This window comes from Lontra canadensis, unplaced genomic scaffold (genome assembly GCF_010015895.1).
Source record: "Lontra canadensis isolate GAN:19392208 unplaced genomic scaffold, GSC_riverotter_1.0 scaffold88, whole genome shotgun sequence".
NCBI lineage: Eukaryota > Metazoa > Chordata > Mammalia > Carnivora > Mustelidae > Lontra > Lontra canadensis.
In genome coordinates this window covers 5,382,739-5,436,821 of record NW_022631082.1, presented here as the reverse complement: position 1 = coordinate 5,436,821, position 54,083 = coordinate 5,382,739, and the positions used below count along the sequence as shown (strand labels likewise).

At 53.8% G+C, this 54,083-nt stretch overlaps 1 protein-coding gene across 5 annotated transcripts; it reads right to left on the bottom strand.

Moving 5' to 3' along the window:
* Nucleotides 1–11,342: 11,342 nt before the first annotated feature.
* PDE4A (phosphodiesterase 4A) lies at nucleotides 11,343–53,229 on the bottom strand. 5 transcript variants are annotated; one of them, XM_032883978.1, is made up of 16 exons: nucleotides 53,167–53,229; nucleotides 52,335–52,534; nucleotides 25,269–25,460; nucleotides 24,447–24,483; nucleotides 24,256–24,326; nucleotides 23,485–23,534; nucleotides 23,202–23,314; nucleotides 19,596–19,689; nucleotides 17,645–17,868; nucleotides 16,502–16,600; nucleotides 16,237–16,401; nucleotides 15,893–15,992; nucleotides 15,597–15,751; nucleotides 15,272–15,394; nucleotides 14,640–14,822; nucleotides 11,343–12,226 (listed from the first exon to the last, which is right to left on the bottom strand). In XM_032883978.1, the coding sequence occupies exons 1-16, from the start codon at nucleotides 53,212–53,214 to the stop codon at nucleotides 11,537–11,539; spliced, it is 2,544 nt and encodes an 847-aa protein (XP_032739869.1). In that variant the 5' UTR covers nucleotides 53,215–53,229; the 3' UTR covers nucleotides 11,343–11,536. The 5 variants fall into 5 exon arrangements, with proteins under 5 accessions (XP_032739869.1, XP_032739868.1, XP_032739871.1 ...); XM_032883977.1 differs by lacking the exons at nucleotides 52,335–52,534; nucleotides 53,167–53,229 and adding an exon at nucleotides 49,134–49,660; XM_032883980.1 differs by lacking the exons at nucleotides 52,335–52,534; nucleotides 53,167–53,229 and adding an exon at nucleotides 38,441–38,744.
* Between the last annotated feature and the right edge of the window lie 854 nt (nucleotides 53,230–54,083).

Genomic DNA, 54,083 nt, shown 5'->3' with positions numbered 1-54,083 from the left:
CAGCCTTTTTCTAGTTTTTTTAAACAGAGAGTTAAATCGCCTGCAAATAGTAATAGTAGAATGTCATCTTTTTCAGTAGTTACACCACTCATTTCTTTTTCTTGCTTTATAGCATTAGCTAAGACCTTCTGGGAAATGTTGGTTAGTTGTGGGAATAGTGGGGAATAGTTATCTTATTCCTAATAATAAGGTGAGTGCTTCTAATGTGCCACCATCAATCTGATGTTTGCTGAACGATTTTCTGTCACCTATACCTTAAGCTTTGCTGGAACTTCTTCCAAGTTCGGGAAGCTCCCCTCTATACCTAGTTTGCTTTTTTTTTTTTTTTTAATCATAAATGAGTGTTAAATTTTCCAGAAGTCTCTCACTCTATAGGTGGGTCCCAAGAAATTGCATTTCTAAAATCCCCAGTTGATGCTGGTGCTGCTTGTCCAGGGACCACATTCCAAGACATACTGGTGTAGAACAGGAACAGCAGCGGGTTAAAAGCACATTCTGAGGGGCGCCTGGGTGGCTCAGTGGGTTAAGCCACTGCCTTCAGCTCAGGTCATGATCTCAGGGTCCTGGGATCAAGCCCCGCATCGGGCTCCCTGCTCAGTGGGGAGCCTGCTTCCCCCTCTCTCTCTGCCTGCCTCTCTGCCTACTTGTGGCCTCTCTCTGTCAAATAAATAAATAAAATTTTTTTAAAAAGGACATTCTGAGAAACACTTGAGTAAATGGAAGAGAAGCCCCAACAGACAACCACAGCAGAAAAACACGAGGAAATTAAGAAAAGTATAGTGTCACAGAGGCTAAGAAGAGAAAAAGTTGAACACAAAAATTTTTATTTTTAGAAATTTTTTATTTTTTTTATAAACATATAATGTATTATTAGCCCCAGGGGTACAGGTCTGTGAATCGCCAGGTTTATACACTTCACAGCACTCACCATAGCACATACCCTCCCCGATGTCCATAACCCAACCACCCTCTCCCTATCCCCCTCCCCCAGGACCCCCTCAGTTTGTTTTGTGACATTAAGAGTCTCTTATGGTTTGTCTCCCTCCCAATCCCGTCTTGTTTCATTTATTCTTTTCCTACCCCCTAACCCCCCCACGTTGCATCTCCACTTCCTCATATCAGGGAGATCATATGATAGTTGTCTTTCTCTGATTGACTTACTTCTCTAAGCATCTTACTTCTCTAGTTCCATCCACATCGTCGCAAATGGCAAGAATTCATTTATTTTGACGGCTGCATAGTATTGCATTGTTTATATATACCACATCTTTATCCATTCATCTGTTGATGGACATCTAGGTTCTTTCCATAGTTTGGCTATTGTAGACATTGCCGCTATAAGCATTCAGGTGCACGTGCCCCTTCGGATCACTACGTTTGTATCTTTAGGGTAAATACCCAGTAGTGCAATTGCTGGGTCATAGGATAGCTCTATTTTCAACTTTTTGAGGAACCTCCATGCTGTTTTCCAGAGTGGTTGCACCAGCTTGCTTTCCCACCAACAGTGTAGGAGGGTTCCCCTTTCTCCGCATCCTCACCAGCATCTGTCATTTCCTGACTTGTTAATTTTAGCCATTCTGACTGGTGTGAGGTGGTATCTCATTGTGGTTTTGATTTGTATTTCCCTGATGCCGAGTGATGTGGAGCACTTTTTCATGTGTCTGTTGGCCATCTGGATGTCTTCTTTGCAGAAATGTCTGTTCATGTCCTCTGCCCATTTCTTGATTGGATTATTTGTTCTTTGGGGAACACAAAAATTTTAAGGAATAATGCTATGAAGTGCAAAGAGCTTCAGAAAGATAGACTCCTTCAAATGCCTACTGGATTTGGTGACTGGAAAGCAATCTTATAGAGAACCACTTCAGGAGACTGGTGAGGGTAAAGCAACAGATCCCTACAGTAAAAACTTAGGGAGTGCCTCCTTGAAACAGGTACAAGTGCTGAGAAGACAACACTGAATCAGCGAGGAACACTGAGGAAGAGAACATCTCTTCTGGGGCATTTGGATGAGAAGAGGCAGAAAAAGACTGGGTGAAAGCTAGAGAGGAACAAAGAGTTCAGGGAGGGTTTGGGGTTTTGTTTTTGAGATTCAGAAAACAGCATGTTTATAAGCTGAGGGGAAGTTTCAGTATAGAGAGATCATCAAAGGGCGCCTGGGTGGCTCACTGGGTTAAGCCTCTGCCTTCAGCTCAGGTCCTGGTCTCAGGGTCCTGGGATCGAGCCCAACATTGGGCTCTCTGCTCAGGGGGAAGACTGCTTCCCCCTCTCCCTCTGCCTGCCTCTTTGCCTACTTGTGATCTCTCTCTCTCTGTCAAATAAACAAATAAGACTTAAAAAAAAAAAGGATTATCAAAGATGAAAGAGGATGGAGTCCTAGTCATATAGGAAACAAATAACTTCCCACTCTTAGTCAAGTGGACAGTGTCTAGGGTAACCTTGAGCTCTGTGAAGGGCAGTGTCATTCTGGATGCTAGAGTCCCCTGGTTTATGCAATACAACATGCCTTCAATTCAGTGACTATCTTCTCCCTTGGGTGTGCGTTCTGTTTTGTTTTGCCTTTTTTTTTTTTTAAGATTTTATTTATTTGTCAGAGAGAGAGAGCAAAGGCGGGGGAGCTGCAGGCAGAGGGAGAAGCAGGCTCCTCACTGAGCAAGGAGCCTCATATGGGACTCAATCCCAGAACGCTGGGATCATGACCTAAGCCGAAGGCAGATGCTCAACCCAACTGAGCCACCCAGATGCCTTGCATCTGGTTTTAAAATATAAATGTCAGGCGCCTGGGTGGCTCAGTGGGTTAAGCCTCTGCCTTTGGCTCGGGTCATGATCTCAGGGTCCTGGGATTGAACCCCACGTCTGGCTCTCTGCTCAGCACAGAGCCTGCCCCCCTGCCCGCCTACTTGTGATCTCCGTCTGTCAAATAAATAAAATCTTTCAAAATGTATAATATAAATGTCAGTGGAACTAAATTTTGCAAAAGATAGAGCAGAAGCAGGGGGTGGGGGGGCGAGAAAGAATACACTGGAATCAACAGACTAGGCTTGAGACGCATATCTGGCATTCAAACTTGGTGCAAATCCTGTCTGTGCCTGGCTTTCCCCGTCTGTAAAATGGGGATAATAACTGCCTAGCACCTGGCGCACAGTAAGATACAATAAATGTAGTATTACTGATAGGAATGAGGTAAGTACTGGAAACCTGATATGCTAACATTGATCGGGGTTATTGAGGTTAAGGTTAGCAAGGTAATGGTATAACATTTAGTCCCCTCAGAACACTTTAGCTGTGCTACTTAGAATTCCTCTCTGGCTCTTGTAACCTGCGAAACATCAGTACTTCCACCAACCCATCGCCTTATTTTGTGAGGGTTTTGTAGCTGCCCCTAACTCTGGGCCGATGCAGGAGGTGTGGTCTAAAAGGAATGCAGCACCCTCTTGTGGGCTTCCAGGCAGAAAGAGGAACTGTTGCCAGACAAGGAGAGCTAGAAAAGGAACAAGATTGGAGGGGCCCAGGGTGCAAAATTACCTGACCTTGGATTGTTCCTATTTTTTTTTTTAAATTAGCATTCTTCAAGACTTCTGGGTAAATATATTTATAGTAAATGAAACACAACTGCAAATGCATCAGGAAACTCCCCCCTATTTAAAGAGCTCTTCCTTCCATGAGCCTAGGCACCCCTTCCACACCACACCCCATCCACATTTTCCTAGGCCGCATGTTAAACAGGGCCCTCAGGAACACTTTTCAGACTACATATCCCAGGATCTGCCTGGATTCAGTCAGCTGCTCCAGACAACTTCAGTGGGAAATTTTAAACCGTGCTGCTGACTGCTGACTTCAGCCGCCTCTGCCTTCACTTGCTCGTAGCCTCAGGGTCAGGAAGGATGAGTTGCATTAGCCAAGGTGTTGGCATTGAAATCTCAGCTAGACAAGTGCTTCTCTTTTATCTCTACCGCGTGCCTTTCCCTTACTCATCACACCTCATCCATCCGCCCCAGCCATCTCTCAGCCCCACTAAGGAGTCACCGAGTGAAGCGCTGGGGGCATGCACAACAAACACTTCCGTGCCGGCCATGCCCCAGGCACCGGGTAGAGACAGCCAGGAGCAGACCATTTCCGCCCTCCTGCAGCTTGTCGCCAACCAGGCAGGGCACACACTGTTCCTTAATGAACAGCCAGAAACCCTGAGGGAGAAGTAGCATCACTTGCAGAAGTCATAAGCCCCGTATGTGTGAGCCTTGTAATGGGAATTAGTCTTCTGTTCTGTCTTGTTCACCGTTTGATGCACTGGCCGCAACAGGAAACTCACATGGATTTGAACATGGACGAGAAAATTCGCCATCACAGTGGCGGGAGGATGACTCTTTGTGGGATCGAATGCAACTGGCCAGGTCTTCCTGGCTGTGGATTTTGCCCGCTCTGTGCTCAGCCTTTTAGGATTTCTTTTAGGATTTCAGTTCAACACAGACAGGGAAGCCCCTACGACCTGACCTCCCTCTAGCCCCTACCATCAGATCTCTTGGGACGTCATGGGCCACAGCAACCCCTCTTCCAGGGGACAGTCCTACACATGCCCAACCACTCCACAAGGACCTGCTGACCATGACAGGAACCCTGGGAAGCACTTGAAAGATATTTTAAGGCAGATGTAGAGCTTTCGCGCGGCTCCCATTTTAGGAGCAAGAGCCCCAATTCCTTAACCGATTTCTCAGGCGACACGGCGAGTTCCTGTGTCAGCTGGTGTCCCCCCTCCACACACGCACATACACTGGGACCCCTCCGGGAAGGGGATTGACACCCGGGTCCCCTCAGGAAGGGCTGATGAAGCCGGGGCCCACCCGAGGGAGCATGAATGGCGCTGGCGTCCCTCTCAGGGAGAAGGGACGAGGCTAGGGTTCAGCTCCAGAAGGAGAGAGGACGCAGGGGTCCTACTCAGGAGGAGGGAACATCTCAGGGGTCCCTCGGGGGGGGGGGAGTTGATGTCTCGGTGGAAAAAAGGGCGGGCAACAACGCCAGGGAACTCTCAAGAAAGGAGGTTGACGCTGGGGCCCACTCTCAAGGAGTGACGCCCGGTCCCCTCAACCGCCTTGAGGTTCGCGCACCTGCAGCAGCCTGAACGCCGCAGCTTGCTCCGCCCTCGGGTTCCCAGGGCGAAGCGGCCGCGCCCCTCATTGGTGGCCTTCTCGGCTAATGACAACCACAACAGCCAATCGTAGTGCAGGGGGAAGTCTTCCCGCGCGTATTCGCCACGCCTTCCACTCGGCCTGCGCGTGCGTGCATTTCTGAACCTGCTGTAATTCCCCAGCTCCGCTCCGGGAGGCGCTTGGGGGCTGGAGTTCCCGGACTGTGACCCATTTGTAGTAAAACCTTTTCTAAGGCTGTTGTGAGAATTCAGCGCAATAATTGACGTAAAACAAACAGTGTCTGGCACATATCAACCTGGGCAGTTATTATTTCCATTTTACAGCAAGGGAAACTGAGGCACAGAACAAATAAGTAACCTGCTCGGAAGAACCCAGTCATTATGCCCGGACGAACCCAGTCATCAACTAGAGGCGTGAGAGCTAGAATCCAGGCAAGCTGAACCCAGAGTCAGTGTGCTTATCTACCATGCTTTTGTGCCTCCCAGATAACAAATACCGGGTATTTCTTTACCCTGATTATAAAATAACTTTTCCCTTCATTATAAAATTAATACCTGGTCACTGCTAAAGTTCAGAAAATATCAAAGACTACAGAACAGAAAATACAGATCTCTCTTAATCCTACCACTGGATATATTGTTAATATTTTTTTTAATTTTTAAATTTATTATTTGAAGAGAGAGAGCGCGCAAGAGTAGCGGGAGGGGGAAGGGGGAGAGGGAGAAGCAGACTCCCCACTGAGCAGGGAGCCATGGCTGGGAACTCCAGGTTGGAACTCCGGGATCATGACCCCAGCGGAGGGCAGCCACTGAACCGCCTAAGCCACCCACGCGTCCCTAATGTTGGACATTTTTCATAGTACCTCGCTATTCTGGCCAATCCTAGAATGGGCATTTTGTGCCTTCACCTTTAGGTTTTTATCCAGCTGTTTCTTGAGGATAAATATTGTAAAAACTTCAGTGGGTAGGTCAAAATGCATGCAGTTATTATTTTTTTTAATTTAAAAAAAGATTTTGAGAGAGTGAGAGAACACAAGCAGGGGGAGTGTAGAGGGAGAGGGAGAAGCAGGCTCCCTGCTCTATCCTAGGACCCTGGGATCATGACCGGAGCCAAAGGCAGACACTTAACTGACTGAGCCACCAGGGCACCCCCATGCAGTTATATTTTTGATAAATATTGTCCCACTACTTTTAGAAAGCTGTATGTGCCAACTTCCACCAACACTAATGAGCTATGAAAGTTCTTTGCTTACCCAAGGATGGTCCATCTTTTCATTATTTGCCAGTAGCTTAAAATAAATAAATATATGTTAATTATATATAATATTTATTATTTTTATATATTTATTTATTTATTTATAATCTTTTAGGGACGCCTGGCTGGCTCAGTCATTGGAGCATCTGACTCTTGATCTCAGGGCCCTGAGATCAAGATCACACTGGGCAAAGATCTTACTTAAAAATAAACTTAAAAAAGGGACGCCTGGGTGGCTCAGTTGGTTAAGCCGCTGCCTTCGGCTCAGGTCATGATCCCAGCATCCTGGGATTGAGTCCCACATCGGGCTCCTTGCTCAGCGGGAGCCTGCTTCTCCATCTGCCTCTGTCTGCCACTCTGTCTGCCTGTGCTCATTCTGACAAATAAATAAATAAAATCTTAAAAAAAAAATAAACTTAAAAAATAAAAATAAGTGTTTTAATTTACACTTATAATTTTATTTAAAAAAGGAGAATATTATAATTTTATTTATAATTTTATTTAAAAGAAGGAGAAATATTATCCATTGGAATAAAGTAGCAATCATAGGAGCACCTGGCTGGCTCAGCTGGTATAGCATGTGACACTTGATCTTGGGGTCGTGAGTTCAAGCCCCATGTTGGGTGTAGGGCTAAAAAAATAAAAGGAGCAATAATAATGAAAGTATCAGGTAGTTATCTAGCAGCTATCATTGTGGGACAGACAGTAGGTGAAGTGAGGTCTCTGCCTTTCCTCGACAGGGTTAGATCACTTCCAGGCCTCAGTTTCCTATAATGGTGTATATTTCGAGGACTACTGGAGAGCCAATAAGATAATACATCTAATGAGTTTGAAGACTTTTTAAAATTTATTTATTTGACAGACAGAGATCACAAGTAGGCAGAGGGGGGGGGAAGCAGGCTCCCTGATGAGCAGAGAGCCCAATGTGGGGCTCGATCCCAGGGGAAGACAGAGGCTCTAACCACTGAGCCACCCAGACGCCGCCCCCCCCCGCCCCCCCATCTAATGAGTTTAGCACAGGGCACAGCCCTTGAAAGACAGGAAGAGCCAGAGCCTTTTGTCCCAGACCACGTAGCTTGTTTGCAAGTGGCTGATGTCAACTTAACGTGAACTCCACCCCTTCCCCAGGTCTCCCTGTCCTATCTGGATTACAAGGCCTTGCGGCTGTGCCCCACTACCCTTGGTCGTCTTTGCCTGAGGAAAGATGAACTCCCCATCACGAGAATTTTAAAGAGCCAGCTGATGGTCACATGCCCACCTCTGGCCTTTGACCTGCATTCTCAGATTGTCACAGTGTCTCAGCAGAGGAGGCATTTGGGACATCATGCTACACTTGGGGAACCTGAGGTCCAGAGCAAGAAGTCTCATCGGTCTTCCTGTGCAGCCCAGGATTGGTGCTGTCATCTCCTGACCCTCAGCCTGACACCCTTTCCCCGACTCTGCCTCCCTTAGAAACACCCTTGGGAAAACGTCTGTGTATCCTTTTTACTGCTTGCACAAAGTTCAGATTCCCTGGAAACTTCTACCTAGTTTTCCAGCCTTTTTTTTTTTCCCCCCTCTCTGGCTCCAAGCTTTCCCCTACTTCTCTGGGCCAGGATATCTACATACTGTCAATCTTCAAACCGCAGTGAACCAGACAAACCTTAGTAATGCTAAGCCTACCCGTTCACCCTCTCAAGTTCCAGAACTGTATATAGTCTTAGTTGGTAGCCATTGGCTGCATGTGGCTACTTAATGAAGAGGGAAAATGAAAACTCCAGCTCCTTAGTGGCACTCACATCTCAAGTGTTTAACAGCCACGTGGGGCTAAGCGGCTACTCCCACATTGGAGAAGCACGGACAGAACATTCCCATCATTGTAGAAGGTTTCACCGGTTAGCCCTGCCCTAAACTGACTGGGACTTTTGTTATCCTCATTTTAGAGATGAGACAGCAGAGATCACGCCCAGGGTCACACAGCTGGAGCTGGGATCTCAGCCTCTCCTTGGTAACTAGATGCGAATAGAGCAGTGTAGGCAGGTCACCTTTCCTTAGATCCAAGGAAGCTGCCCTCATTTTATTTCAAAACACACATGGTGTGAATATATGCATCTGTTGACTCCACTGCACTGAACCACTTAAGCCCTGAGTGTGTCTGTGTGTATCTCAATTAACTACACCCCAGAGACGGCCCATATTCTAAACCAAAAGCTCGAATCAGTCACTTCTGTTACCCCTATCTTCATCCGCTTGGGAAGGTTCGCTCATTAACATAATGAATATCAGAAACACTGGTGAAATCAAGGGTTTGTTAATTGCCCTGATAAAAGGTGGGGAAAATGGGATCCCTTGAGTGGAATTTACAGTATTCAAACATGTGGACTGGTTAAAATATCTGAGAGTCGCTCACTCCCCAACCTCGACCGAACACGTTAGCAAAACAGCTTCAATCCCAAGCCAGTCGTGTGTGAATCTGGAGGATTTAGATCGCCTGATACAGACCGTTAAGTCTTACAGGCTCAAAGCAACAGAGCTCTGCCTTTATGATTCAGGTTTCAATAAAGCATGCTACCCTTGATCAAAGGGCCGTGAGTACGAGCTCCACATCGGGTGTGGAGATTACTCGAAATCTTTAAAGAAAAAAAAAAAAAGATATTCAGATTTTTTGTTTTTTTTTTTTTAAATGCAACATGAAGGTTGCAATACCAAAATGGTCAGGATCCTGCGAATTCATAGAATTTATAGGGGTAAGAAATTGCCCTTGTGCCTGTTTATCAAGTTTAATGTCTGCACAGCAGAATTCGACTAGAGGCCTTCTATCATGGCCTGGAAGCCAGATGGTAGGGGCTTCATTAGTCAGGCTCCCTTGAGGTTTCCAGGAATTACTCTGAGGTTCCAGAAGTACCCAAGAGTTGTGTCAGATATGCTGTAGAGAAGTCGGGTTTACCTGGGTCTGCTGGCCTCCAAAGACTGGTCTGAACTTCCACTTTACAACCTGGAGTCCTTGAGCAGGCGTCCAGCCCAGGCCCCGGCGGGGGTGGGGAGGGGGTGGGAGTGGGGACAGAGGCTGCCTCCTGCCACACTCCCTGCCCCCTTCCCTTGGGTTCTATCTGCCTGGGGAGGGATATTGACAGAGATTCCATTTCCCCTTACCCCCACCCCAGACAGACAGTGTAAGGAGAGGCGCACCTGCCAAGAACAGGGTGGGAAAGGAAGTCACATAAGTCAAAAAGATCGGTGAAAGCCTCGGTTTAATTGGAGACAAGGATTGATTATCGATCAACGGACGGACTGATTGATCGTCAAAGTGGACAACACAAGAGCAGCTCGGGGGGGGTCCTGCGCCCCCCCTCCTGGGGAGAGGAGCCCTGATTGGGGGTGGGGTTCCATCTCACCAGTCACACCTGGGTAAGGGGGAAGGGGCAGGCTCTGCTCAGCCCTCGCCCCCTACAATGACACGATTTCTCATCGAGTGGCAGCGCGGAACCCACGCTTTCGGGGTTTGTGGTACAGTTTGTATAATACAGAGTGGGAATGAGGACCCTCTCTCTGGGAGACCCCACCCCTCCTTCCCCTGACCGGGGTCAGCTGGGGGAAGGGCAAGTTTATTTTCCCTTTTTGCCTCTGTAGAATAATTTACAAACCAACCATACAATATGTACAAAAAAAAAAGAGAGAGAGAGAGAGAAAAGAAAACCAAAAAGAAGTCCCACTCCAGTCACTGGTGGGGGACAGAAACTAATGTCGCTACAAAAATGAACCCTGTACAGCATCATGGGGGTGGGAGTGGGTGGTACTCCCCACCGGGATGGACAGACAGATGGAAGGCTGCGGGCAGCTGGGGGCTACAGTACCGTGTGCTCAGAATTGGGGGTGCAGGAGTGAGAGAGAGGCCCCGCCTCACCCGGCTGCAGAACGGGGCAAAGGGCATAAAGGAGGGGGAAGGGAGGTGGTCTTTCCTTCCAAACAGTCCCCCATGGCTTGGAGAAAAATGGCCTTGCATCTGTCTGTCGTATTGCTCCAGGAATAGCTAAGGGGTGAGGGGGAGGCATGGCCAGATGGGGGCAAAGGAGAAATGACTTTGGTTGGTGCCAGGGTGGGAAAGGGCTGCCCCGAAAGGGGATGTGGGTGTACACTGTTATTGCTTCCTCCTAGGGCAAAGGGTCATGAAGGGGGTCAGGAGGATGCGGGGCGTGAGGGGGGAATGCCTAGGATGGGGGCTCTGGGCCTGGCCCCACCCCACCCGAGGTGCAGGTGGGAGCCACTGCAAACCCCTCTCCTAGGGCCACGGGAATCATTAAGGCAGAAACAAGAGGAGAAGCAGCTGGAAGGAGGGGTGTGGTTCAGAGCCCTCTCCGCACAAATGGAGAAAATTCAAACAGAACCCAAAGTGGAAGGGCAAGGGGATGGCAAGCGGAGGGGGGATCAGGCCCTCCTCGAACCTCAGACCCCGGGTTAGTGGTGTGAATGTCTCCTCTCCGCTACATCTGAAAGCACACAGCTCCCCTGTCCCCGTCCCTGTCCCCGAAGTTAGTATTGCCAGGTTTGTGCAAAATGAGGCGGAAGACTTCTGGGAGGGGGGTGGGCAGTGAGCCAGACAGGGGCTGGAGCTGGGGTCACCCCGGAGACAGCCCCCCCAGAGCCCCCGCCCAGAATGGCTATTCCTGGTTGGGTTCCAGAGACCCTCCAAAATTCAGAGGAAAAGCCCCGAGGGAGGGAGGGAGGTGCGATGCCTGCTTGGGCCCAGGTGGGGAGCCTTAGGAGGCCGGAAGACTGAGCCTGGGACCTGGGGGGAGGCACAGGAGGGGAGGCGGGCAGGGGGGACACGAGGGGTTTAGTCCGGAACAGGAGCGTCTACAGTGGCTGTGTTTTATCCTGGTTTTTTTTTTTTTTTCTTTTTCTAAAAATGTAACAATTAAAATTCCAAAAATAAAATCCCTTCCGGGACCTCCATCCCTTGTTCCCCAGCCCCCACCTCCAAAAAGAGGCCCCGTGGGTGGGGGTGGGGAGAAAGAGGAAAAAAAGAAAAGAGAAAAAACCCCACTTTTCTGTTTTCTTTTTTCTCAGGAGGCCCAAGAGTCTTTGAGGCAGTGGAGGAGGTGGTCGTGGGGTGATGGTGGTGGAGGGAGGCGGGGAGAGCAACAGGATGGAGGAGCTGGGGCTCAGGTAGGACCTCCAGCTGACCCCCACCCACCAGGAACTGGGAGTGGGGTGGGCTCCTCGCCAGATGTTCCTGTGCAGGCACTGCACGCCCTCTTGGCAGCCTGGTGCTCTTTTTGGGCCCCCACCTCGGCCGCCACGGAGGGGAGGCCCTGGAGGCCCGGGGCTTCCTCTGGAGAGGGCGGGGTCCTCAAGGAAGGCAGAGGGGGACTCTCAGTGGACAGGGCCAGGGGGCTGCTGTGGCCCCCAGCCTCCACGGATGCATCTGGGGACATGGCCCCGTCCTCGACCGTAGCCACACTATGTGCTGAGTCGCCTTGCTGTGTGTCGCCAGGTTCCTCTACCTTCACCTCTGTGGGCAGGGCGTGGCCATCCACCTCCCACGGTTCCTCAGCCGGGGATGGATCCTGAGCCATGGTCAAGTCCCGAACTTCAAATGCACCTGGGGCGGTAGACACCTCCTCTTCCTCTTCCTCCTCCAGAGTCAGCTCAAACTGGAACTTGTCCGGTGGGGGTGGGTGGCCTGGCCCTCTGGGCTCCTCGTCAGGTGGCGGGGAAGGGCTCTGCCGAATGGCGCTGTAGTACCAGTCCCGATTGTCCTCCAACGTGTCCAGGATCTCCTGGGCATCTGGGTGGACCAGGTCAGCCCACGTCTCCCACAGCGGGTGTACAATATAGTCAATGAAACCCACCTGGGAGAGAAGGGAGAAAGGCACAAACTGGGGGCCCGCTGGTGCAGACTGTCCTGCCACGCTGTGGGATCTAGCAAAATTCAAAAGAGGCTGATGGCCGTTAACATTGCAACCTTGCTTCTCAGGATCCACCCTGGAAAAACTCTTGCACAGGTAAGAAAAAAAAAATCTCTACATAGGAGATGCCAGCAAATACTGAAACATATATCCATAGATCTGTCCATATCCATAGATCTGTCAATCGGGAATTAGTTTTAAAAAACTGTGGCTGGGGCACCTGGGTGTCTCATTGGGTTAAGCCTCTGCCTTTGGCCCGGGTTGTTATCTCAGGGTCCTGAGATGGAGCACGCCATAGGGCTCTCTGCTCAGCGGGGCGCCTGCTTCCCCCTCCCCCTCTGCCCGCCTCTCTGCCTGCTTGTGATCTCTCTCTGTCAAATAAATAAATAAAATCTTTAAAAAAAATTGTGGTAAACCTCGGATATTAGTAACATTTTTTTTTTTTTTGCAACAAAGTAAAACTAGAAATAACTCCACGGCAGAAGATTGGCTAACCCACTCTGATAGTATCTTCCCTCCTCCTTATTTTAAGCTTTTGAAAAAATATTTTACTTACTTATTTGTCAGAGAGAGTGCGAGCACAAGCAGAGGGAGCAGCAGGTAGAGGAAGAAGCAGGCTCCCACTGAACAAGGAGCCTGAAATGGGACTCGATCTCAGGGATCATGATCCCTGGGATCATGACCTGAGCCGAAGGCAGACGCCTAACTGACTGAGCGACCTAGCTGTCCCTCTTCCCTCCTTCTTATGAACAGAATCTTGATTTTTCTTGGTGGAGGCAATGCTTCCCTCATACAGCTGAAAACTACATTTCCCAGCCTCCTTTGCAAAGAGAGAGGGTGGCAATGTGACCACAGGTGGACGGAAGATTGGAGCTGGCGTGGGAACAGGGGGTAGGGGTGCTGCCTCAACTGGCAGAAACCTTTCTTCCCTGCTATGTAGCCAAAATCGCTAGAGCTTCAATAGCATCTGTGATCATAAGAGGCATTTCTGGGGACAGAGGCCCGAGGCTTTGGATGATAGAAGGGAATTCTCTTAGATGCCTGACCATTTCACTTGGACAGATCTCTAAGCACTGTTTGGGATAAAAGGCAAGCTGTATAAAAACAGATATATATTCATAAAATTCTTATTTTTTTTTAAAAAGCAAAACCCATGAACTATTAAGTTATCTGTAACCGTAACTACATAATAAAATGTATGAAACTGGTTTTGCCAGGCGTTGGAGGATGGGGTGATCTACACACTCGGGGGACATTTGGAAGTGTCCAGAAATAGGTTATCACTGGAAGGGGAGAGTGGAGGCCAGAGATGCCGCTCTACATCTTCCAAAGCCCAGGGCGGCCCCTGTGACAGAGAATGATCTGGCCCCAAATGTCAACAGTGCCAACGCTGGGTAACTCTGGTCTGAAAAGGCATGCACAGTGAAGCGGGAAAAAATAGGTCTCACCGGGGAGGAGACTGAAAGTGGGGAGGGTGAGACTCTTTCCCGTTCACACTTTACAAACAAGATTGTGTTTCTGTACCTCTTGTTAAGTTAAATAAGCACACGATGACGAGTCACTGCATCTCATTTCAAAATCCACCCCAAATCAAGGGAAAGCATCTGCCTTCAGTCCAGGTCATAATCCCAGGGTTCTGGGATCAAGCCTCTGCATCTGGCTCCCTGGCTCCCTGCCCATGGGATGGCTGCTTCTCTCTCCCCCTCTGCCCCTCCCCCCACCCTACCACTCCTTCTTTCTCAAACAAATAAGTACATAATCTTAAAAAAAAAAAAATCCACCAGGGGCGCCTGGGTGGCTCAGGGGTTTAAGCCTCTGCCTTCAGCTCAGGTCATGATCCCAGGGTCCTGGGATCGAGTCCTGCATCAGGCTCTCTGCTCAGCAGGGAGCCTGCTTCCCCCCCCCCACCCAACCGCCTGCCTCTCTGCCTACTTGTGATATCTCTGTCAAAAATAAATAAATAAATAAATAAAGTCTTAAAAAAAAATCCACCAAAAATCAAGGACAAGATAGTGGTTACTGGGAAAGTGAGAGGCTGTATGGACATAAGGTCTGTAACTAAGAGCTAGGTAAGTATTATTATTAGCTATTTGGTGGCTACAAATGAGTTAGAACTTGTTTGACTCAGGTCTACAAGCGGTGAGTCCAGAGGCTCAGTTTGGTTGTTCTGGAGGAGAGAAAATGTTGCGAATTTCCCATCAAGATAGAAAAGGAAAAAAAAAAAAACACCCAAAACCAGAAAAACTTGACTTTGTGGAGGGGCGGGTCAGGAGCACCTGGACTTCTCCCGGCTCCAGGCCAGTGTGGGATGGGGAGGGCCGACCTGCTACCTTCCACAGGGGCCGCAACACTGTACCTGAGACTTTTCCACCGAGGCTGTGTGCTTGTCGCACATAGGGCTGATCTCCATGCCCCGCTCCCGCTCCCGGTCGCCCTGCTGGAAGAACTCGGCCATGATGCGGTCCGTCCACTGTCGGTACAGCTCCAGTGGTTTGGTGGGGTTGCTGAGGTCCGCACAGTGCACCATGTTGCGAAGGACCTGCATGAGGCGGGCAACCTTCAGAGTCTGTGCCCCTGTCCCAGCGTGGGACCTCATGCTTCCTTACCTCCCCCTTTATGGGGAGAATGAGGAGAAGGGGTAGTGGGGATAGGGAGAGGGAAGGGAAACGGGGAGGAGAGGGGAGAGGAAGAGTGAGGGAGAGAAAAGAAAGAGATGGGCTGGGGAGAGGAGAGAAGGTGGTGTTGGGGGAGGCAGAGAGGACAGGAAAGGGTTGATGGAACAGAAGGAGAAATGAAGGATGGCAGGAGACAGAGACTGGGATGGAGATGAGAGGGAGAGAGAAAAGAAAGAGACAGGAAGATGGGCAGCGTGGGAGCTAGAGGCCGAGGGAGGGGAGCCACCCAGACCCAAAGGGGAGAAGAGAAGTCTAGTCTAGAGAAGTCTAGAGAAGCTCTAGTCTCTCTATATATATGGCGAGCGGGGGGCACCTGGATGCGGTCGGAGTAGTTGTCCAGCAGGAGGACACCCGAGCTGGTCACTTTCTTAGTCTCCACCATGGTCTTCAGGTCAGCCAGGAGGGTCATGTGTTTGGACATGTCCGTGGCCAGCACCTGCGGGTGAGGGGGCATCACAGGGGTCGCTGAAGCCCTGCCCCGGGCTGCCTGGACCCCACCTGCGCTCGGCACAACCTGTTCCCAGCCCCCACAGGGACGCCGCTCCCGGGGGTTCTGGTCCTGGACTCAGACCCTGCCGCTCTCCCCAAGCCTCAGAGGCGATCTTTCCTGTCCTGTCCCCGCCCCCGGCCCCGCCCACCATGTCGATGACCATCTTGCGCAGGCTCTGCCGCTGGCGCTTGCTGAGATTCTGGAAGATATCGCAGTTATCTTCCTGCAGCAGCTTGAAGCCCACGGCCAGGTGGTGGTTCTCCAGCACCGACTCGTCGTTGTACATGAGCGCCAGCTCCGAATCTGCGGCCCAGGCCCAGGCAGGGGGTCAGAGGAGCGCAGAAGCCAACCCGGGCCCTCTCCTACCCAGCAGGTCCCGCCTCTGATAGGGCAGGCCCCGCCTCCGACCCGGCAGGCCCCGCCCCCGTGGGGGAGGCCACTCACTGGTGTTGATGAGGAACTGGTTGGAGACACCAGGGTGGTCCACGTCGTGAATGGCAGCCGCAAAGAGGGCGGCAAGAATCTCCAGGTCCGTGAACACAGCCTAGGAGCAGAGAGTGGGGGCCGGAGATAGATGGATGAGAAAGATGGGGGGGTCTGAGAGATAAGAGAAAGATGGGGGTGTCACAAAAGAAGGGGGTCAGGAGAGAGAGAGAAGAATCAGAAAGAGGAACAGGATCAGAGAGGGACGGAGGTTAGAGACCCAGGGGCAGAGAGACCAACGGGAGGTGGCAGGTGGGCAATGAGAGAGATGGGGGAGTTGGGGGTGTGCGGGGGGCGGGGCTCACATCGAGCGCGGGCGTGGCCAGCAGCACGTGTGTGGACTGCAGCACGTCAGCCGCGTGCAGGCTGTTGTGGTAGGCCACGTCGGGGTGGTAGTGGTCCTCCAGGGTCAGCATGTAGGTCACCATGGTGTCCACTGGGATGCGAAACTTCTTTAGCAAGTCCCGCTCCTGGGGTAGGAACGGGGGTGGGGGGCAGTGAGTCCCGCGGGCTCTCCGCTCTCCACGCTGCGCCCCTCCCTCGCACCCTGCCCCACTCGGCCCGCCCTACCTGAAATATCGTGTACATGATGCAGCTGAGGGAGCGGCCCCCGGCGTATTCTGACACGCAAAAGATGTTCAGGCCCCACTTGTTCAGGTTCTCCAGTTCCTGACAGAGTTGGGAGGCCAGAGGTCAGGAGCCCTCAAGACCCAGGGCCAAGCCCCTACCCACTTAGGTCAGAAGTTCTTCGTGGTTGACCTTCACCCCTCTCCACTCTTCCCTAGCAATCCAGAGCTCTGGTCTGAAGGCAGCACCCTTATCGCGCACCCAGTGGGGGGCGTGCTCAGCGGCTGGGAATTTACCCAAGGGGCCCTAAGATAACAACACAACCACAGCCACTGTGCCCTGATTATTATCTGTCCAGCATGACTCGGAGTGCTTGATCTTGTTTGGTTGGTTTGAGAACCAAAGCCCGGAGGAGTGGTGAGACTTCCCCAAGACCTTGTATCTCACGAGGGGCCAAGTCGAAACGTGATCTCAGCTAGGCTGACCCCAGAGCGCAGTTTCACTTCTGAGCTAAACTGCTCATCAGTGCCAGGGGGAAGGGAACTTGGGCTAGTTTTCCATGTCTCCCCAGAACCCTGAACAGTGCCAGCACACAGTAGGTGCTCAATAAATATTGTACAAACCCATGTGGGAGCCCCGTGGCTGAACCCAGGTCTGGCCAGTAGTGGGTGCTATGGGGGTTCTGGCCAGACCCTCTTCACTGATGGGTGCACCCATCCCCCACCCACTGGGACTGTGGCCTACCAAGACTCACACCGCTCTGTTATCCAGGAAACTGTTCTTCTTGCCCCTATGGGAGCTACACAGAGGAGGTAACGCTGTCCACTCTGGGGGCAGCCCACAGCCAATGACTGACACAGGGGTACAGAGTTCAGTGCTCTTGCCTCAACATGGGCTCAACTCGGTGGTGGTGTTCACACTCCAGAGCTCTTCGAGGGGTTGGGCTGAGAGGCCACGCTCGAGCTCACGCCACCTCCCGACTCAGCTCTGTCCTATCCTGCTTCCTTTACTCCCTCTCTCCTGAGAGTCTCATAACCCCAGTATACCTGAATCCTCATTTCAGACTGGCCCAATGCCCAGTCCTTGGCTGGGCCCCAGCAGACACCTGTCCTTCTCTGGTCCAGCCCCTACGGAATCGCCACTCACTTGGGCCAGGAGCTCCTCTTGGTCAGTCTTTACCCCAAAGCGGGGGATGCTGGAATCGTTCAGGCTGCTGCTGTGTCTCAACTTCTTCACCCCTGTGATCTGAGACATGGGCTGGAACTGTGGCCCAGGGGGCGGGGGCTGCTGGGAGGGTCTCTGCCGTGGGGCTGGCTGTTTTTCTCCATCCTTCATTGTGGGCGATGAGATCTCCACTTCATTCTGCTTGTCTGCAGAAGACAGAGGCCAGACAAGCATGAGCAACCCACAGAGATGCCCTCATTTGGCCCTCAGTTCCCCTCCCCTGCTCCCCACTGCGCCCTGGGAAGGCTCACTCGGGAGGGCAGACCCCTTCAGGGTGTCATGCTGTTGGTTACTTATAGGCTGGAAACCAGAAGGAAAGTAGGAATTCTTCTGGGATGTAGTGGGCTGGAGTGGGGACTCTGAGGCTGGCCCGGAGCTATGGGGTGGCTCCAGTCTGATTGCCAGGTTTGGCAGGGGGGTGGCATGGGAAGTCAGGAAGCAGGGTGGGGGTGCTAGAGAGAGTCGCTGCCTGCCCTCTATAGGCAGGGAAACTTCTCGGACTGGGGGGACACCTCCGTGGTGACTAAGAGTACTGGTGGGAGTGGAGAGCAGGGTGAGGCGGGAGGGAAGGGTAGCCTCTGGCTCCATGAGCCCTCCCACCAGCCCACCCCTTTGACACCAGCCACCTGGGGGCCAGCCCCAGGAGCCCTCTTCCTGAGCTTTCAACGGCTTCCAGAGCCAAGCCGGGGCCACCCATTGTGACCTGGGGCCCTGCCACTCAATAACGGGGCCTAATAGGGCTTATTTGCATGCCATGCTCCCATTGGCTGGATGTCAGAACTCGGCATGGCCACACCCCCATTGGCGGGAGCCTTTGAAACTCCAAACACTTCTCTTGAGCTCTGTGCAGGACGGTTCTCCAGAATTTGGAAACCTTTGGCGATAAATTGAGAGGGTGAAATTATCCTGAGATTGTGGCGGACAGCCTCAGCTTGGGCTCTTGGGTTCAGCGATTAGGACGAATTGGAGGTCCCCATGGGCTTGAGGGTTCTAATGAATTCGAGGTATTCTGTATCACCGTATCGGGTATGGAAAGTTCGCAGGAGTCTACTGAATTTGAGGGTCATATTAAGTTGGGCGATTCTCCTGAGTTTGGGAGATTTTTCAGCTTGGAGTGTTTTTGAAAGTTTGGGGGTTCTCTTCTGGACTCTTAAGGACACCAGCTCCCTTAAGTTTGGGAACTCTACTGAAGGTGAGCATCTCTCTTAGGTTTGCGGGATCTCCTGAATTCGTGTGTGTGTGTGTGTGTGTGTGTGTGTGTGTGTGTGTGTGTGTTGGGGGGGATCCGAATTGGGACATGCTACTGAATTCGGGGAGGCCTTTCAGCCGGGTAGCATTTGAAGTTTAAGAATTCTATTTGAGGCGCTCCTGGGTGGCTCAGTGGGTTAAGCCGCTGCCTTCGGCTTAGGTCATGATCTCAGGGTCCTGGATTGAACCCCACATCAGGGTCTCTGCTCAGCAGGGAGCTTGCTTCTCTCTCTCTCTCTCTCTCTCTCTCTGCCTGCCTCTCTGCCTACTTGTGTTCTCTCTCTGTCAAATAAATAAAATCTTAAAAAAAAAAAAAAAAGAATCCTATTTGAGTTTGTGGGATTCTTGGGGTCTTGAGTTTGAGATTTCCACTGCGGTTCCACAGAGTTTGGAGGGTCTTTTCTGCTTGGAGAAGTTTTTTAATGCGGAGGTTCTAGAAAGTCAACATCCCTCTGCGTTTGGGGGCATTGAGAGTATGGGAACTCTTGAGAGTGGTAACCCTGATCTTTGGGGAGTCAGGAGCCAGGGTCCCTGGGGCAAATGTCACCAATTAGACCTGTGGTCTGGGGCAGCCCCCTCCAGTCCAGGCGTGCAGAATCCCCACAAAGTGCTACCCTTCACTCACCCAGGAATGTGGTGGAGATGTACTCAGAGACCTGGTTTCCTGACCTGCTCATCTCTGACAGGTGTGTGAGTTCACGGTTTAACATCCTCTTGAACTAAGGTGAAGGAGGCAAGAAGGAAGGAATGACGGGGAGACAGGGCATCAGAGGGTGGGGGAGGTCAGCCCCTCCCAAGAAACTTCTGAAGATCCCATGAGCCCCTCCTACTTCTTTGCTCAGCCAAGAGAGGCCTCAGCAAGCTGCTGGAGGGGAGGGGGGTCAGCCCTTCCTCTCCTCCGGGTCTGGATGGGGACTCAGGTTGGGAAGTTGGGACTCAGCATGCCCCTCCCTTCCTGAGGAAGGGGGGCACCCCTCCCCAGACTTCCTCCTCCTCCAGCCCAAAAGGAGGAGCCAGAGGGGCACCTGTGGAAGGGAGGGGCTCCTGCCTAACAGTGAGCCAATGGGGTGTCAGGAGAATCCCGTCGCCATGGTGATGGGAGTCTCCTTAGCAACTCCCCCTCCAACCAGCTGCAGAGCTGGGGGAAAGGGGGGCAGGCCTCAAGACCCTTAACCCCTGCCTTCCCAGAGCCCCCCTGGCCCAAGTCTTCCCAGATATGGGCCCCACTCCCATGGCGTCCTGGCCCCCAGCTCCAAACCCAGCTTGGAAGGAGAGAATACAATCTCTCCTTCACAGGAGAGAATGCAAGTTCTGGGTGAAGAGAAGGTTTGGCAGGGCAGGGGAGAATACTGAGCTGGGGAAACCTTGTTCGGTCACCCAGGGGAGGGGTTCCCATCACAGCCCCTCTCTCCCAACCTCAGAGGGGTGGGCACATGCGTGGATAAACGGAGTATACACAGAACCAGGCCTGGCAGTCCCTCCTGGTCCCCCCATGCCACTTCACACAAGCGTCTGCTATGACATTGTGCATTGAGGAGAAAGGGCATTGGTTCCCCGCCCCCAAGCTCCGCCAAAGCACCCCCAAACCAGAAGCAGACTCCATCCAGAGAGGCAGGAGGGATGCTTGGCAGGAAGGGTGAGCTCACGTAGCCCACACCAGGATGGGGCGCTTACTCCTCCCAGTGCTGCCAGAGACCCCAGTTGCACAGAAAGATACACATACACACACAAGATGGACCCACAAAGTCACACAACCACACACAGAGTCACAGACTACCATCTTACACAGTTCTACACAGCCACAGCCACACGAATCGAGGGGCATACACAATAAGGCAGTCCCTGATACTTGGGGTCACATGCCCCAGAAAAATCACACAGGTCTGGGCTCCCAAACACATCCCAACACACACCACCACAAACAGCCATATGATCTCAGAGAGGGCCCCATCATGACCCAGGCAAACAAGCATATGGTCAGACAGCCCCACGCCACTGCAGACACACACACAGGAGAGTGCTGACAGTCACACCCAGCAAGAGACCCACATCCCCAGCCACCCACTCTCCCCGCCCAGTCCTGGGCCACACACAGAGACAGACAGTCACAAGGTTTCATGTTCAGGCCACACACGTGCACAGTAGCACACACCAGCCCAGACCAGGGGCTGTAGAATCCAAGATGGGAGGGCCAGGGCCGAGTCCCCTGCCCACCCTCCACTCCGAGTTCCCCTACCTGGTCCCACCAGCCCACCAGCCACGGCTTGGAGCAGGTCTCACAGAAGAAATCCACCAAGGGCATCTTGGAATCTTAGCCCCGCTCGGGGCTGCCGCACAGAGAGGCTGGGCTTGGGGAGTCCTGGGGTTAACAGCCACTGTGGGGGTGGGTGGGGGGATTCTGGGCAGGTGGGCAGTGCAAGGGGGAGCCGCGGAGGGGCCTGGGCCGTCCCAGCAGGGCTGGGGGCTCCCCTCCCCTCCGCGCTCCCAATAGCAGCCCTGGTTACATGGTCTGCCAGCCCCTGGCCCTGAAGGGCCCCCCCGAGGCAGCGGCTGGAGGCGGCCTGGGACCCCTGCCCATGAGGGGGCAGGGCGAGGGTCCCGGGAGGTGGCTTTGGAGGCTCTGGGCTCCGTGTGTGCGCCTGTGTGTGTGCGTGTGCGTGCTCACTGCAGCACTGGCAGGCTGCATGCAACGTCAGGTGGTGCCGGGGGTGGGGGGGGCGTTAAAGGGGCATCGGAGCCCACGGGCCTAAGCCAGGATCCAGGTGGGGCTGCCAGGGATGGCAGGGAGGCACACACACCCTGGAGAGGACATGTCCCCTCCATGGACACATCCAGAGACAAAGACACACACCCAGATGCTCTACACATTCACAGACACACAAACACTCTGAGACACACCTTCCACACCAACCCATATGCAAGCACATACCACATAGTCACAACTCTGATGTCCAACACATTTACAGGTAGACTGCTGGACACACAGGAGGTAGACACCTTCAGATGCAGCACTTCCAGGAACACAGAGTCACACCCAGATGTGGAGACACACACCTAGGGACAAACACCCAGATATACTGGCACACTTAACAAACATTCAGCATAGCCACAGACACACTTTCTCAAACAGACACAAAAACCCATGTGGCCCTGGGTACCAGACAGACCCTGAGAAATCCACGAGGGAATGCTCACACTCACACCCACAAATACACAGACACCCCACTGCAGAAACACAACCGAAGACCTACATTTAGAGACAGTCACACTCTCAGATGCTCAGTACACTCTCAGAGACACAATCACCCTCAGACTTGAATGTTCCCAGACAAACCTCCACCCACAGGTGTAGGCACCCATCCCCAACACAGACACCTCCACCTGCATACTCATTTCCTGATAGGCTTCTTCCTCCCACAAGGGCAACCACCATGCTGCACAACAGAAACATCATTCATATTGCCTGCTTTCTGAATGGTGTCCTCTGGAGTTGTGCAGTCCACAATCTGCACAGCTGTGCATGGGAGCCTTGCACCCTCCCCTGTAGCCCTGCATGCGCGCGCACAGAGTCACAAACACATGGAGATACACACTCAGATTCATTCCTAGGCCAACTCACACTTGTAAACATACTCACCCCTCTGGCACAGGCCCACACGCAACCCAGTATAATTGTCTGTGCACACCCATATATCTTTCGTAGGTACACATCTGCATACCGCTCCTGATGTGCCCTCTTAAAACATCCCCTCCCACCCCGCCTTGTGCTGCGAATGTGTAGCCTGCAAACTGACAGCCACACAGACCCACGGGCACATACACACTTGTAGACTCTAGCATAAGAACCCCGCTTAAGAGAGACGGTTGTCTACATGCAGGTGTAAAGACACCCATACCCATCCACACACACACCAGGCTCCCCCACCCCTGGGAGAAGTCAGCACCCACGGGAACAGGCAGACTAGGGGGTCAGCCCCGCCTAAGGATGGACTCCCACCCCATAGGCCCCATGTACTGATTGACCGCCCCATAGTTAGCTCCGCCCCATGCCCCACCCAACAGTCTGCCCCACCCCACAGACCCAGGGAATGGTCCCACCTCATTGGCCCTATCCAGAAACCAGCCCCGCCCCCAAGGAATCCCCGCCTATAGGTCCCACCCAGCGGGTGGCCCCTATCCCCAGGCCCCGCCCAGGGGCTGCTCCCGCCCTGCTGGCTCCAGGCCCTCTCACCTTGTGAGAAGCCATCTCGCTCACGGAGCGGTATGTCTGCATGGTCTCCAGCTGTTCGAGACACCAGTCCAGCTCCTCTAGTGTCTCCCGGGCCAGTTGCTGACATGTCTCTTCTGGAAAAGGGGCAGCACAGGTGGTGACCCAGAGGCCCCAGCCCGTGATGATGGGGGTCTACCAGGTGAGAGGGGTGCTGGGAAAGGACCGTTAAGACAGCCACCCCGAGTGAGAGGACCCCCACCCCAGTAGCAAGAGGGCTCTTTTCCCACCCCCTGGGCTTTGTTACCTGATAGCGTGGCCTTGCAGACGGGGGTTGGGCCGCCCAATGGGGACCGTCTGCAAAGAAATGGACCTCCAGCATCAGCCTGTGCGTCCGGATTCCTGCTTCCCCCCTCCATGAATAATGCCAATTTTCCTTTTTCTGAGCGCTCACTGTGTCCCATGTACTCAGCCTGCAGCCTCTCACAGAGCCCCATAAGGACCCATTTTACAGATGAGGAAACGGGCTCAAAGGAGTGACAGGGCTGGTCAGAGGTAGGGACAGGTCCTTTGTCTCCAAAGTTCTTACTTCCTTGAGCATCCTTCCCCTAACTCCTGGAGGGACCAGCAGTTCTCGGCCACACCCCTGCCCCCACATAATAACTACCGCTTTTTAGTGCTGAACAATGTTCTCACACTTTCCTGTGTATCATCTTCCAGACTCCTCACAGCCACATCTAATGGAGGCGCTATTAAATTCCCATTTTATGGAGGGGGAGCAAAGGTACCACAAGATGCTATTTGCCCAGGAAGTTGGCATCGGGGCCTGCAGTGGCCCCAAGCCTGGGGTAACTGGCTACCCTTGGCCTCATCACCAAAGTGTCTGGACCCCTTGGTCTTTAGTTTTAAGTTTCTGTCTTAGGCATTCAAATTGCAATGGTTTACTGGCTCAGGGGGAGCTGTTGCCTGAACAGAGGCTCAGAGAGATCAAGTTCCTGCCTGAGGTCACACAGCAGAGCTAAGAGTTGAACCCAGGTGTGCTTAGTTAGCCTTGCAATCAGGACCAGCCCTGACTTACTTGTTGCTGGGAATGGGTACATTGGTCAGGAGTGAGAAGTTGCTGCGAACACTCCGGAGACTGGCCAGCACCTGGGATAGGGAGCAGCAGTGAAAAGAGGGAGCCATGTGGAGAGGCGGCTAGGGCTAGGCACCATCCCCAACCGTGGGGGAGGGTTGGAACCCCTTCCCTCCTTAGGAGAGGGGTCTTACCTGGGCAAAAGGTGTCACAATGAGGTCCTCAGCGTGCCTGCAATCAAGGACAGGGGCAGGTCAGGAGTCCTTGCATCGGGACACCTATGGGCCTGGGTGGAGAAGGACTAGGGTGCCAGAGAAGCAACTCGCTAGAGTGGGTTGGGCCTGGGGAGGTTGGTGGGCTGGGAGGGGAAGCTCGGACAGGTCAGGGGAGAAGGCACTTACACCTCCCAAGGGTAGACACCCTGCAGGGGCTGGTCCTGAAGGAAATGGTGGTCACAGAGAGGAGCTCACGTGGGTGGGCAGGGATGGGGTGTGCAGAGACAAAGGGGACAGCCATAAATACCCTGCCGGGGCTGGGCTTGGTAAGAGCAGTGGGCAGGAGGGGGTGAGGAGCAGGAAGGAGATGGGGGTGCTGAGGTGGGTACCTGGATGGGTAGGGCCAGGACTGGAGGATCCAGTGAGAGGGGAGGGGGCTGAGCAGGTCTGGGGGTGCTCACACCTCAACAGGTGGTTGTGATAAGGGGGACTGGCTTAGGGAGCCCTGGGGTGGGGGAGAAGGAAAAGTGGGCTCAGCCAAGGTGGACAGTCTGTAGGAAGAAGTGGCAGCAGGGCGGGGCGCACGTGGAGTTCTCTCCTTGTTGGAGGGACAGGGCTGAGGGGGGGCCAGGCCCCAGCTGCCAGTGGGTAGGCGGGACTGAGCCCTTGCTATGGACAAGGGGGCTGTTTACTTTTCACTGGAAGGGAGAGGTAGCCCGGGGCTTGGCAGGGTCCCCACTCCCTGCTGGCAAGGGCAGCTCATGTGGGAGCAGGCCTGGAGGGTGACAAGGGGGTGCTCACGCCTCGCTGGTGACCGACGAGTTCCGGGACATAGTTTTGGGGGACATGTCGTAGTCGCTGTCTGAGCGGTACAGGAAGGACTCCCGGCGCTGGCTGGTGGCGGCCCCAGCATGCAGCACGAGGCCCGGGCTCGCCTGCGAGTCCAGGGGGCTGCGGCCGGGAGATGGCGAGGGCCCATTCTCTGCCTCAAAGCTGTAAGGGGATGGGCAAAAAAGACGGTCAGCGAAGCTGAGATGACATTGGAAAGGAATGTACAAGGAAATTCCTGGTTGAGGTGGGAGGGCAGATAGGAGACATTAAAGAGAGACAGATACCCCAAAAGAGATGGGGAGTTGCGGAGCTCAAACTACTGAGCGCCTCTGAGAGCCAGGCTCTGTAGAGGTGCTGGGGACCCAGCAGTGACTGAGACAGACCATCCTCTGTCCCTCAAGGACATGTCATGGGGAGGCTGGACTATAAACAGGTTAGCCTGGCGGCAGTGCACACCCCCAAAGTGTGGGGGCCTTCTTGGCTCTACTCTTTCCTTGATGCCCAAGTCTATTCAGAATCTGTCCACTTCGCACCCCTTCTTGGGTCAGCCCTGCCTCAGTGCTTGCCTGGATCTGGACCAGCACATTTGTCTCTGCCCTGGTCCCTGGCTCCTGTCTTTGCTCCCCAGTCTGTTTCCCTCCACTGTGGCCAGAGGGAGCCTTTGAACACTTGTGTCAGGTCCCATCCTTCTTCTGTTCAGATCCTTCTATGGCTCCCAGCTCACCCTAGAGCAAAAGCCCAAGTCCCCCCTGTGGCCCACAGGGCCCTGCCTGATGACCTCCCAGTCCACCCCTCACTCACTCCACTCCAGCCACAATGGTCTCCTTGCTGTTTCCTAAACATTCCAGATACATTCCAGCCTCAGGGCCTTTGCACAGGCTGCTTCCCCTGCCCAGATCTCCGGTGGCTCCTCCTTTACCTCCTTCAGGCCTCGGCTTAAACGTTGTCTTCTCAGGAGGCCTCACTTGACCAACACATTTAAGATCTGAATCTCTGCCCCAATATTTTTATATCTCCCTTCCTTAAAAAAAAAGAAATACTACTTACCTGACATACTCTATATTTGATTTCTTTACTATTTGCCTTCCTTTCTAGAACTAAGCCTTGGAGAGGAAGGATTTTTGTCTGCTTTGTTCACTGCTATATCTCTTGAGCCAGAAAGATGGCCTGGCACACAGTAGACACCCCATACATATCTACCTAATAAACCATAAAATGTAACGAATGAATGTATGAACCGGATTGTGCCATGCACAGAATTAGAAACCAGGTGGGTGACTGAAAGTTACTGGAGAGGTGATTTTAGCTGCTAGTTGAGCCAGGCCTCTTTGAGGAGGGGACATGTGAGCAGGGCCTGAAAGATAAGAAGGAGCAGGCCACTGGTCAGGAGGTAGGAGAAAACACTCCAGGGGTGGGGGTAGGGTGAGGCGGGGGTGGTGGGGTGGTGGATAGCAAGTGCAAAAGCCCTGGGGCAGGATTTGGCTTTTGTGTGAGGACTAGCAAGGAAGCTGGTGTGGCTAGAGTGGGGATACAGACTGTGACTGTAGAGACACAGCTACAGAGAGAGGGGAGGAAAGGGGACCCAGCCTGGGGGCACTGCAAGGCAGAGATTCTCAGGATGAGGCAGGGAGATGCTGGCTCTGCCAATTCCCAGAGGTATGACCTGGGGAGAAATGGCTGGATTTCAGTTTCCTCATCCACAAAATGGGGACAAGCACCACCTCCTTCGGGGTATCCAGGTGACCAGTGTAAACACGGGTCAGAATTCAAACTGGTCAGCTGCCGCCCTCTACCTACTCAAGCCCCATTTGAGCACATTCCTACCATTAAAGCAAATGTTCCCAGGGCCCAGGCATCTGACACCAAAGGCAGGGTGGTGCTAGGGGTCCTGGGCAACCGGGTAGTCCAATTTTAGGAAATAAATCACAAATTTTATTATTTTTTAATTATTATTTTTAAAGTAGGCTCCACGCCCAGTGTGGAGCCCAACCCTAGGCTTGAACTCACGACCCCAAGATCAAGCCCTGAGCTGAGATCAAAGAGTCGGAGGCTTAACCGACTGGACCACCTAGGGGCCCCAGAAATCAGAACTTTTAAACAGCCAAAAATTCAAACTTCCTTTAAAAATCAAACATCCGGGGTGCCTGGGTGGCTCAGGGGTTAAGCCTCTGCCTTCAGCTCAGGTCATGATCTCAGGGTCCTGGGATCAACCCCCACATCAGGCTCTCTGCTCAGCGGGGAGCCTGCTTCCCTCTCTGTCTCTGCCTGCCGCTCTGCCTACTTGTGATCTCTCTCTCTCTGTCAAATAAATAAATAAATAAATAAATAAAATCTTTAAAAAAAATAAAAATCAAACATCAAAAAAACTTCTTAAAAACTCTAAAAACTTCTGCTCTGCAGAAGACACAGTCGAAAGCATAAAAAGACAAGTTACATACTAGGAGAAAATATATGACAAAGGACCTGTATCCAGACTATATAATGAAGACTCCAAACTCAATAAAAAGAAGACAAGGAATTCAATTTAAAAATGATCAAAAGTCTGGACAGCTCGCCAAAGAAGATATACAGATGGCAAATAAGCAAAGGAAACACCATTACTCCTTAGGGAAATACAAATTAACACCCAGAACCATCCCTTCACACCTGCTAGGATGGTTCAAATAAACAAACAAGAAACAGACAAGAACTGAAGACAATAATGACAATTGGTGACAAGGATTTGGAGCAACTGGAACCCTCCTCATCTGTTGCTGGAGGGAAGACTCCAGCAGGAAGTGGCTTAGTCACTCTAGAAGGCAGCTGGTCAGTTTCTTAAGCAATGAACTGTACACTTACTGGGTGATCCAAAATCCCACTCCTGCGTTTATACCCAAGATAAGTAAAAATACGGTAGACCCTTGAACAACAAGTGAGTTGGGGGTGCTACCCCCCGCGAAGTTGAAAATCCACATATAACTTTTGGTTCCCCAAAATCTTGACTACTAACAGCCTGCTGTTGACCAGAAACCTTACCAATAACAGGAATAATCTATTAACATGTATTTTGCATATATATTATATACTGTAGTCTTCCAATAAAGTAAACTAGAGAAAAGAAAATGTTATTAAGAAAGTCACAGGACGGGGTGCCTGGGTGGCTCAGTGGGTTAAACCCTCTGCCTTCGGCTCAGGTCATGATCTCGGGGTCCTGGGATCGAGCCCCGCATCGGGCTCTCTGCTCAAGCAGGGAGCCTGCTTTCCCCTCTCTCTCTCTGCCTGCCTCTCTGCCTAGTTGTGATCTCTGTCTGTCAAATAAATAAATAAAAATCTTTAAAAAAAAAAAAGAAAGAAAGAAAGTCACAGGACGAGTGCCTGAATGGCTTAGTGGGTTAAGCCTCTGCCTTTGGCTCAGGTCATGATCCCAGGGTCCTGGGATCGAGCCCCGAATCTGGCTCTTTGCTCAGCAGGGAGCCTGCTTCCCCTCTCTCTGCTTGTATCTCTGCCTACTTGTGATCTCTCTCTGTCAAATAAATAAATAAAATATTTTTTAAAAAAATAAAATAAAAAATAAGTCAGTCATGGGAGCGCCTGGGTGGCTCAGTTAAGTGTCTGCCTTCAGCTCAGGTCATGGGATTGAATCCTACATCAGGCTCCCTGCTCAGCGGAGAGCTCTCCCTCCTCTGCCTGCAGGTCTCCCTGCTTGTGCTCTCTCTCTCACTCTCTCTGGGTCAAATGAATAAATAAAACCTTTAAAAAAAGATCATGGGCACCTGGGTGGCTCAGATTGTTAAGCGTCTGCCTTTGGCACAGGTCATGATCTACAGGTCCTGGGATCAAGCCCCATGTCTGGCTCCCAGCTCAGCCAGGAGTCTGCTTCTCCCTCGCCCTCTCCCCCTGCTTGTACTCTCTTTGTCTCTCTGTCTCTCTCTCTTTCTCTCAAATAAATAAATAAATATTTTGAAAAAAAAATCATAAAGGGGGGCACCTTGGTGTCTCAGTTGGTTAAGTGTCTGACTTTGGCTCAGGTCATGATCTCCTGGTCCTGGGATGGAGCCCCGTATCAGGCTCCCTGGTCAGCACAGATGCTGTGTCTCCCTTTCCCTCTGCCCCTTCCCCCCAACACTTGTGCTCTGTCTCTCTCTCAAATAAATATTTTTTTAAAAAGAAAATCATAAGGAAGAAAATATACATTTCCAGTCCTGTTCTTTTTTTTTTCTTAAGATTTTATTTATTTATTTGACATAGAGAGATGCAGCAAGAGAGGGAACACAAGCAGGGGGAGTGGGAGAGGGAGAAGCAGGCTTCGAGCTGAGCTGGGAGCCCAACGCGGGGCTCGATTCCGGGACCCTCGGATCATGACCTGAGCTGAAGGCAGACGCTTAACGACTGAGCCATCCAGGCGCCCCTGTAGAGCCTGCTTAAAAAAAAATTTTTTTTGAACTACTGTGAAATAATAAAAAATATATATTTGGTTTCTGCCCTGGTTTCCTGTCACCCAATTCTAAAAACCCTAGGACTGTCTGCAGTGAAAAGTGTCTTTGCCTGCCAAGAGATGACTATCTGCTTGGGGACACCTGGAGAGCCTCAGGATGGGGACTCCTTGCAGGGGCGGGGGGAGATGGGCAACCATGTGATTAAGTGGGTTAGAGCTTTCAGTCCCCCTCCTTGGACTGAAAGGGAAGGGGCCAGGAGGCTGAGTGAGTCACCAATGGATCGGCCAATGATTTAATGAGTTGTGCCAAAAAATGAAGCCTCCATCAACATTCCTGAGATCTTCCGGGTTGCTGAGCACACGGAGGGGCTGCACCTGGGGAGGGCATGGAGCTCCAGGCCCCTCCCCTAAGACCTTGCTCTCTGCATCTCTTCCGTCTGGCTGTTCCGGAGCTGTATCTTTTCCAATAAACCAGTGGTCTAGTAAGTGCACCGTTTACTGAAGTTCTGTGACCAGCTCTAGGAAATTAACCAAACCTGAGGCGGGGGTTGTCGTAACCTTGACTTAACAGCTGGTGGGGCCAAAGCCCATGTAGACACACCCTGGACTTGAGACTTAAGCTAAAGTGGGGGCAGCCTTACCCGACTGAGCCCTTCACCTGTGGGATCTGTAGTAGCTCCAGGCAGTTGTCAGAATTGAAACAGAATGTAGTTCACCAGATCCGTGTCACAGACAGCTGCAGAATTGGTTGGTGTGTGTGTGTGGGGGGGAAACCACACATGTTTGGTGTCAGAAGTAAAGAGTCAGCAAGAGTAGAAAGAAGCAGCAGTTTCCCTTTTAACTCCTGATACACAAAACGACTTGAATCACTCTCAAGAGAATTTTGCAAAGAGAAAGAAGCCAGCAGTGGGGATTACCTGTGTCAAAACGCAGAACTGACTAATAAATGAATTTAGCAAAGTCGCATGATACAAAGTCACCAAAAATCGGTTGCCTTTCTGTACACGAAAAATGAATAATCCAAAAAGAATATTATGAAAACAATTCCATGTACAATACCATCACAATGAATAAGATGTTAGGAATGAACTTAATCAACAGGACAAAAGTGCACGGAAAACAAAAATGTTGCTGGAAGGAATTAAAGAAGGCACAAATAAATCAAAAGACATCCTGTGGGGCGCCTGGGTGGCTCAGTGGGTTAAGCCTCTGCCTTCAGCTCAGGTCATGATCCCAGGGTCCTGGGATCGAGCCCCGCATCGGGCTCTCTGCTCCGCAGGGAGCCTGCCTCCACCTCTCTATCTGCCTGCCTCTCTGCCTACTTGTGATCTCTGTCAAATAAATAAATAAAATCTTTAATAAAAAAAGACATCCTGCATTCAAGAATGAGGAGATGGGGGGGGGCGCCTGGGTGGCTCAGTGGATTAAAGCCTCTGCCTTTGGCTCAGGTCATGATCTCAGGGTCCTGGGATTGAGCCCCCCATTGTGCTCTCTGCTCAGCGAGAAGCCTGCTTCTCCTCTCCCTCTGCCTGCCTCTCTGCCTACTTGTGATCTCTCTCTCTCTGTGTCAAATAAATAAATAAAATCTTTAAAAAAAAAAAAAGAAGACTTGTTAAAAAAAAAAATAGAATGAGAAGACAGGGTGCCTGGGTGGGCTCAGTTGGTTAAGCATCTGCCTTCGGCTCAGGTTGTGATCCCAGGTTCCTGGGACTAAGCCCCACATGGGACTCCCTGCTTGGCGGGGAGTCTGCTTCTCCCTCTCTCCCCTACTCATGTTATCTCTTCCTTTTTAAAAAAAGAGAATCTTGAAAAAGAAGAACAAAGTTGGAAGACTCAACACTTCCCGATTTTAAAACCTACAAACCTACGGTAATCAAAACAGTGTGGTACTGGCATAAAGACAGACTTATAGACCAACAGAGTCGAGTGAACCCAGAAATAAACCCTCACATATATTGTCAAATGATTTTTAGTATGGGCAACAAGACCACTCAATGGGAAAAGACAGTGAGTCTCTTGAACAAATGGTGCTGAGAAAACTGCTTATTCACATGGAAAAGGATAAAGTTGGATCCTTACCTCACACCATATACAAAATTAACTCAAAATGGATCAAAGACCTAATGGAAGAACTAAAAGCTATAAAACTCCTAGGAACTTCATGACATTGGATTTGGCAATGATTCCTTGGATATGATACCAAAGCACAGGCAACAAAAAACAGGGGTGCCCAGGTGGCTCAGTCAGTTAACTGTCTGCCTTCGGCTCAGGTCATGATCCCAGGGTCTTGGGATCAAGTCCTGCATCCGGCTCCCTGCTCAGTGGGAGCCTGCCTCTCCCTCTCCTGCTTCCTTTGCTTGTGCCTTCTCTCTCTCTGTCAAATAAATAAATAAAATCTTAAAAGAAAAAAAAAAGAAGAAGAAAAGAAATTGTACCTCATCAGAATTATCAGTTTTTTGGCACCAAAGGGCACTATCCAGAGAGTGAAAAGGCAATCCATGGAACGGGAGAAAATTTTTGCAAACCATGTATCTGATCAGGGATTGATACCTAGAATATATAAAGAGCTAAAACTTAACAACAAAAAACAAACAACCCAGTTAAAAAGTGGGCAAAGGACTTAAATTAAACATTTCTCCGGAGAAGATATGGGCATACCTCGGAGATATTGCAGGCTTGGTTCCAGAACACTGCAATTAAGCATGGCACCTGAATTTTGTCTATTTCCTGGACATATAAAAGTTATGTTTACACCACACTGTGGTCTATTAAGTATGCAGTAACATTAGGTCTAGGAAGTTCATAACCTTAATTGAAAAATACTTGACTGCTGGGGCGCCTGCATGGCTCAGTGGGTTAAGCTTCTGCCTTCAGCTCAGGTCTTGATCCCTGGGTCCTGGGATCGAGCCCCACATTGGGCTCTCTGCTCAGCAGGGAGCCTGCTTCCCCATCTCTCTGCCTGCCTCTCTGCCTACTTGTGATCTCTCTCTCAGTCAAATAAATAAATAAAATCTTAAAAAAAAAAAAAGAAAACTACTTGATTGCTAAAAAATGCTAACCATCATCTGAGCTCTCAGTGAGTTTTAATCACTGGTCCCAGTTTGCCCTAACAAATACAATGAGAATGAAAAAGTCTGAAATATTGCAAGAATTACCAAAATGTGATATGGAGACACGAAGCAAGCAAATGCTGCTGGGGAAATGGCACTGATAGACTTGCTTGACGCAGGCTTACCACAAACCTTCGATGTGCGAAAACCACAATATTTGTAAAGTCCAGTAAACCAAAGCACAACAAATAAGATATGTGTGCATACCGATGGACAATAAGCTCATGAGAGGATGCCCAACACCATTAATCATTCAGGAAATGCTAATCAAAGGTGCAATGAGAGAGCAGCACACACTCATTAGAATGGCTACTATAAAAAATAGGGTCTCTGGGCTGGCTGAGTCAGTAGAGCGTGCGACTCTTGATCTTAGGGTTATAAGTTCGAACCCCACATTGGGTTACTTAAAAATAAAATCTTTAGGAGGGGCGCCTGGGTGGCTCAGTCACTTAAGCGTCTGCCTTCGGCTCAGGTCATGATCCCAGAGTCCTGGGATCAAGCCCCTGCATCCGGCTCCCTGCTCCACAGGGGGCCTGCTTCTCCCTCTCCCTCTGCCCCTAACCCCGCTCGTGCTCTCTCTCAAAATAAAAATACATGAAGTCTTTTTCTTTTTTAAAGATTTTATTTGTTTGACAGAGAGATAGAGAGAAAGCACAAGTGAAGAGAGCACAAATGAAATAAGCCCGACACAAAAGGGCAAATATTGTAAAATTCCACTTTGAAGAGGTCCCTACAGCAGTCATATTCCTAGACACAAAGTAGAATGGTGGGAGCCAAGGGTTGGCAAAGGGTGGGGAGTCAGTGCTTCATGGGGACAGAGCTGCCTTTTGAGAAGATGAGAATATTCTGGAGACAGACGGTGGTGATAGTTGTGCGCGTACTTAATGACACTGAATTGTACACTCCGTGAGAGATTAAAATGGGTAATTGGATGTTATATATACTTTCCACAATAAAAACCCCTCATATGGTGTATACTAAAAAGGGTGAATTTTACTAGACGTTAATTTTTAAAAGTAAAAAATAAAACAAAAACTCATAAGGGACGCCTGGGTAGCTCAGTCAATTAAGCATCTGACTCAGTATCAGCTCAGGTCTTCATCTCAGGGCTGAGTTCGAGCCCCAAGTTGGGCTCTATGCTGAGTGTGCAGCCTACAAGAAAGAAAGATAGCAAGCAAGCAAGCAAGCAAGAAAGAGAGAAAGGAAGGAAGGAAGGAAGGAAGGAAGGAAGGAGGAGGGAAGGGAGAAAAGAAAAAAGAAAAGGAAAGGAAAGAAAAAAAACTCCTAAGGTAGAATCTTCTTAGATCATGACCTTGGGCCTTTGAGGATAAAGTCTATTTATTGAGCATCTCCTATACCAGGGCCAGGTGAGATTCTTGTAGGTATAAAGCAATAATAACAAGCTACTTACTGAATCTTTGCCATGTGCCTGGCACACTCCTAGTGCTTTATGCACATGAGCCCGGTTATGTCTCCCGCCAACTCTGTGAGCTGTGTTAACATCCCAGCTCCACGAAGAGAGTGAGGCATAGAAGGGTGGCAAGGAGTTGGTGGCCTCGCTGCCTGAAAACTATGTCCTCCTTCCCAAGGCACAGCCTGGATGTTCTGGGGCTGCTGAGTGCCCCTGGGGTGGGGAGAGGAGCTTGCCTACATACTCAGGACCTCACCCTTGCCCCGGTCATTGAAGCCAGGTAAAGGAAGGTGAGAGCCAAGTCCCAGAGGGCACCCAACCAGCACGGCTGGCCCATCCTGCAGCCCCAGGGGATGCCGCTCACGTAAGCAGGAGCCCAGAGGCCAGGATGGGAAGAGGCTCCCTGGGGCCCCCGCTGTTTGTGCTTCCAGGAGCTGCTGTCCCCCGGGGTTTGGAAGGGCAAAGGGAGGGGACTGGGCCTTTGGAACTGCAGGTTGAGTGTGTGGGGGGTGTAGGGGTGGGAAGGGTTTCAGCTGCCCTCCAGAATTGCACCCTGGGACTATGTGGAGTTGTTACCTTTCCCTGGCCTGCCGCTGCTCAGGGTGGAACAAAGTCGGGCCAGAGGCTGCTCCATTAATGTCCCAAAGGGACCCAAGGCCATAAAGTGGAGTCAAGGGCAGCCAGCAGGCCTTGACATCATAGCCACATGCCCAGACACTCCACCAGAAAGGAAAAAACCTGCATAAGACTCCCCTTCAGAGGGGCTGACCACTGGTGGCACCCTCGGGGGAAGCTGCCACCTGCCTCCCTGTTCCCCCCACCCCTGGGGCCCCTTGGCCTGCCCACGTGGGCTCCCCAAGCATTGAACTGGGCCTCTGGAGGACCGTGCAGCCCAGGAGAAGATTTGCTCCAGGGAGTTCCGCTCCAAGGGGCCAATGGGCAACAAGCCGGGAGGGGAGTAGAAGAGAAAGGAGACACATTCCAGTTGGTAAAAATCCTAACAACCACAAAAGTAGTCAACTGCTGTTAAATGCCTCAGACACTGTATTGTGTCTGGACACACACTAATGGCCCATTTATTTCTTTCCTAATTTTTTTTTAAGATTCTATTTATTTATTTATCAGAGAGAGAGCACAAGCAGGCAGAGACAGAGAGAGAAGCAGGCTCCCCGCTGAGCAAGGAGCCTGTTGCAGGACTCAATCCCAGGACCCTGGGATCCTGACCTGAGCCGAAGGCAGCCACTTAACTGACTGAGCCACCCAGGCGTCCCCTAATGGCCCATTTTCAAGAGAAATAAACTGAGGTACAGACAGGACGAACAACCCAGTTAGCCGGAGAGGAAGGATTTCAGCCTGGGCAGCCGGACTGCGAACCTGTGCACCAAATCACTGGGTATCTGTCTTTCCTCCAGGCAGGCCTGGCATCTCCCAGGGCTCCCTGCCCCACTCCACCCAACTCCCTTGCAGGAGGTGCCAGGCAGCCTTTATGGAAAGGCCTGGCATTTGCTTCGTGAAGGTCACACAGAGGTTGAGGGCGGGCGCTGGCGTGTCTGCCAGGCAGGCATGTGGTGCCAGGTGACACGGCTGTTTGTAAGGGCTGGGTGTGCACAGAGGGTCTGTGTGTGTGTGTGTGTGAGTCACAGCAGATGTGTGCTCGGGGGTACCTGGGTGTACAGGGGTCTCCGTGCGGATTTGGACACCCGAGTGTGTCAGTGGGGTCTGGGTGTTCATGGGCACCTGCGTGAACCTGTGTGTCTGTATCTCTGTCTGTGAACCTGTGTGACCTTGGAAGAGTGCACCTGGGTGCCACACCTATGCTGTGACTGTCTCTGAGTCCTGCCTGGGGATGAGGTGCGTTCCTGCATGTGGCTGTGCGCAGCCGGGAGTCGGGCGCGGGGGTGTGCAATGTTGAGTGTGTTCCTGCGGGCAGGGCAGCGTATTACACTGTGGGAGATGAGGGTTTCTGTAGTGTGTGCATCCCCGCACCTCAGGGTCAACCGTGAGAGGCTCTTCGGGTTTCCACGAGCTAAGAGACCTGTGCCTTACACAGTAAATACCAGGTGACCCCGAATACCCTGTGTTCGGGTGTCCAGTGTAGCTACGGATGGAGTGTGTGTGTGCATGTGCCCATGTCTGCGTCTCTGTGTGTCCAGGTGTCGGAAGGGTTTGGCGGAGGAAAGCATGATCAAGGCTGGAGTACCCAGAGACCTCTGAGAAGCTCTCCCCTCTAGCACTGCCCAGCTGATTCTAAATAACCTCCAGGAGTTCCAGCAAGAGCCTCCCTCCCTCCTCTGCCCCAGCTTGGTTTTCAGCCTGGCAGCCCCAGTAAGGAGGGGGTGGGGAAGCCTGGAGGCACTGAGCAGAGCAGGGCCAGAGGGACCTGGCTCCGGGCCGGTGGCCTGGGAGTGGAGCCCAGGTGACGCTGGACACCCATATTTGCTGCCAGGATGAGTGCCAGAAACCCAAGTTTAGGGGCACAAAGAGGGTGAAGGGATCCCATCTTAAATAGGAAGAGGGCAGGACCCAACATTCCCTTGGAAGGCTCTCACGTGCAGGAAGCCCTTAGCAACACCAAGAATTTTAGGGCCAGGAAAGGGGGTAGGGCTCCAGGCAGACCCTAGAAGACTCCCTGGGGACTCCCCAAGGAAGACTGGGTACCCTTTCCCCCCAGCCAGAGCCCTTGATGGTAAAGGAGGAAATTGGCCACCTGCCACCCACCTGACAGATCTGCCTGGAGGGTGCCAACGGGTGTCCTCGTCGCTGAAGGAGAAGTGGACCAGGGACTCAAGGCGCGCAGGGGGCAGTGTCAGGTCAGGGGGCCGGGGCCTTGCCCGGGGTGCTGTCCCCGAGCGCATGGGTGCCAAGCGCTGTCAGGGCGAGCATGGGGACAGCGGCAAGGTGGTGTGGCGAGCAGTGCTCGAAGGCGAAGGCCGGAGGTGTCTGTGGCCACCGCTGGCACCGCCTCCACACCCGCCCTCTCGGTGACCCCCCCAGGGACGGCTGCGGGCATTCGGGCGTCTCTCCGTGTCCCCAGCGCCAGGGAGGGCTCCGCACGGGCCTCCTACTGCGGAACTCAGAGCACATTTCCCGCCTGCACCCCTCCCTCCGGGCCTGGGGGGGCAGGGGTGCCCAGGCTCCCGCTTCCCGGGCTCTGGCCCCAGGCCCACACCCCCCTCCGCCACGCCTTGCCTCTGGCCCCGCCTCCTCCCCCTCTGACGTCGAGCTGGGCCCGCCGTCTCCGAACGCCGGCGCCCCTGGGGAAAAGAGCCTCGCCCGCGCCAGCAGAGTGCGGGTCCGGTGACAAAAACCCCCAGGAGGGGGATGGCGGATGCGGGGAAGGGGGTGGAGCAGGGACAGGAAAGACAGAAGTGGAGACGGAGACAGACACACAGAGAAACTCGGAGAGAGGCACTGATTTCCCACAAACATACCCCGTCCCCCACTCCACGCCGGGCTCCCGACCTCTCCTCCCCTTCTCTCCCCTCCCGGATCTCTTCCCCGGGGCCAGACGCTGAGCCTGTCTCCGCAGTGTCCTCTCCCAGTACGTCTCAGGTTGTTTGGACTCAGGTTCCAAACAAGCGCGTGCGGAGAGTAGGGGTTAAGCGAGCAGGTAGAGGACCCTTTCCTGGTTCTGGAGAAGCCCCCAGAGCCAGCCCGCTCCCACCCGGGGGCTGTCAACCTCCGTTTGCAAGATAAGCGGACGCCGGGAAGCCAGACCGGATGTGGTCTCCAGGCTCCTCACCCGCAAGCTTCCAGCCCCCATGTCCCACCCCGGGTCTGGCCAGGAAGAGAAAGTCCGTTTGCCCTCCGTGCCTGATGCACCCGGTAACATCACCGTGCCTCCTGGCAAGGCAACCCGCAGATAGCAGCGCTGGCCCCATTTCACAGGCCCTTAGACTGAGGCTCGCAGAATTGAACACACGCCCTCAGAACACCCAGAAGGGCAGGTGGGCCTCAATTCTCCAAAGCCTGACTGCAGCCTCAGGTCGGCCTAGGAAGTGGGAGGAACTTAACGTTTATTGAGCGCCTACTGCATGCCCTATCAGATGTCTCCACAGCAACGCTGGAGGGCAGGGATGATTTTTATCGCTGCCCTGTGACGGAAGAGAGGAAGTTACGCTGGGGAGGGCCAGCTAGGAACCCCAGACCCGGCGAGCGCCAGGCGGTCAGGGGAGATTCGAACCCACCACCGCTGGCGCGCACTTACCCCACCCACGCCTGGCGGCCAAAGTCCTGGAAACTGCGGAGAAGCCGAAGACGCCTGCGGAAAGTTGGGGACGGTATGGCGAAGAAGACGGGCGAGGAGGGCGGCGAACGTGGGCGGCGGGGTGCGCGCGGGGTCGGTGGTTCAGGCAGGAACGCCTCGTCCTCGGCAGCCGCCACCGCCGGGAAGGCCGCCAGCTGCAGTTCGGCGATGCGGCCCAGGCCTCGCGGCCGCGCCATAACCACAGGGGGCGCGGGGCGGCCCGCCTCGGCGGGCGCTGGGGAGCTGCGCCGCCCGCCAGCCCCGCGCAGCCCACGCAGGCCGGCCGCCCAGCCCTGGGGCACCCCTCCCGGCCGCCTCGGCCCTTCCGGCTTCGCTCTGGGGCCGCCCCTGGGGCGGAGCGGGACCCAGGCGCCCACACGGCTGCGGCGAGGCACCCCTCAGACCGCAGGGGCACCCGCAGTCCCCTTGAGGACCTTACAATCACCGGAAGCGTCTCTACAAACATCTGGGGTGCCCCCCAGATCCCTGGGGTGCTCTCACAAACCACTGTGGCTCTCACAAACCCCAATAGCGTCCCCAAAGTCCCTTAGCTGTCCCCACAGTCCCTCAGATGGCCCTACAATTCCAGGGAGTGTCCTAGCTATCCCTGAGGTGTCCCCACAGAACCCAGAGGTGCCTCCCCAAATCCCAGAGTTCCCCCCAAAAGCTGTAGACTCTGGGACAATCCCTTAGCTCCCCAAATGTCCCCACTAGTGTCCTCGTTATTACTGATATATCCCCACAAAACCCAGGGGCACCCCAAGACTCTCAGGATGCACCTGCAAATGAAACTCCATCAGATCCCAGGATCATCACCAAGTTTCCTCAGATGTCCCCCAAATCTCTTAAAGTACCCCCACCAATCAGGCAGAGACTCCCAGAGCACCCCTAGAATTTCTCAAAGCCACAGAGTATTCCCACAGACCGCATGAAGGCCCCCTGAATTCTAGGATCCCTCACAGATCCTAAGAATTCTTCTTCAGTCCCTCAGAGGTCCCCCAATCCCCGAGTGGCTCCAAAGCATCCCTGAGATGGCCCCTCAAGTTCAGAGACACCAAAATAACCTCAGGGGTGTCTTCAGACTCAAGGGGTGTTCCCATAAACATGTAGCTGCCCCCCAAATCCTAGGGTCCTCTACAGACCCCAGGGGCACAATTAGATTCCTCCACAGTTCCCAAGACAGTCCTATAACCTTAGGCTACCTTCTGAAATCAAGATGAACCCACAATCCTTGGGGACAGCTCCACAACGTCCCCACAGCTTCTGCGACATGCCTTATAACTCCGAGACATCCCAAGACGCTGAGGGTGCTCACGGCTCCCAGACACTCCTGAGATCTCCCCCCAGTCCGGCCACCCCTTAGAATCTCTGAAGCATCTTAGAATTGGGGCCCTCCACAGTTCATGAGGTGGCCCCAAGAAGCCGATCTCCCCTGGGCAGAGCAGTACAAGCAGACAGGGACTTTCTGGAGCCCCTGCATGCCCAGTCACTGTGACTCTGGGGGAGGGGGCATGGGATCCCCTATCGCAGAGGAAGAAAGGGAGACTGAGGAGGTGAAGATTCTAGAATAAAGCCAGCCAGCTGGATATAATTCCAGAGACTACCCCAAACTGTCTGTGGCTCTTTGGGGTTAGGAAGTGGGAGAAGCTTGTTTTAAATAAGAAAAATGGAGTGACTCTCTATTTTAGGACGTTGCCTCTGTAAATACCTTTCTCTCTCTCCTTGTGGGCTCTGTTGTCATGGGCCCCCGAACTGGCTGGCCTAGGCTTGAATCTGGCCTCCGGTGCTTCTTAGTCATTTGACTTTGGGCTAGTCACTTGATTTCATCAAGCCTCAGTTTTCCCACCTGTAAAATTGGGATAATACGACGCACCTCATGGACGGACATGTTAAAAAAGTGGGGGGGTGGTCAGAAAAGCATTTGGACGCAGTAAAGGACTTACTGAATATTAGCTATGATTATCTGACAAAATATTTTCTGGAGAGTTTATAATGTGCAAGCCACTATACTAGCCAGAGGATACAGATGAAGATGAAGATGATGACGGTGATAGCAGCAAACCTGAACATTCAGTGCCTCTAGCTCTGATTCTCTTTTAATCCCCACAAAATACCTGCAAAGGGACATAGTGTTGTCCCTCTTTTACAGATGGGAAAACTGAGTCTTGACGAAAAACCATCTGCTCAAGACCACACAAGGCCAAAGAGTGTCTGAGCCAGGCTCTTGACTAGCGTGGCCGCCCTTTATTTCATTACTCCCTCCCCGCCTAGAGGATTAGCCCACAGAGACGGTCCCAAATTGCCTTCTCTATGAAACGTTACAGCCACCAACACACAGGCGTACCTCAGAGATTCCGCGGGTTCGGTTCCAGACCGTTGCAGTAAAGTGAGCATCCCAACAAAGCGAGCCAAATGAATTCTGTGGTTTCCCGGTGCCCATAAAAGCCATGTTTACACGACACCGTAGTCCTACTAAGTGTGCAATAGCATGACGCCTAAAAAAGTGTACGTACCTTAATTTAAAAATGCTTTATTGCCAAAAAAAAAAACAAACCACTGACCATCATCTGAGTTTTCAGCGAGTTCTACTGTTCCAGTGTGATCGTGACATTGCAACGAGGCTGTCCCAACTTCAGGCTCAGCGCCTAATTCCACTCCTCGCTCTTCCCACCACAGGGGCAGGTACTTCCTCCCTGGAAGTCTGGAACGCCCCACCCAAGTCATCCATGAGGGTGGGAATCCGATTCTTCCAAACTCCTGCTCCCGTTAACATTGTGACCTCTTCCCAAGACTCAAAATGTCCAGAACAGCATCGAGCACAGTGAGTCCTTTCCAGAAGGTTCTCAATTTCTTTTGGCCAGACCCATCAGAGGAGTCACGGTCAACGGCAGCTATGGCTTTATGAAATGTGCTTCTTAAATAATAAGACGTGATAGTCAAAATGACTCCTTAATCTCCAAGCTGCAGAATGGATGTGGTATCAACAGGCATGAAAACAACACTAATTTCATTGTCCATCTCCATCAGAGCTCGCCAGCAGCCGGGCACAGTGTCAGTCAACAGTCATATTTTGAACGCAATCCTTTTTTTTTTTTTTTTTTTTTGAGAAGTAGGTCTCAACAGTGGGTATTTTAAATATCCAGTGGGTATTTTAAATATCCCGTGGGTATTTATTATTATTAAATATCCAACAGTGGGTATTTTAAATATCCAGTGAACCATGTTGTAAACCGATGTGCTGTCATCCAGGCTTCATTGTTCCGTTTACCAGCAGACCGGATAGGTGTAGCCTAATTCTTTTTTATTTTTTTAAGATTTTTTTAAATTTATTTGAGAGACAGAGAAAGCAGGAGCAGAGAGAGCAGCAGAGGGAGAGGGAGAAGCAGGCCTCCCTCTAAGCAGGGAGCCTGATGCGGGGCTCGATCCCAGGATGATGGGATCATGACCTGAGCCAGAGGCAGACGATTAAGTGACTGAGCTACCCAGGTGCCCCAGGTGTAGCCTAATTTTTTTTTTAAGATTTTATTTATTTATCTGACAGAGATCACAAGTAGGCAGAGAGGCAGGCAGAGAGAGAGGAGGAAGCAGGCTCCCTGCTGAGCAGAGAGCCCCTTGCGGGGCTGGATCCCAGGAGCCTGGGATCACGACCTGAGCCGAAGTCAGAGGCTTTAACCCACTGAGCCACCCAGGCGCCCCTAGCCTAATTCTTAAGGGCCCCAGGATTTTCTAGGATGGCAAGTGAGCCCTGGCTTTCACTTAAAGTCGCGACTTGCACTGGCCCCTAACAAGAGAGACACAGCCTGATCTTTGAAGCCAGGCGTTGACCTTTCCTCTCTAGCTATGGAAGTCCTAGATGGCATCTTCCAGTAATAGAAGGCTGCTTTGTCTACACTGAAAGTGCATTTAATGGGGCCGCCTTCCTTAATGATCTCAGCTCGAGCTTCTGGATAACTTGCTGTGGCTTCTAGATCAGCACCTTGTACTTTCACATAATAGAGTGGCTCCTTTCCTTCAAGCTCAGGAACTGACCTCCGCTAGCTTCGAACTTGGCTTTGGCAGCCTCCTCACCTTCCTCAGCCTCCACAGAACTGAAGAGAGTGAGGGCCTCACTCTGGATGAGGCTTTGGCTTAAGGGACTGTTGTGGTGGCTTTGGTCCTCATCTAGACCACTCAACTTTCTCCAAATCGGCAATAACACCATTTTGCTTTCTTATTCCTGTGTTCGCTGGAGTGGCACCCTCAGTTTCCTTCGAGGCTTTTACTTTGCCTTCCCAGCTTGGCTCGCTGGTCTAAGGGGCCTACCTTTCTGCCTGTCTCAGCTTCCAACATGCCTTCCTCATTAAGCTCAGTCAATTCTGGATTTTGATTGGCAGTGAGGGAGTGCGGACTCTTCCTTTCACTTGAACACTTAGAGGTCATCAAGGTGCTTAGTTGGCCTAATTTCAATATTGCTGTGTCTTAGGGAATAGGGAGGCACGGGGTGCCTGAGTGGCTCAATGAGTTAAAGCCTCTGCCTTTGGCTCAGGTCATGATCTCAGGGTCCTGGGATTGAGCCCCACATCAGGCTCTCTGCTTGGCGGGGAGCCTGCTTCTGCCTCCCTGCCTATTTGTGATCTCTCTCTCCCTCTCTGTCAAATAAATAAAATCTTAAAAAAAAAAATTGGGAGGCACAAGGAAAGGGAGAGTAGGGGGAGAAAATGTCGGTGGAGCCGTCAGAACACACACAATACTCACGGATTTCGTGTGTCGACTTATAGGGGCCCAGTTTGTGGTGCCCCCAAAATGATTACACTAGTCACAACAAGATAATCACACGTGACTATAATAAAAATAATGAAAAAGTTTGAAAGTCTGCCAGAACTACCAAAATGTGACACACAGGGGTGCCTTGGTGGCTCAGTGGGTTAAGTCTCTGCCTTGGGCTCAGGTCATGATCTCGGGGTCCTGGGATCGAGCCCCGTATTGGGTTCTCTGCTCAGTGGGGAACCTGCTTCCCCCCTTTCTCTCTGCCTGCCTCTCCGCCTACTTGTGATCTCTCTCTCTCTGTCAAATAAATAAATAAAAATTAAAAAAAATTTTTTTTTAAATGTGACACATAGAAACAGAGTGAGCACTTGATGTTGGGAAAATGGCGCTGAGGGACTTGTCCAACGCGGAGTCTCCACAGACCTTCCATCTGTAAAAAATCCAGTCTCTGCGAAGCATCCCGAAGACAGCATCCCAATACATGCCTGTGTTGTATGCCTATTTATATATTATGTGTATATTTGGGCTTTATACGTAAATGTAAGGTTTGTTGTTTTTTTCCTCACACATCCACCCATCAATTTTCGCTTCCTTAGAGGTGATATCTGCTCTCTGGGAATGCAGGGTTTCCCAATCTTGGTAACTGTTGACATTTAGGGCCAGATAATTCCCTATCTACTAGTAACTAGAAGCACCCCTCAATCATGAAACCAAAATGTCTCCAGGCTTTGACACATGTTCCCTGGAGGCCAGAATTGCCCTCAGGTGAAATCTCCTGGTCTAGGGGCACCTGGGTGGCTCAGTGGGTTAAAGCCTTTGCCTTCGGCTCAGGTTATGATCCCAGGGTCCCGGGATCGAGTCTCACATCGGGCTCTCAGCTCAGCGGGAAGCCTGCTTTTCTCTCCCTCTCTCTCTCTGCCTGCTGCTATGCCTACTTGTGAGCTCTTTCTCTCTCACTCTCTGTCAAATAAATAAATAAAATCTTAAAAAAAAAGAAGAAGAAGAAGAAGAAGAAAACTCCTTGTTAAGACCCTTTGCACTAACCACCAGGACCCCTTGGTACAGCTACAACCAGAAAGGAAGAGCTTTCTTATTGACCTGCCCTCAGGCTTCCTTCCATTGTTTTGCTGACTCTTCAGGTCAGACTTTGGAAATAAGGTCCTGAGGAGGCCATTTCAGAGATGAGGAAACCTGAGGCCCAGGAAGGGGAAGTGACATGATCAGGGTCACCCCGACTGGAAAAAGCAGAGCTGGAGGATGAGCCAGTTGTCTGACTCCCAAGACTGGGATTTTAGCCACTAGGCTACACAGGCCCTTCATAGTTCAGTCTCCTTCCAGCTCAGTGACCTCTGTTCCTTCCTAAAAAGTCAGAGAGAAAATAAGGCCTAAAGCCAATCCCCCCACAGGCCATGAAGCCCTGAATGAGCTGCCCTTTCGCCTCCCTGCCTCCTTTCCTTCCACTCGCCTCTTGTTCACGGCTGCCATACTTGCTTCTCTCCTTTGCCTCTAACGTAACAGACACGTTCCTACCCCAGAACCTTTGAACTGGCTGTTCCCTCTGCTTGTCACCTTCTTTCCTCAGGCCCACTTAGCCTCCAGTGTCACTTCACTTAGGTTTGTACTAAAATGTCACCTCCTCAGAGAGCCCTTCCCTAATCCCAGGGTCCCTCTTTGCTTCCTGTCCCATGTGTCACCCTCTGGAATTATCATATGCCTTTACCCATTACTTCTTGCTCATCCAATGGCCTAAGAACTCCAGGACAGGGGGGACTGGGTGGCAGGGGGGGTCTGACTCATTCTCTGCCACAGCCTGAAGATGCTCAATTACCATCTGTGGCATGAATGGCCCTGTTCCACATGAGGAAAATGAGGCTCGGGCAGGTGAATCCTCTCCCCAGGTCATAGAGCAAGTCAAGGGCAAAGGTGGGATTTGAGCTCTAACTCAGAAGTGGAGACGGTGGGCTCAGATGCCCCCTGAAACTCTGTCCTCACTCTGTCAGTCTGCAGTTCCCTCGGGCCCAAAACGAGACCTGCAACTCAGAGGAACCCTGCAGTTAGTCTGTGACTGGTGAAGTTGGGGGACACCCCAGCAGCCAGGGCCCAGGATTGTGGTTTGGAGGCACCCCCTTCTATGGGCAGGCGTCAGAGAGATGCGCTTCGCAGAAGTGCAGATCTCAAAACTCCAGCTCCTGGCTGCCCAGCCTCAACGTCAGCCCTTGGGGCCTTACCGCAGCCCTAGGGGTCGTCAGATCTTACGCCAAAGTAGTAAGAACACCGAGGCTCATGGAGGCATGACCGCGGGCTCCTGGTCCCACAGGGACTCCGGGGGCAGGACTAGAATCTGATTCTCACCCACCAATCTGGAGTCCAGGAGACCTGGGTGTTAACCCCAACTCTCTGTGCGACCTTGGGCAAGTCACTTCTCTCCGTCTGCTGGGCAGGAATGGCGAGCCAAAGACACTGGGAGTTAACAGGCAGGTTGGTGCTGGGAGGCCCTGGCACAGGCAGGGGCAGGGCCAATCGCCGAGGTGAGCCGGGAACTCCGCGTCCGCAACTTTTCTGCCAAGTTCCTCTGCCTCCACCAAGCGGCCGTCCCCCCAGCGCCCGAATGGACAGGGAGAGACGCCCGGTGCCTGCCCGGGGAAAGCGAGGACCTCACCCGCAGCCTGCGGTGGGCCGACCTGGCGCCCACTCTCCAAGGCGCTCGATACGCATGAAATAATAACCTGGGGCCGGTAGTTGCGGTGGCCGTGACTTTGCTCTGCTCGGGGACTAGAACCTCACAGGCACGTCCCGACTCCGAACGCACACTCAGCCTGTGCCTTTCTCGTCGCCCAGCAGAGGGCGCGCGGAGGGACCCGTTCCCAGGGCACCGCCAGGGATAAGGGAGAGCCAGAGAGAAGGGGAGGCGAGGACCCAAGTGGAGACAGAGGCCACGGGCCAGAGAGACACCCCAGTCCAGCTGCCTCCACCCCTTCCCGGGACTCGGCAGCGCCTTCCACGGCGGGAAGAATTTGGAGGTACTGAGGGGCACAGGGCATAGGGGTCCGTATGTTGGCCCTGCCCCCAACTTAGGCAAGCCCTCCTCTCCCCGCCCCCACTACCACCGGAGTCTTTCTCTTCCTCCAGCTCCATCTGCCTCTTGACAGATCGTGGTGGTGCCGTGACTCAGCCCCGCAGGGCGCCAGGAGCACAGGCTCATACATCCCCAGGTCTGGAGGGGGGTTGTGGATGCCATCTCAGATGGAGGGCAGTGCCCTCTCTCTGGGGGTTCCTGTGACTCAAGTCTAGGGCTGTCTGGATCCCCTTTTTGGTGGCTGCAAGAACTGCAACGTGGGTAGCCCTGGAACGCCCTGCGTGCGCTCAGAGAGCCCCCTTTCTGGAGAAACAGGCTGGCAGAAAGCCCATTCTAAGAAGCAAGGTTCCCACTGGAGGCCTTTCAGTTCCCCCTTCCTCCTTCTGCCTAAGGGTGGGGGGAGGCTGCTGGCACCCATGCCTTCCCTCTGGCCACAGGCGCTGGAGGCTACGCAGGCCCCGGGTGAAACAGAAACCTGAGCCCTGCCGGGATGTGGTTGAGGTTCCTGTTTTTAATTCCCAACCTGGCGGAGCAGGGTCTGCTCAAACCCCAGCTCCTCTCCTGAGTCCAGGTCCCTGAGTGACTATCTACTGGGCACTCGCTGTGTTAGGTCCTTTACACACATCCCCAATCTCACAACTCTCAAACAACCCCCCACCAACAGAGCAGTACCAACAGCCCCGCTTCACAGAGGGGAAACCGAGGCCCAGAGAGGGCAAGACCCTTGTGCCAGGACTCAAGGCATCAGAGAGGTGCTGGGATCTCAGCTTTGCCATTTCCTGCTTGTGTGGGCTTGGGCACGAAGGAGGGACTTTGCTCCTCTGGGCCTCAGTCTGTCCAACAGGAATACCACCCCAGGCACTGGAGAAGACATGTGGAAAAGTCCCCGGCACGGAGCCCGAGAGTGAGCCATTAAGAGATGGATACCACCAAGAGAATGATGATCATTACCACTAAGCCACTGTCCCCTGAGAGTGCCCAAACACCAGGGTAGGGGGAGTCCCTGGGGTCTTAAAAAGGAAGAGGGCCCAGTCCCAAAGGCACCCCCGAAGCCTTCACTGGTCTCTCAGGACAGTGACCTGAGCCAGTTTGGCAGGCAGCCCCCGGTCTTGGCATTTCCTGTTGATTTCAGCTTTTGTTTTCCTTCAGCTTCTCTCCAGTTCCCTTTGGGAAATCTCAGGCTATGTGTGCTGGGCCCAAGACACTTGCTTCCTGCCTGGGGACAGGGGTGCCCGGGCTGGGTATGTTTCCAATGAGAGTAGGTGGGGGTGTTTGGGGGGAGGTGTAGGGCCTGCTGGTAGGCCCCAGAGAGAGCTGGAATTGTAGGGTCACAGCCTAGAGAGGCCTCCCTCAGGAACTCCAGGGGTGAGAGGCCTGAATCTGACCGTCTTAGTGATGTCCCAAGCAGAGGAGCACCCGTGGGGGTCAGACACAGCACACAGGCGAAGCTGTCAGTCACCCAGAGTCAGACCCCCGAGCACAACTAGAGCACACACAGTAGCCAAGAACACCAGGTGGTTAGAGCACGGGAGGGCAGGCGGACGGGAGCATACCCCAGAACTCAGAGGACTCCTCGGCTCCTCGGCTCGGGGAACAGAGGCGGCAGAGAGCATGTCCATCTTAGTCAGTGTCCCTGGGAGCTCGGACAGTCCAGCTGACAGGATCACATGGTCCCAGGGCCACCATCACTGCCTCCCAGGAATGCCTACTGTCACAATATGTGCCTCGAGAGCACACGCAATCACTGTCACAATCGCTGTCCCCGAAGCACACACTGTCACATCCTCATGGTCCTGTGAGCTCACAGGGTCCTACTGTCACAACTCCTGTGACCCTAAGTATACAAGTCACACGGTCACAGTCACTGTCCTGGAAGCACGCCATGTATCACAACCACACTGTCCTGAAGCACACACACGGTCATGCTGTCACAATCATGGTCTCGGAAGCACATATGGTTCCACTGCCATAATCACTGTCCCCGGAGCACACATAATCCTATGTCACAGTCGCAGATCTCCAGAAGCCCAGGCAGCGCCTATAGCTAAGACACAGCTAGTAGTACCCCAACAGCTGGAGCCAACCCAGGTCAGGGAGAGGATGCCATCGAACCAGCCTGACACCTGCCCTCACTAACACTGTCCCCTCAGGGAGGCAGGGAATCCCTTACTACCCTGTGCTGGGACCATGCACTCTCCGGGCATCAGTCCCTCCCTCTGGTGAGCTACTGAACCCTAACACTCCTGCCCTGAGAGGGAGCTCCAACGCAGCACACAGGCCCCCAACACGGGGTTCCCCCAAGAGGCTCCCTCTGGATTTCTGACCCCAGCTGCTTCAGGGCGAGTCCCCAAATGCTCCCCCGCACCCCATAGAGTCCTCCACCCCCGCAGGGGACTCCAAGAGCCCCTCAGCCTGGAGGAAACATTGTGATCTCAGCAGGCGCCCCCTACAGTGCCCTCTAGGAAAGAGTACAGTGCCCCCAGGAAAGTCCCTTCAACTACCCAGCCTAGCCACTGTCCTGCGCTGTCATCAACTGAGGTTCACGCTGCCAAAGCTGCAGCCCTCCACCAAGACATCGTTAATACTACACGCAGCATGGCGCCCCCTAAGTCGACCCCAGGACCAGCTTCAGCAGGAAGGGTACTCGTGTACAGGGCATCACCAGGGCCGCGTCCCGGACGCCCCCCACAGTAGAACTCCCCCTCCCCTCCACACCCCCGCGAGTCACTAGGACTCCACCCGCAGCGCAGCGCCCCCTGCGGTCAGCGGGGCGAGTTGCGTCCTCTCTGCGCGCCTATCCGCTCCACGCGCGTCCGCCGCCCGGAGTCTTACCGCCTGCAGCTGCCTCCGCTCGCGCCGCCGCTGCCGGTGCCGGTACCGTGGAAGGACGAGGGCCAGGACATGCGGGAAGTGCGCAGGCCGGGCCGGTCGCCGGTGTCCACGGCGTCGGCGCGCTCTATGGGCCGGTGTGGCGACCGCTCGGGCTCTGCGCGCTCCGCGCTGTCGGAGTAGCCGCGCTGCTGGATACGAATGGGGGTCCGCGGCTGCCGCCACAGGTGCTGGGGGGGCGGCTTCAGGGTGGCCTGGCCCTCCCGGGGCCCGGGCAGAGACAGAGACAGGCTCCTCTCCGATGGGGCGGCCGGGGGCTCCATGGCGCCGGCCCCCTACTGCGCCCCGGGGGGCCCCGGCCTCTCCAAGCTGCACCCTGCTCAGCGGCGCGCTAGCCGACGCGTCCGAGGCCCCGCGGGTGCGCCCGGCCTCGGTGGGGCCATGGCGCCCCGGGGACAGACCCGGGGGCGCTACGGGCCGGTCGCCCCCGGGCCGGGCGCCGCGGCTTTCTGTTGGCGGCTGGCGCTCTGCTCCGCGCCCGGCAGCGCTCTCCGCGCTCGGCACCCCGCTCCGCGCCAGCCCCGGCTCCTCCGCCCCGTCCCGCCCCTCCCCGCCCCCCGCCCGCCGCTCTGTCAGCGCCGCCCCCCTCCTCCTCCTCGGTCCCGGCCAGTGGGGGCAGCCACCCAAGGAGGGGGCCCCTCCCCGCCCACGCAGAGCCCCGCTCCCGGAGGGGAGGGGGCGCCGGAACTCGGCTCTCTCCGGAGCGCCCTGCCTAGCCGCGGCGCGCACGGGAAAGAAGGAGTTAAACGGTTAATCCGATCAGGAGGAAGACACCCGACTGGTTGCCTGTGTGTCAGTCAGTCCGTCCATCATGGCGGGGGCGGAGCCCTATGCTGGCGTGTCCTCGCCGCTACCCCTGGCCGGGGGGGAGAGTGTGGGGAGTGGTCCCGGCGCCGCCGGTGCGGTCTCTGAGGCTGGCAGCGGCGATGTTCCGGGATTCTCCTGTTGGTGGGTCGGAAGATGGTGATGATGTGTGCCCTGGGCGGGATGGGCGTGCACGTGGCCCCTTCAGAGGGTTGTCTGTGTTTTTGGTGTCGGCTGGAAGTGTGTGTGCGCACGTGGTTGGCTGCTGCGGTCTGCCTGTTTCTCTGGATTTCGCTGTGTGTGTATCAGTGTGTCTGTGGGTGAACGATGTGTGCGCACGTGTGCTGCTTGTTTGGAGGGTGTGCGCCGCTGTGGGGTCTGTTCTGGTGGCCTGGGGCTGTGCATGTGTACCCACGCGTTTGGGTGTGTGTTGTGGTCGGTCCGTGCTTGCCGAGTTGTGCAGGCAATTCAGCCTCGGCTGTTTTACTGTGGTGTCTGAGGGAGTCTGCATGCGTTGGTGTGTGTGTGTGGTCCGCCCGAGGGCCCCTTTGGGGTGTTTCTGGGGTGTGTCCCTTTGGTTCCCGTGTGGCTCCAGGAGGACACCCCGGCTGCCCGCCCACCGCTCTGTGTATCACTGCCTCTTTTAAAGCGCTTCTACAGGAGGTAAACTGAGGCAGGTCTCCGGCAGCCGCGAGATGCACCCCCATGCCCTTTTCAGGCGAGTAAACAGCCGAGCCTCCTCCCTGCGGCCCCCGCCGGCAGAGCCCCCCTTCCGGCACCTAAATCGGGAGTCGCCGTGACTCACGCTCCCGCCTCCCCCAGCGCCGCGCCGAGCGAGCGAGCGAGCAGAGAGCGAGCGGGATCTGAGCGCCACCCTCCCCCCATCTCTGCCGCCCGGGCCGCGACGGAGCCCTGGCGGTAGCCGGGCTTTGGGAGCGCAATCTCCCCGGTGTCCCCCCTACGGGGCCCACGCGCTCTCGGACGCTAAACGGCGTGGGTGCGCGTCCCCGGAACCAGGTCCCCGCCCCCGCGCGTCCCCTTCACGGACTCCCCAGGGCAGGCCTTGCCGTCTGCCACCGCCCTCCTCCCTCCCGCGCCCCCCCACCAGCACTGTTCTTATAAAAAAAAAAAAAAAAAAGCGGCCATCTCCAACCCCCACAGCCGCTTTTCTCCCAGCCCGAGGGGGCTCCGGGCGTGGGCGAACGCCGAGCAAGAACCCGCCCCGCATTAGCAGCCGCGGGGTATCCCAGAAGACAGAACTGTGTCTCCCGCTTCTCTCGGGGACCCTCCCCCAACAGTATATAGTCAAAACGGCTTCTAGGGGATTGGCAAGGGCTGCCAGTCCTCTCCAGATCATTTGAGGGTCCTGGGCTGGGCCAAATTCTTGGGGCCTGGAGGCTGTAGCGTTGGCTGGAGCTATCGGTGGGTAACAACGGATCAGGGCGGAGGTGGGGGGGGGGTGGACCACAGGGGGGGGGGGGGGGGGCGGTTTGCAGAAGGGCTCAAGGCAGTGGGCTAAGGCTGGTGTTTGGAGCTCTGCTCTGAATCCAGGTTAGACAAGGCTGGACCTGAACCTGGCAGAGGGTAGAAGATGATTGGGGTTGGGGGTTGGGGGGGGAGTTGGAGGGAGATACATTAGACCCAGGGAGGAGGGATGATAGTCACTTCCTTCCCCCATCTGGAAATGAAGCATTAGCTCATGACCCAAGCAGAGACCCTGGAGATCTCCAACTGAGTAGATAAGGGGATGGCAAGATTGAGGCTGCAGACAACAGTGGCCTGAGGAGGGCCGTAGGGTCGGGGCCTGGCCAGCAGCCAGGGCAAGCTCAGTTGTCCAGCTTTTGAACTCATCCTCGGCCAAGATAGGGGCTGAAGTGCCCTCAGAGGACCCCAGATGAGAAAGAGCAAGGAGGCTCACACATACCTCTTACATCTCCTCCCAAGAGAAAGAAAATGCCAGTCCAGCCCTCCACCAGGGTCTCACCATCCTCTTTAAGGCCTGGAAGAAAGTGCATCCTCCCACCCAGCTGATAGGTGGGAGACCCACTGCGTAATCTGCCCCAGCTCTCTGTGGGGGCATGATGGGACTGGAGGGCTGAAACCCTTTCCACAGGCCTGCCTCTTGCTGACTCAGGGAGTTGCAAAATGGAAGAAGGGATTCCTAGAGGCAAGGGGCATCCTGGGGAAGGGGCGTCACAGCCTGACCCACAGGGCTCCAGAAATTTCAGCTGACTTTGTGAAAAGCCAGGGGCCTGGAACATGGAAACAGCTGGTGGCCGGACCTAGCCCCGGGGCCCTGAATCTCCATCCCACCTCCCAGCCTGGTCCCCTCCTGTGTACCTGTCAGCTTGGGTGATGGAAATCCGCGGAGGGACCAGCAGTGGCAGCGTGGTGGGCCTTGGCGGCACTGGGATCCCAGGGTCTGAGGGCTCAGCCTCCGCCCAGCCCAGGCCAGGACCCGTGGAAAGGCGACGGCGAGGGCGCCAGAGGTCGGCCCCCAGCATGCTGGCACTGGTGGGCTCTGGGGTCTCCCACAGCCTCTGAGGAGGGACAAGGACAGGATAGGGGCATGGCCTGACTAGGCTGCTCTGATCCCCTCCCTCCAATAACACCCTTCCCTAGCCACCTGAGAAAGTGGCTCTTGGGGACATAGACTCCTCGTGTCCCCCTCACATCTTAGCCACTCGCTGATCCCTCCCACAAAGGGCGCTTTCCCACGCCTTCTCAGCCATAATTCTTACAGGGCTTCATTTTGATGTTCCTGCCCTGGGGCTCTGGACCCTTATGCCTGTACACTGTGTGCCTCGCTGTGAAACCCCTCTAACATATCCCCATCCGGCACACCTACGAGGCCCGTCCTGGCCTGTGGCCCCTCCCCCCCATCTTAGACCCTCAAGACCTTACCCCCAGCACCCCTTCTTCACCCTACAACACACTCCCCACCTGGGAAGCCCCTTGGAAGCCCCTGCGTTCTGTCCCGGGCCTGAGAGCCTCTTGATCTAGGCAGCTGGAAAATTATGGAATCAAGGGAGTAAACTGAGGCACAAGGCGACGACACTCCTCAGATTTGATAACGTGAAGCCACACTTAGTGAACAGCCATAGTCACAAGAGGGCGCCCGTCTCTCCCGTGGACCAAGCCCCGCCCCCAGCCCGGGCCCCGCCTCTCGCACCTCGTCCCGGGTCCCGGCCACGGACAGAACACTGCGACTCCTCTTCATCCCGCCAACCTAGCTCGCCGCTGGGGCTGCGATGGTCATGTCCGCCCCGGCCAGCGGCTCCTGAAGGACCAAGCCGAAGACATCCGCCGTTAGTGCCCCGGGGCTCCCCCTGCCGGCGGAGCCCGAATCCTACCCTCCCTCGCTAGTTTTCTCTCCCGTGGCGTGACGTCAGCGGGTGGCTGACGCACTGCCCGGAGGGTGACGTCGCCTGCCCGTTGCCAGAGCGACAGCTGACGCACGGCTGGGGTCTGGACGGCGTCAATGCCCGGGATGGCCACTGGGGGGCCGGGAGCCTCGGGACCGGGTCGCCCCAGCCCCCACCCGTCCTCCCGCGGGGGCTTCCCCCGGCCTGGGGATCCCGCAGAGAAGACCGGGAGCTCCCAGAAGCGGCCGCGTGTGGCGCGTGGTCCGAGCCGGGGGCCGGAGGAAGCGTCTCCTCCGAGCTGTTGGGCTTTTATGCCTAAACCCGAAATAGCTCCGATGTGCGGGGGCCGGGCGCAGCGAGACGGCGGCTTGGGCACAGATGGGGGACGCACAAGCAGAGGCGCGCGGAGACAGACAGGGACGCGTGGAAATAGAAACAGACAGACAGGGACACAGACGCAGCTCCCGATGATGAGTGCGCTCTGCCGGCGGCGATCCTTGCCTGAAAGCCTGGAGGAAGGGGGAGGCTGGTTCACTTCACCGCACCCACGTGAGGCTATTGCTGTGTGGCCATGGGTCAATGACAAACTCTCTGAGCCTTGGTTTCTCCTCTATGAAATGGAATGATCATCCCTACAGGGTCCATGTGAGAATGAAAGGAGATCATACCACACTGAATTCTCACAGGACAGTGTCTGGCACCCGGTAAGTGCTTAATACCACCA

What these genes read in the sequence shown, in the direction of transcription:
- PDE4A (XM_032883977.1), bottom strand. Translation starts at nt 49,453, where the DNA reads ATGGAGCCCCCGGCCGCCCCATCGGAGAGGAGCCTGTCTCTGTCTCTG. An exon ending in CCAGTTCCTCATCAACACCA is followed by an intron (nt 15,752 to 15,892) that starts GTGAGTGGCCTC and finishes CCTGGGCCGCAG; the next exon opens with ATTCGGAGCTGGCGCTCATG. An exon ending in ACTACTCCGACCGCATCCAG is followed by an intron (nt 14,823 to 15,271) that starts GTGCCCCCCGCT and finishes CGCCTCATGCAG; the next exon opens with GTCCTTCGCAACATGGTGCA.